Raw genomic sequence first — 69,683 nt, forward strand, 5'->3', positions numbered from 1 at the left:
GCGTCTGGGTCTGGCTCGTCGTCCCATTCGAGCGGGGCCTCGGCAACGGCGTCAAGCGCACAGGACGATAACATCGAGTTGGCGTTCCGCGCAACGCTGGTCACTGTCGACCGCGGAGGGTGGTTCCAGCCACAGTTCTTCAAAGAGTCGGCGGCATTCTACAAGGTATGTTTGTGTTCTTCCTGCACGGACAGTCAAATCTCACATTACAGGTTAATGACCTTGTGTCATGGGTCGATGACGACACCAAGAAGGTTAAGGGGCTACTCCCAGGCTTCCCTGTTGCCTTTATCATCGCCAAAGATATTGTTGTTCGGATCACACACAGCACGACGAACACGGCCGACAACAAGGCCAATGATGCCGCCAGCTCGGCGTCCTCCGGGGGCTTCCTCTGTTTCTCGTACTCGAAGAGCAGCTCCAGTAGCTCGAGCTCGGAGTCGGCCAGCTTCCAGGCGTACTCAAATGGATTTATTGTGAAGATCCCCGGGCCCCAGGTTGATATACTCCGTACTAAGAAGACGAATGCTGATTGTTGATGCAGATTTTGGGATACATTATCCAGAAAACCGACCCGGACGCAACGACAATCATGCCCGCAACACTCCCGACGAACTTCTTTGTCCCAGATGACGAATATGATGCGACTGTCAACGGCGGAGGAAAGGCCCCTGCAAATGGTGCAAACCTGGAGAGTGGAGTAGAACCACCGGCGAGCCATGCCCCGGCGCCAGGGATTAGCGAGGAGCAGCTGAAGGGTGTGTTAGCGAAGATGCTGGACGATAAAGTTGGGGAGCTGTTCAAACAGTTGAGTACCCCACCGGCAGCAACCGGGACACCTAGCACGGCATAGGTTTATCAACATAATACTGTAATCATGAGGTTCAAACAATTGCTATAACCTTGCCCCGCCCTTGGCACCGTGGGAATACATACGGGTCAATATACTTAACATACACAATGAAAAAAAGAATTAACTATGAGGTCGAGGCTGGTGGATGATCGGATCACGGTCAGGGTCAGCGCAAGGTCGCTGGAGGAAAGGGTCAAAAGGTGAAAGCAGGGAATCGATGACACGCGCGGGGCCGGGGCGAACCGGCGGCAGGCGGTCGGGGGCTCGGCCAGGGCAGGGACTGCGCTGTAGACCGCGGCCTTCCCTTGAGTTGCCTGCGTGGGAGGGCTGACGTGACGACGGCGTGGCAGCGTGTGAACGCCACGCCAGCAGCACAGCCCCATACCCTTCTTCCTTCCCCCCTTCACTACGGATGCTGCTGCGGACGACGGCGACGGCGACGGCGATTGTGCTGCTGGGCCTGGGCGTAGGGGTGCTGGGTGACGAGGCGAAGGCTTGTACGGGGAGGAACGCCGGGAAGTACTATGATTTGAGCGGGCTGAGGAACGCGTGCGTGGCCTCCCTTCATTCTCCCTCTTGCTTGGCTGATTTAAAACAGGAAGGACTACAGCCTCAAGACTCCCGGCGGGCAGGAGCTCGTGATCAACGCGTGTGGAGCGGTCGCGCACGAGACGTGGGGGCTGAAAAAGGACGACGTGGACGACCCTGCCAAGGTCGCTGGGTTTACGAGGAGGGAGCATGGCGATTTCTCGCTCGGGTGCGTCTCCCTTGCCCCCTTCCCGCTGTGTGTGTACTCAAGGCCGAGCAGACAGGTAAACACGACGCTGACTTTCGGGGCGCGCTCGGGGTACCCCCACCTTGTCTTCACCGACGGATCCAGATGTCTTGACAGCGATGGGAAGAAGGTGGATAACTTGCGCGGGTCTGCGGAGATCGAGTTTGTGTGCGACCCCGCGGCAGGAAAAGGGTCGCCGAGGCTGGTTGCGGCGCTTCCCCCGGGCAACAGGGCTTGTGCATTTGTTTTTGAGTGGCGCTCCGCCGTGCGTGACCTCTTTCCCCTCATCCCCTTTACTGACGGCAGCAGAACGCGTGCGCCACCAGCGAAGGCTGGACATTCGGCTCTTTCCTGTGGTTCCTTCTAAGCACGTGCTTCAGCCTGTTGCTTGCCTACCTCATCGTTGGGTTCATCTACAACACGCTTGCGCTCGGACTGCGCGGGATGGAAGCCGTGCCGCGCTTCTCGCTTGCGGGGGCGGTGCACCATGCGCGTGAGGCGGGCGAGATGGCGGTGGACTGGTGGGCGACGAGCGGGCCGGGGCGCGGGCGGTTCGGGCTGCGCGGGGACGGGATGCGGGCCGGAGGGGCGGGAAGGAGGTTTGGGAGAGATGCGGAGGTGGGCGGGGATGTCGAGGAGGAGGAGGGGTTGCTTGGCGGCAAGCCCCGGGCCGAACGCGTTTGTGCGCACGCGGAGAGAGCCGCATGTCAACCCCGCATCGCATCAGGCGCAGAGCATGGCTGCCCCGCCCGTCGTCAGCGCCGCTACCGCCAACGGCGCGCACGGCCCGATCCCGATGCCCGTCCCGGTGCCCCTTCCAATGCCGACCCCCGCGGGACTCAACCCGGCGTCGCACCAGGCACAGGTCATGGCCGGCCAAGGGCAGGGGCAGGCGATGGAGGACATGCCCGCCCCCACGCCCCTGCAGAACGCGGCGATCGGGCTGAACCCCGCGAGCCACCAGGCGCAGGTCCTCGCTAGTATGCCCGTGGCGCATCTGAGTCGGTCGCCGGCCCCGGGTGTTGGTCCGATGGCGCCGCTGACACCCGGGAGGGAGCGGTTTGCGCTGGGGGATGGCGAGGAGGAGGACGATGAAGAGGATGAAGTGGGGGCGGTGAAGCTGTGAGTTGAGGGGAGGGAAAAGTACTATTCTATTATCTTCCACTGTGTTTGTTGCGCGTGCGATCCCTGTCGTGGTCGTCGTTGTGTGTTTCGTCGCGGGGCCGGGAGCAAAAGTTTAAACATGACTCGACAGAAACTCAATATGCGGGGGCGAACCGGGACAGTATACGTCGTGGCCGCTCGCGGCCCTGTGTTAGATACCCACCTTACAACCAACACACATAAGTACTGATTAGGACACCTTCTTTTGATTTACACCAGTTTTAGGTTATCTGATTTTTTTTTGAAAAATACCCTCTAATGACAAGAATTAAGTAGATTCTGATTGAAGTTTATATGCTTGGAATAACCATTCTGGTCCATTCAAAACAAACAAGAACTAACCAGTTAAGTTCATTGTCAGTGTCGGGCTCGGGCCGTATCGGGGCGTCGGGTGGTCTGACTTTGAGTGGGTCTGAGGAGCACGAAGATGGGGTTTTAGCCCGGAGAATAGACAATACAGCTAAATGCAGAAGTGTAGGTGGTTTGTGGAGCCTACTCGACGCTCCAGCCTGTTTACTGTTGTTGTGGCTCCTGCCAAATTTTAAGCTGGCCTGGGAACAACCCGACCCCATTGAGTGGAGCCCAAGACCCATTTATGAGAAAAACATGACAACAAGTGTAAACAGGTTGGAGCGCTGAACGCGCTCCACAAACCACCTACACTTCTGTATTTAGCTGTATTAGCCTAGCAACTACATCCTGTAAGTACGGTTTTTATACGCTAAGATATTAGGGATGGATCGGACAGCCGCCAGTAGGGTGCTGTGAGTTTTGAAATGTCCGCAGCCCGACCGCGGTTTCGAAACAGGCACGTGACATATCCGGGATGCCCGGACATGTGTCTGGCATGTGAATCGTGCTCCCGGAACCGCAGCAGTAGCTGCAGACACATGTGTGGCCCTTAAGCATGTGTTCTGATATGCTGGACGGCATTTATGTGCAGCTCGCTCACTGAGCCGGCCCCTCTGTCATCGGCCCCGTCAGGCTGTCACCGGCCGGCGGCGACTTACCTCATCAAGCCGCCTGGTTTCGAAACAGTTTCGAAACGGGCCTGTTTCGAAACCGGTTTCGAAACAGTGGTGAGTAATTCTTTTTGAATTACTCACAGCACCCTAGCCGCCAGGTCCCAGGGCAGATTGGATGGGTGCTGTGTAGGGCCCGCAGGGGTGAAGGGAAGGGGTTGGAAGAATGGGGAGTGCTGAGGAGTACGGCGGGCGTGCGGGACATCCTTATTCCCTTGTTTTAAAACCTAGAAAATGAAGCATTCAGTGTCCTGAGCAGATTGTAGGTTTTAAATTTTCCATATCTGCCCCAGAGACCACCAAGTTATGCCTTCCTCTCTAGGAAACTATTTCTTATTTTTTTTTTTCTAGCTGTTGTTTGGCTTTCTGAGCATTTTCATCTTAAGGATCACAAAATATTCGTGTGTTACATGTCACGTCACATGACTGATCGTCACATGTATGTAATGACATCTGAGATGATCTTCCTATCATGTCATCAGACTGGGAAGCAGTTGACTTATATACATTATAGATAGATTGAAATAAGCTTGAAAACATGCTTGGAGGCTAGCTCTTAGCTAAGGTGATAGAACATGAACCCTCAGCTATAATTTTTGCCTTAAAAAAGTTCAAGTGTTTATTTGGTGTTTTCTGCTTATTACAGTGCTATCTGGAAATCTCTCTTGAAAATTTCACGTGTGGCTGTCTAAATCAGTCACATCAGTCACACAATATACGATGAATACAGGGGCCGCCCACGGACTCCGCGACGGCTCTATCACCCCTAATTGTATCTAAGCATCCATCTATCGGTTGATAACTTCTTGATTAGCTGGAGAAACAGGAAACGGGGGAAGAGAAACGGGCTCCGCACCAGGCTTCATAGGGATCTTTACCTGGGCTGCGTAATTCCCCAGTCGTCCGTCCAGCCCAAATGCCTTCGTGTTCCGTGTTATCACCTCCTCTAGCTGTCGTTAATGTGAGGCGATATGTCAATCTCAGTAAGGAGTTGGCCACACTCAACCGGTTCGGGCGGTGGCTCTGCTGTCTTGGGTCCTCCTTCCAGGGGTTCTATTGCCAGTGAACTTGGAAATACAGGTCTAGTGCCACAAAACTGGAGATCAAGGATTTGCCCATAACCTGGATGAGCTGTATATTGTGTCCTGCCTTGATTCTCAATCGAGAGGTCAGTGATTCCAATGCTTTTCGTGATATCAGGGTGATATCTGAGCCAGAATCAATTATGACGGGAACTGGATCCGCCGAAAAACTGTTAATCATTGCAACAGTTTCTGTGGAGCTTGACCCCAAGAACGAGCTGCCTGGTGGACAAGCCATATGCTTCCGCAACTAGTAATGTGGTAGTTGCGCGCATGGATTTCTTAAGCTAATCGTCTGAGCGTGTTACGGTTCAGCGCGGGTTTGGCTACCAGTGACGCACAATTTGCCTGTATTTCACTTGCGAGATTGGCCGGATTAGTGAGTTTCTCAGGTGAGTCATTTGACTCCATGTTCCCCTCCAGAGCTGAGCTACTCTGTGCACCTCCTGAGGGTTGCCGCTGATTGTTCCCTGTCGGTCTCTGTGTGGGGGGTGGTCTTGACGGCTGTGTGAAGCTAGTAGGTAAATGCGGCCCAATTCCATGCTGGGTTGAGCTAGAATTCGCTGGCGGAACGGTCCTTGGCCATGAGTCAGGTATTATTGTTACTGGCGGTACTGACTCGCACTTCAGAACAATTGGTTGCATGATTTCTTGCATCACTGAAGGCTTCTGGGGTGGTGGCAAATGAGAGTACTGTGCTGGGGTGCTAAACTGTACTCCTGGAGTATTGAATCTGACACTCTCTTATCGCAGCGGATATGTCTTCAATACCCTTCAAGCTTATTTCATCTAATATGTCCTCCTTCTCGAACATTACTTTCTCAAGTATGACAAGGAAGTTTTCGACTTTATTAGCGAGGAGCGGAACCCATTCCACTAGGCTCAAAAGATGCGAGAGCATGTCGAATTCGCCAGAAAATGTTTCATATAACCGGCGCGGAGTCCCTCAACATTCAAGTAAGTACACCCCAAAACCCCAGAGATATCACTGAAATATCCGTCAGAGCAATCACATAGATATCACGTTCCAATGTCAGTTTGAGATCAAGAATAGATACTCCTGATTCTTGTGGCTGGATATCCAAGTGATATGCTATATAGTTCTAAGAGACATCATTGTTGGGCTTTTTGTGATATTTGCCATGTATCTCAATATAACATTCCCGGGAAATTCAACAGATGTGTGCGACAAAGTCTTTTGTGTACACTGCCATGTGCCCATCACCATGTCATGACAGCTGTCGATCACATTCTTCTCCCTCTCCTTCCACGACAACCAGCACAACGACCAGCACGACCTCCTCGCTGACGCTTCTGCCCCGGAATATACGCATCGTCATTGTGATGGCTTCCCTCAGGATCTGAGTCAGACTCCTCCTGCTCCTCAAGCATCGCAACACCTTCCTCCTCCACTCCAGCCTCCCCTGCCCCCAAATCAACTCTATCCTCCGACATTGCATCCTCAGCATCATCCTCACCGTCATATTCGCCTGCCAAAACGTTGGCCGCATGCGTGGCTTCTATCTCCGCTGCCTGGGCTGCAATGCGAGCTGCCTCCGCCGTTTGAGCCTTCTTGGCCTTGGCTGTTGCAGCCCGCTTCTCGGCTGTCTTCTTTCGCGCCGCCGTTCGGGTGGACTGGGCTTTTTCTGCAATGGCCCTGTGGAAAGCAAGCCGATCAGTCTGAAGATAACGCAGCTTGTATGCATGTGGAGGGAGGACCCATGTTAACTCGACGAAATTGTGGAGGCACCCAAGATTCAGAATGAATATCTCGTCATCCGTATGCTTGATCAACTCGACATTGTGAGTTGTCAGCTCCCTCTCTTGTCTTTTTTTCCTAGCTACAGTTGGCTTACATCTCCCTTTCTCGCAGTCGTGCTGAACAGAGCAGGCGAATCGTATCTCTGCAGCCTTGACAACTAAGAACGATTTTTTCCCTTGGATGATCTCGGCGCCATTCGGCCCGACGAACGATGGGCCAATCAAATTGCGGATGCTGCAGGTCGGTGCAAATGAATTGCTCGATGGTAACCGGATTCATCTCTCCCCCAGATATAATCTCAGTTACGTGCCCGAGCACTGGCAACTGCGTAATCGTATCCCACCTGTTTATCCCAAAACCCACTGATAACAGCCAGTCTTTTCATTTTTGCCTGAGTGGTGAATAATTGGTGGAGATGGGGGTGAATATCTCCAAAGTCCAAGGCCATTTTTTTCGCCAAGTCCAACATGTAGGGGTGAATAAAGGTGAATAATTTGACACAGGCCATCAAGACCAAGTTCGCCAGTCATACTCTGTGACAAGTGTGACATATTGTCCCAAAAAGGAAGTTTTCACCAATAAACATGTAAGTAGGTTTTATTGCCTATGTCCTGTTCTAAAATATCATATAGCTATTTCCCTAAAAGGAAATTTGTTGTTTGTAAGGACAATACTCAAAGCATGTCACAAAGTGTCACAAAATTAAAGTTGTATATCATGACTATATGAATAACTTTCATCAAGTGACCTATAGTGGCAGCTCAATAGTAGTATTGGCACTGCCCAATTACTGGCTCATATATAACTGATGGGCTTCTATCTTGCTTGTTACTTGAGTTAAATGCACAAATCAAGCACTAGCAAGAAGGGTCTTAATAGTATTATCACTTAATATGGATCTTTTGATTATTATCATGTGATATAATTCCTTTATTAACCATTCAGTCATAAACAAGAGAATATCTAGTACTTTATGGCTGATTTGTAAGCTTAGTTACTATAACTTATTGCTCCATTATGTACCCTCCTATCTCCTAGTGAATATGGCACTGACAATGCCATACATTCACTTATCAGTGGCATTTAATCTTCATCATGGTTGAAAGATCAGCACAGATCCCCAGCTTGCCTGGGTGGATAAAGTTGGAAGAGAGTTCATTTGAAAGGTATACTATCCAACTATACTTGAGCATCATCAACTATATTTTTTTGCTACTATTAGGTTCATATATTTACTGCCAAGCATGCCTGAATACCAAGTTGAGATATTTCGCTGATATACTGGGACTGCATGCATAGAATTTCATGATCTAACTTGATATGATACCATGGGATGGTCTAGCACACCTACACCCATTCACAACCACAGAGCAAGTGTTAGGGTCAGTCAATTCCTGGAGACCTTGGGTGCCATATAAGCTAGGATGCAGATAGGCTGTGAGGGTAGGGGTACCATTTTACAGGAGGTGCATGAGACCCCTACCAGGAGATATACTCAGATTTATGATATTCACAGAGACCAGCCCCTAGTGAACTCATCATTTTTGGGATAGATAACACTGATAATGGTACTGTGAGAGATCCAGAATAGCTATGAGGTTAATTCAAGTGCTGGACAGGTTTATTTGAAGGTCTATAGTATCCTATATTCAAGTCTTGTATCATACTTGAAATTAATTTCTGACCAGTTGTAATAGCAAAGACACTCTTTTCTGCTCTATGGCTACCTACCCTCTCTTCAGCTACCTTCTGTAACACATGCCAGAACCACAACTAATTATAGTACAGGGTCCTAGTAGATATCCAAATACCACCATACATGCATCTCAATGTCCAGTACTGAGTCTATAGACCTCACTATTCATGTAAACCAGTTTTCGCACCTAAAATGTATAATGTAATTGAATGTCTGCCTCATGTCTCTATCCAAGTGCAGACCTGTATCAATCAGAGTATGTAGGTATGTCTATATACCTCATTGACCGAACTTGATATATTTTGATCTACAATCAACCAGCAGATTATGGCTGTATTATCAATATATTGTGTCATAGCAGTAATGGGTATAATGGAGAATAACAAGAGATCCCATTAACAAAATATCATGGAAGGCATCAAATCTCCTAGGGGAACTCCTCTGTATGCTTACTACCTTCATCCCATTGGGGATACCTGACCTCTGAGTGAGTTATTAGGAGATTGTAATACTGGCATATATGACATCTATACAGGCATATAGGATATTTAAAAATATATATGTCTTGACAAGCTATTATAGAGATCCAACAGACTATAACACAACTTATATCCCAATTATCCATCCATTACTCACCTAGATATCAAGTCATCATTGTTTTTGATTCAACTTAAGGCCAGAAAACCCATGGAAAAGTGGGATAACAGTGTAGTCTAGAGATATTAAACTATATTAATATCAGCCTATATCAGGAGAATATTAACCACCTACCTACTAGTGAAACAATCATCTAAATCCATAATGAACTGGTGGAGATACTGTAGCATTTTATTCAATTCGGCGGTCACGCGTCACACCGGCCTTAAAATGCCAAAATTTTTTCGGCGGTCACACTCGACAGCCTAGACGCCGAATTCCCTCAGCTGATGTACCATTTTTTGGCTGGCGAAATCTGCCCAAAATTTTCGGCGGTCACACTTGGAGCCGCCAGACGCCGAAAATTTCATTTCGGCGCCGATGTCACACCAAAATGCTACAGTATGGCTAGATTAAAATGTTTGATAGATGATTATAAGTCAGTATAGATGTGCTGATGATCCTATATTGTGAAGGATATTGATCATCTCATTTAGGTATCATCGGTAGTGCTGCTATTGGGTCTCTATCTTATTTACTCATTGAGATATCATATTATAAGTCAGAGATCATGTACTGATTAACAAGTAGTGATGCACCCATTTAGCTGGCACTATAGGTTACTTAATGAAAGTTGTTCATATGGTCAAAATATATAACTTTGATTTTGTGACAATGTGTGACATACTCTGATGACTGTATCATCAAACAGTATTTATTTCCTTTCTTGGAATTTCAAAAATGCCTATTACCATATAGGACAGGTGTATAACAGCATGATACAGGCATCAAGACCAGCTCACATGTCTATCAGTAACAACTTCCTTTTTGGGACAATATGTCACACTTGTCACAGACTATGACTGGCGAACTTGGTCTTGATGGCCTGTGTCAAATTATTCACCTTTATTCACCCCTACATGTTGGACTTGGCGAAAAAATGGCCTTGGACTTTGGAGATATTCACCCCCATCTCCACCAATTATTTACCACTTAGGCAAAAATGAAAAGACTGGCTGTTATCAGTGCCAACCCGCTGGGTTGCCACTGATAATGTACAGTGGGTTTTGGGATAAACAGGTGTTGTATCCTGTGCAAACACCCAAGTGCCGTCTTTAACCTTGTCTCCCGTTTGCGAAAGGACATAAAGTTCGCGGCGAAACAAGGTTTGCCCCGGTGGTTCTCCCCTGCCAGACCAATGCTGATTTGCTTTGGTCTGTGACCAGCCGAATGCCGGATGTGTCTGGGCACCAAGAAGTTGGATGAACCCAGGCTTCTCGCTCGATGGAGGGGCCCACCCTAGATGACGCTGCAAGTCGGGGTCAAGATGCAAAAGCTGCTGTGTCTCAGGGCTGGACTGGACCCATTTTTCGCTTCCCTTGCACCACCAGAAGCCGCCTGAGAGGATGTGCTTGACGGCATCGCGATAACGAGGGGGCGTGTATGTCAGCGACGCGACCCTGTGACGTGTCACATACACACTCTCTTCTCTTACCACACCAATGCCCTCGCTCCTTGAACTTGGTCGCCAGAGAGCAGCAGCTGCTGCTGCTGCTGCCGCCAAAAAGGCTGCCGAGGTCGTGTAAGGGCAACCCTGGAGACTCCGACGAAAGCCTAGCAGGGGAGGATCCAAAGAGAAGAAACTCTAAGGGTCCGCCTGCTAGGGCGCCAACTATATACTGGTCGTCCGTAACTGCTGACGTAGAGTGCAGAAGGCCTGAGCGGCGTTGCAGGCTCTGTCCCAAGGTGATTGTTGGGAGGGTCTTGACGCATCGGTGATTGTGCGGGCGAAGGAGGCCATGGACGATGGTCGGGGTGGGTCGGAGCGTCCGAGGGGGCGCCGGTCGGATGTGCCTCGGATGTGCTCGGACGGTCCGAAGGAGGCCGAAGCAGGGGTTCCCCTGACAGGTCGATCTTCCTCCGTCAAGCCCCGGTCATGGATTCCGCAGCTCATTGCCAATCGCGGGCAGCAGTCGGAGTGGCATGGGCGATGACGACAAAATGCAGTCTATTTCTGGGACTTCCAATGCCAGCTGGCAAACTCGCATTCCTGATCTGACATCCTTTGGTCAGCGCCAACTTAAACGGGTCAAACTTGCACCTCAACACGAGCGTGAATACCTCCAGATCTGTGGGGTAAGTGGCATTTCGTGCTTGTGTGCTTGCTGACCATCAAACATTTGCGCAGGCAACGAACTCATATGAACGCGATAATCTACAAGCTCTGGCAATATTTGAGCTGCGTGGAGAGATCAGGGAGGTAAAGAATATGCTCCTTGAACCGAAGACCGAAGAGTTCACTGAGAGTAATAGCGAGCTGACGGTATGCTTTCTCAATTGCATTTGCCCTTCTCTTCTCACTGGACAGGCTGAGGAGCGTAAATATGCTCGAGGCTTTCTTGTCGACCCGAATACAAAGTTTTATGAAGGCAATCTGAAGGCAGTTATCATCGTGCGTGTTTTTCCACTCAACATCGTTGCGCTCACAGTTCCGACAGGACGCCATGCGACAGGACAAAGTTGCTAAAGTCCCCGGCAAAGATGCATCACAGAGTGTCAGCAAGGCCTTTGAGAAGCTTGTCGGCCATCAGCTTTCGGTTGCCAAGAACGCCATTAAGGAAAAAGTTCGTGTGTTTTTTCGAGATGTCTTTCCCAGTCTGATTCGGTTTCACCCACAAATTCAATCATCCCTCGCAATTGATGCCACTGGCTCGGATATCGCAAGCCTCGGAAACCAGCTCTTTGCCAGCTGGGGAATCGAGAGCCCGCTTACCTTACAGTTTCTTTGGCGTTTAGCACTGATGGTATGACCGTGCACTTCCTAATATAATATCTGTGCTGACAGTCCATACAGCGCACTCAACTCACTTTGAACAAGGGCTGAGACTTCTGGCCGATTTTGGACAAACAACTCCACGAACTTCGGTCTGACACTGATGCGGGTGTATATTTTTTGTACGTGGCTCATCGTATGTTCTGACCTGTGTCACTCATGTTTTCGCAGCGCATTGCAGGGAAACTTTGAAGCGGACATCAAGCAGTACGGGGAGTTGTCCAAGGAAGTACACTTTGATACCAATGTCGGGCCCCACAGCACAAATGGCTGCAGCGCATTCGGAAATTAGCAACAAGAGTCGAGAGCCCAAAGATTACAAATCCCGCAGGTGCTGGCCGTAAGCGGACACATCATGAGCTGTCGGATGATGAACGAGAGGGTGACAAGGACAATGGTGGGCAATCTGGGACGGGGCAACAGAGAATGGAGACAGTGCTGAGTAATGGATATGATATTCTGGCTTAGTTTTGTATAATAATTCCGAATCAATCTGGATATCTGAGCACAGTTAGCCGTAAAATCCTTGAGAGACCCATAGTAATATACATAATAGCTGAGCAGGGATTTGATGGCAAAATCTAATGAGAGTCTTGGTTGATATTTGGAAAGATATCCAGAGGAGATTATAGCCCTGGATCAGCATAGAGTCTATTGATTTGGCAGTAGGATTCCTGGTGGATATTCAAGGGATTACAACAAGATATCTACAACAAATATCCTCAGATATTCCGACAGGATATCGTCCAGATATCAATCAGGATCTAGGGTGTAGTCTTTCTTGATGAATGGAGCTCCGAGAGTTAGAGCCTCCTGTTGCCTAGTGACCATGCTTTTCTGACTAGAGATTTTTTGTTGTGCACTGAATGTAGGTACACTGATCACCTGTCGATTTGGATCAACGGACAAGTCGAGTTGGTCATTGTCAAGTGGTCCATACATCTCCAAGAGTGGATGCGTGGCGCGAAGATCATCAGAGACAGGTTCCAAGAGAGCATCATCATCATGTGATTGTTGAGAAGATAATGGGGGATGATCAGAGTACGGGAAATGGCGATTATGAGAAGAAGAGCATGCCCTTCCGGTAGTTATTGTAGTAGACATCACATTGATAGTCTTATATCAAGGTTCCGGCTGAGTCCACCAGTGTAAAAGATCGGGTGCCGATTGGATCAGTGATCAATGATCAGATGATTAGGAAGATAAGATGTGTAAGATAAATGGTTCCAAACCTTGCTGACTATCCAACGCTGAGTGTCCAACTTCTGACAGATTGATACAAGGTCAAGCCATTGTAGAGATCTGGACTACTTCCGTAAGACAAGATCAAGCCGTTGCCCCTGGAAGATAGATGTGATGTAAGTGTCAATGACGACTTGAGATCACACAGAGTTCAGAAACTAACTAGGTAGTATTGCAAGGGTAAGAAAGAGTGTGTACATGGAGATGCTTCTAGGTTTATATAGCTGTCCTCTGACTCAGTCTTCAGAGATGGGGTCCGGATGTCCGAAGCCCGAGGCGTGTGTCATAAAGTAGCGAGGTGATCAATCCATCACATAATACCAATCCATCACAAGCCGCCGGTTCGCCCCAGCCACGCGCATACCGTAATAACGACTTTCCGCTTTTTGCTTAAGCTTTCTTCAATGGATACATATTGACTTTTTCTGAGAAAATTTGAATCTGAAATCTTCCAGAACCTGCTCCCGCTCACATATATATATATAGCAAAAGTTCTTCTCGCGCCAAGTCTCACCCCGGATCTTGGCCCCTTGTGACTTCACATCATCAGTCAACGAGGATCATGCTCATGGCCCGTGACATCTTAGTGACATTCATCAATCACCTTTTCTTCCCCAACCACCACAATGCCTTTTGGTAGGTTTCCGGGGATACACATTTCTGCTTCACAGGTGTTAACGACTGGCAGATAACATCCCTCCCGAGCTTTCCGCGCATAATCGACTGTGTGGACGACAGCAAAACGCTCAAGTCCTGCGCCCTCGTATCGTCGACCGTCTGCGTCTTGTCTCAAAAAAAGCTCTTTAACTCACTCACTATCCTGCCCCCAACCCTCAGTGAGTCCGAGCCGCCGCTCCTCGAGCAGCTGAATAGCCTGCTATCTAACTCGCCGCACCTCCCCACCTATGTCCGCAATCTGAAAATCACGGTCCACAACTCTGATTGGGTGCGGGATCCTCTGGCTTCCGTCGTCATTGGGCGCTTCATGCGCCTCAAAGAGCTCGTCATCGATTGTCAAATCGATCACGACACGAGCTTCACTTGGGGCGACTTCGATGCGGGGGCGCGGGCAAGCCTGGCGACGATCCTAGCATTGCCGACCATGCGGGCGCTCACGCTCAATTTCACCGAGATCGAGGTGCTCCTTGAGCTGCTGGCGGGCACTCGCGGTACATCTTCGCTACGCAGCCTCTCGCTGCGGCATGTGTGGCTTAGCGCCGATCTGTATGAATCTACACCGGACGGCTTCTCTGCGCTACACCTTGAATCCTTAGTGCTTGATAAAGTGCTGATGTGGCCGTCCACGGTGGACTTTCTTCCGCGAATCATCGACTGGGCGGGTTTGCGGGAGTTACACATCTCTGTCGAGCAATTGGACGACTTGCGCCGCCCTGAGGAATCTGTCATCTGCCGCACGCGCGATTTGAACGTGCTCCGTGTCTCTGCTGGAGCTGTGAATGTCGCCGATGGTCCGTGAATCGCGATATACCCTAATCGACGCTGCTAACCTCGCCCCTCAGGTGACGACACTGCTCTCATGGACATCCGCCATCTCATGAAGCTGCACACTGTTGAGGTATCGGGAACCATCCAACATGGCCTCGTCTCGGCCGCGGCTGCCAACGCCGAGGGCTTCTTCGCGCTGATAGCCTGCATTCCTCCCACCACTAACATCGGACATGTCCGACTGCATGTCACTATCGTGGACAACGAGGACGGGGAGGACGCGGGCTATCCCGACGATGCCTTTGCTGTTAATTTTGCGAATATGCTCAGCCCATTAGTACAGGTGCTTGCCGGGTGGGTCAGGACCGCATTCAAACCATCCGTGGTGTTGGGCGTGCGTGTGGAATCAGAAGACGATACGGTCAGCGGAGCAGGCCTGGAGGACGACGTCCGCGCGGCACTGGATCCGCTGTTTGCAGGCGTTGGATTGGGGTTCACGCTGGAACCGGTTGTTGTTGTCGTGGTGGAATCAGAGTTCTGAGGGACAAGATTTTGACTCTTGATCTACGGTATATTCATCGAATCCAGTTGTATCAAGCACATCGATTCTCCTCCCAGAACTTGGTAGCCTCCGCCTTCATCCTTTCCACTTCGATCCGCGCGGTCTCGGGCCCTGTATCCGCATCTAGTGATTCTACACTTCCATCAGCAATTCGCACCAAAGCCCCACAAACTGACGGCTTACCACGCGCATCAAGTTCCACGGACTGCTGCCGAAGCACCTCCCCGTCCGCTGTACGCCTAGTGCTGACAAAGAACGAAGCGCCATGGAACCAAAAATGGTGCAGGCGCGGGTAGGCGGAGAGGATAGCATCCAGCGCAGCGCGGAAGTCAATCTTCACATGGGTCGCGTATTCGACCGGATCCCACCAGCGCCTGCCCTTAATGTCGATCTGCCAGGAGAGGACGAGGGTGGTGGTGCGCGGAGGAAGCAGCGCCGGCGTTGCGAGCACCGTGAGGAAGTTGGTCGCCTAGCGGAAAGAAATCAGCAGTCGGGCATTATGGAAATTGGACAGGGCCTCACCACAGTAGCACGCGTTTTCTGTTCGGGAATCACTACAGCGGAAATATCGATGCGGAGGCGGGCGAGGGCGGGGAAGGTCGCAGCAATTGCCGGTAAGAGCACATGAGCATCAGGCTCCTCCTCCGCGATATCTAGGGAAAGTGTCATTATTCCTTCGAAGACATGTCCGGTCAATGCGGACGCCAAATCCACCGTCGTCGTCGACAGGTTGAGAGACAGAGTTGTGAGTTGTTTAGCCAGTGGGACTATGGCGGCAGTGATTCCTAGCGGTAGTGAGAGCTGCGTGACCCGCGCAAGACGCTGCGTGATCCCATCCCTTAGGGCATCCTTGTCGTCATCTCCTAGTCCGTCGAACTGGCGCGGCAGGGCCAGATATACCACGTTGGGGAACTTGAGAAGCAGCTTTACGACTGCCGACGTAGACACGGTCTCATTTGGCGGAAGCAAGTCGAGGAATGTGACCCGAGGATAAATCGGTACTACCGTTGGGCTGTCGGTAAATGCACGGAGGTCGCATTCGAGCCTGAGGGACACCAGATGGGCGGGATCCAGAAAGTGCCTCCAGCCAGCAAGAAGGTCCTCGTCGTAGTCCTCTCCTTCAAGGTAGGCGAAGTGCGTCAATGGGGGGAGAGGCGCCGTGGGGACAAAGTCTTTCGTGTCACCATAGGGCGATAAGTCTCGAAGTGTCAGCTGGCGGAGGGCAGGGGTAGCGGCAATTTTGACAAGTGCAGGGGTATGCAGTACTACCCCCTCGAACGAAAGCTGCCAGAGGTTGGTAAAGACATGAAGGCTGTCCAGCAGCAGGTTAAGCAGCTCCAATGTCTCGTCGTCATCCTCCGCATAGCCAAGTTCGTCTTCTTCCTTATCGGCCGCGCGCCAAGTAAACACGCGGCAGGTGCGGACAAGCGGGGCCACCGCAGGTGACGTCCAGAACCCCAGTTTCCCGCGCAGATATTGCACCTCCTCGTCTGGAGGTAGAAACAGCTCATTCGCTGGGTGTCCGTCAGTCCCGTACGCCGGCAGGCTAAGGTCGGCGAAGAGCAGAGGCCGCGTCAGGCGGGAAAGCGCGCGGTTGGTTGCATAGGTGGTGATGAGATCGGCCCGTGGGAGGGTTTTGAGGACTTCAAGCCAGAGTTCTGGAGGGGTCACACTCAGGGCCATGATGGAAGAGGAAGGAAAAGAGGCTTACGTGTCATATGGTTGATGTATGTCATGTGATCGGATAAATGATCCGAATGACATTCTAATTTTCTGGATGGAAGGTGCTTGCTGCATTCTACGGTAATTTCTACCCTCCATAGCGACCACTCACCGAAATCGGCATCGCACCTTAACACCTACTTTCAGGCAGCCACTGCCAGCCACGGATATTTAGATGATAGTCGATCGCCGATCACCGGGTCCGGCTTCACCATCCCCGAGCGCTTACGGCCTATATGAAATGACTATCACGCGCTTCTCCCCTTTCCTTTCTAGTGCTGGCCAAATACAAATATAATATGCAATTCAGATATTATATTTTATTTATATCATATTTGCCTACTTGGAAGAATATTATATTTGTAGTATATTATATTCATATTTCCTCACAGATATTCAATATGATATGAATATATTCAAATATAATCTAGTTGTCTTGAATGCGAACATATTGTAAGTAGTCAACACCATCTGCCAAACCTGACTTGAGCCATTCCTTCGTAATAATACCGATTGACGCTGTCTCCGTTGTCATTGATGAGCGTACATCAGACATGGTATGCTTCAGGCTGGAGAATAGGCGTTCAACAGACACACTAACACCAGGAATGGCCAAGATATCCCGTGCGACACTAGCTAAGACAGCTAGTGTCCCACTGTTCTCCTGAAAATGCATAAGTCTATTTGCTCCGAGAGATAGCGTTAGTGTACAAACCTTCTACCAGCCAAGAGGATCATCGAAATCAGCCTTGACTGGAGAAAGATTGCCAAGATATAAGTCGACCTCTGCTTTACCCTCATCAACATCAACCACAGAAGCTGCTTTGAGCGCTGCTGCTTTGGCACGTTCTCGGAGTTCTGCTGTCGTGAGCTCCTTCTTGGCCTTGGACGTCTGGGAAGAGAATCAATGACAGATGCTGTACAAATATAGAGACGTACCGCGTTTGAATCACCAGCTTGCCCCTCGTTCTTCCCAGACTTGGCAGCTTTAGCGTTGATAATCCAGGGGATGCTGGCTGATATCAGATGGAAAATGAGCTCAGAGGACAACAGCGTACGTTTCCTGTATCAGCAAGAGAAGCTGCTCAACACGAAGCAGTATCAACTGCTTCTGGTCTGCTTCGACCTCGGCTGCGAAGTGTTTTGCCCAGGAGTGTGCCAAAATGACACCATGCCGACCACGAGTGATGAGAGGGTAGAGGCCGGTGGCTGGCTCGTTGGGCTTCTTGGAGAATACACGTTCCCATCCTCGGTTGAAGGCATAGTAAGGCCCTTCCTCGTGGGTCGGATAAACGATGACACCGTCATTTGTCGAAGGTGCCAGGTGCTTGGCAATTGGGGCATCCCTGCAGCCGGTACGTGACTGTTCTGGCAGATTGTTGATAGCCTTCTCAAGGTCTACTAGCCTAGCTTCCAGACTGGCGGGTGTGGCCATCCCTCGTGGTCGATGCTACGTGGCAGTGGCAATGCTGATGCTGATCAGATGCTGATGAATAATCTATCAGTCAGCGGCCGACTCACGGGTCACGACAGCTATCGGCCGACATGCTAGAGTAGTTCAATACTCAAGTATAATTGAATATTCCTAGACAGATATCATATTATATTCAGGTATATTAATATTCAAGGTCCTCACTAACATCATATTATATCCATAATATTTAGAATATATTCAATATTTATTTAAAGATATTTATTTATGGCCAGCACTATTCCTTTCCTCCCCCACCATGCCCGCCGACCTCTCGCAAGTTGTGGGCTTCGAGCTCGAACCCAAGCCCGTGCGTTCTCCTTCTTTTGCCCCACACCTTTTCTCCTCTACCGTATGGCACGGCTGACACGTCACACCCATAGGTCTCGTGGAATAAGCGCGACCTACTCACGTATGCTGCTGGCGTTGGCGCAAAGGCGGATGACCTCAATATTGCCTATGGTACGTCGCTCCTGTGGCCCGGTCTTTTCCGCTAACCTCTCTTTAGAACTCCGTACGCCCTTCCCTGTCCTACTCCGCATTCTCATCTCCTTCCCAGACGACTCCTTCGCTGCCCTCCCGACCTACCCCGTTGTGCTCCCGTTCAAGGGCGACTCGCAGGAGCTCAACCTATTCGCGAAAACGATAATGGCGAAGCCCATTCCGTCTATGCCTCCGCTGGACCCCAACCGAGGGGTGCGGGAACGCGAGTCAACCGGGACCAAAACTGACTTGACTTTGTTCAGGTACACGGCGCCCAGTCGATTCAGATTCTGAAGGAGCTTCCTCTTGTCAGTGGCCCCGGATGGACATGGACAACAAAGTATGTCGGCGTGGCGGAAAATAGTGCGTTGTCGTGTCTTACCGTTGTCCTTCTTAACAATCGTCACAGAGAGCGGAATCGTGCTTACCGCGGAAAATACGTTGCTTGACCCGAGCGGTGTAGCATACGCAAAGCTCTACGTGCGTTCCCTCCATCTCTGCACCCTCATACCCAATGTTGTCCCTCCAGAGCTCCTCATTCAACCTTGGCGCGAAGGCGCGCGGCGAAGCATACTCCAAGTACATCGCTGGCCCGCCACAAGGCAAACCCATCCCGAAAGACAGGCTCGCCGACTACACCTTCACGGACCAAACTACAACCGAGCAGGCACTCGTTTTCCGGCTCAGCGGCGACTACAACCCCCTTCACATCGACCCCGCGATCGGCAAAAAGACCGGCTTCGGTGGTGTTATTCTTCACGGTCTTTCTACGTTCGGATTCGCCGCGAGGGCCCTGATTAAGACTGCCGGCGGGGGCGATCCGCGCAGTTTGAAGCTGTTTGGCGTGAGGTTCACCAGTCCTGTGAAGCCGGGTGACAAGCTCGAGACACAGGCGTGGGAGGTGGGCAAGGGCCCGGGGGGCACCATTGAGCTGGCCTTCCAGACGAAGAATTTGACGACGGGGAAGGTCGTACTGGGTGGTGGTGTGGCGTTTGTTGCCAAGCACGCTGCCAAGCTGTAGGATTGTTCAGGAAGATGTCTGTTGATGCGCCTTGGAAGTGACAACGAGTTACGACGATACTTTCTCGAGTGGCATGATGAATGTTGCGGCGGCTCAAGTTAAAGATCTGCGAGAAGCTTATGGTGACGACCATCAGGCGATAACATCCTTTCGAACGAACTCCCGGTTTCCCTGCCAGTGTTGACGATTTCGAGATGCGGGTGGTACTTTTTCTCAAGAGCTCATCGATGACATCGTGGCTCAGGCTGCTGTAGATGATACAGCAACTCTCAAATCCTGCTCACTGGTGTCTCGGAGCTTCTGCGCTTCGGCGCAAAGGCTTCTATTCGAGTCTTTCGAGCTCTTGCCGCCCTCCAAGCTTGCCCCAGCTGGCCCATTCAGTGTTCCGAGGCTCGATGACCTCCAGAACGAATCCCCACACATCAGTCAGCTTGTGCGACACTTGACCATACGCTCGGGCGCCTTTGACACCATTCCGTTGTGGATGGAAGAAGAAGCGCTCCCCAAGGTTCTTCTCCGTTTCGAACGTCTGAACACGGTCCTCCTGGATTCAACATTGCGGGGATTCCATCTGGCGGGAACTGCACTCTATTGGTGGAAGCTTTCTACTCCGGCACAAGCGGCCTTGGTTCACACTATGGGCCAACCAACTATCAGATCATTGGCAGTGCACGGCGTCTCCTTCACGAAGCCCTCGGACCTACGCGGCGTCCTCTGCTCAGCGGGTCGAACACGACTCCAGCATTTGTCGTTATGGGAGATCAGTGTCCAAGAGCAATCAATGGTTGAACATTCCAACCCTCCGGCCATCCATGCAACTTCGACTCGGAATCGTCTCCTAGTCAGATCGTTAAGCCTCAAAATTGACGATACACAGATGATTCAGTACATCGCCACATTGTTATCTGTCCTCCGGCATATGGAATTCACTCTCCAAAGCACGGAGTGTGAAGAAGCGACACAAGCAGGTTTTCTCTGTGACGCCCTCGATGTCGAGACTCTGACTATCATTCTGGAACATTAGCACAGTCCGTAGTCTTTGTTGTCGTGGTGACCTGCTCAGCTTCATCTGAACATTGACAGCGGAGACTTGCAAACTTGCCCTGGGCCACCTGACCCGACTAAAAACGCTGAAAATACAACTTCAGCTTCTCTTTGACAGCAAAGCGCACTACTACCATCCTGGCCAATGGCTGCACGACCTCCTCACTCCGCTTGTTCACTGCGGCTCACTGGCGCATCTCATCCTGGAGATCTGTGTGAACGCGGCGGACCTTCGGTATCCTAAGCAGCCCGGCCGCTTTGTCGCCACGCTGCGATGCTGGTGCCGCTCCTCCGTTCATGGGCCGAGGCCGGGTTCACGCCGCTGCTTACGATCCGGGTGGTGCCACACAACATGTATTTGGACTTGGAGCAATTCGGGAGCGTCGACCACAATGTGTTGAAGATCATTGGAAGGCTTGGCTTGCGGACGGAAGTAGAACTTCTGCCGTTCTAATCATTGTCATTTCATCAAGAGAGCGACGTCGAGCCATCATCACTTGGCCATTGCATTTGGAGAGCGTGACGGTGTATATATATTGGAATGTATCGTTTCATAAAGCACGATGGGAGTATATTATCGTAACCGTGGTTAAACTGAAGTTTGCGATGCTGAGAAATGGACTCTCGGAAGTCGAACTACTTCACTTCGAACGACCCATCGCTCCCCTCGGCGCCGGCCTTGCTCATCGTCCGGCGACGCACACGACCCATCATCTCTTCCTGTGCGACACTAAACACCCACGCGCCTTCGACAGGATGCTCTTCGCTGAGATCCGGGGTAAAGCGGAGCTTGACTTGCTTGGGCGGCACGCCGTCCACCGGCTGACCCACCACGGCGGGGGCGATGCGGTCCAGCTCGGGGTTACGCGACACGAGCAGGAGCCGCGAGAAGTGGTTGTCGGACGTCTCGCCGTTTGTGCGGATCGCAAAGAGGCCAAGGACGTTGAGCACGAGGAGAATTCCAAACCCGATGGCGTAGGTTGCCGCGAGCGAGGTGGGGTGGTACACATAGTGCAAGGAGGAAGAGACGACCAGCGCGGAGACTTGTGTCTTGCCGGTATTGAGGCGCACAAACCCGAGCGTGGCGTTGGCGACAAGCTGGGTGAGTGCTGAAGCCCGGAATCAGTTGTACTTCGGGCATAATAAAAGAATTCGCACCGAGTGAGACATTTGTAACTCCTACTGTAGTATTCAGCCCGCTGAGGATCGCACTGTCGTCAAACGGCGCAAAGATGTTCGTCTCAGGGATCAATGTTGTGCTCGTCAAAGTGCCGCGACCGTTACTCGTTACATTGCCCGCCAAATGCGCAGATATCGCATCCGCCATGGCGATTAGATGCACGTGTCCACCCACTCCAGGGCCGTACATCGTCTTCGAATCAGCACTTCCGGCGAAGAAGTCGATCGTGGTGGTGTCGCGCTTGTACGTCAGGTTCAGCGGATTATGCCATTCGACCACCTTGGTGGAAGTGGTCTGCGTCCCGTTGGAGTATTTCGTCGCCGCGGAGTAGGTCGCGTTCATGAAGGTGCAGAACGAACCGGCAGCGTTGATGAGCTGTGTCGTGCTTCCCGCCATGTTGATCGGGTTATACGGCAGCCATGCGAGCGTCCAGGTGTACAGGCTGTTGTTGACATTCCACGCATTCTGCATCGTCAGGTTGAGCGCAGACTTGCGGTAGCCCGCGGCGGTCATGTCCACGTCGTAAGCAAGGAGGTAAGTCGTTGGCGGGTCGGTAAAGTTGCGCGCAATAGGGCGGTAGTGCGCTTCTACATTATCCGAGATTTCGTTGGGCGCAAGGTCGCGGCACGAAAGCGCTGGAGCCGCATAAGTGAAGTCGTAGCTGCAGGCGGGAGAGCAGCCAGCGGGAATCGGCCATCCGACCGTCTCAGTGGACAGCAAGGAAGTCAGCGCGGCCTTGTCCCATTCTGGCGTAATGGCGCCATAGCCGCCTTGAAACCTGCTTCGTGTCAATGACGGCTGAGGCGCGAAGGTGAAACGCACCCGGAGAATATGTCAGTCATGATTGCATCCGTGGTCGTGTTTAAAGTAGGAACGGTGAGCGTCATGGGCGCGGTAGGAGCCGTTGTCGTAGAAAGAGATGGCGCGAGAATCGTGATCGCGGAGGAGCCTAGCAAGGCGACCCACATTATGACCATTAAAGGTGTCCGCGTAAGGATGCGCGGAATGGCAAAAGGAGACGGCGAGCCCAGGAGGGCGTCAACGTCGTGAACTGCCAACAATTGGTGTTAGGACAACCAAGAGCAACGAAACGAAAAGTGCGCACGGGACCATGACTTCCGCCGCAGATAGTACCAAGCCTATCCCCAAACATAAGCCAGAGAAACTTGAAGGAAGGCTACGCACCATCTGACACGCGCTCACTCCGATAGAAAAGGTGAACAGGAACCGGAAGAGCGTCGCTAACCCAATCTCGATCCTGCCCGCCCACGACTGGCTGAGGGTGTCATCAACAGCGCGTCCATCCAGCTTGCTGTCGAACACGTGGTGCGCAATGGCGACAGCAGCGGCCAGGACGGTGCAGCCCACCAACGCTCCAGGCACCCAGAGCTGGATACTGCGCGTCTTGCGGGGCACCCGTGTCGACAGGTTGGTCGAGTTGTGGCGGAGAGGAGATAGTGGGGAGGGCGAGGTAGGCGGGGACGGCGCCGAGTAACGGTCGTATGCGTCGTCCGTGGCGGTGGCCATCGTGGGGGAGGGAGAAAAGTGAGGGGAACGGAAAGCAACAAACGAGGGAGGAAAATGCGACCCAGGCGCCTAAGTGGTGTGTTGATGACATGTCCGAGAACGGCGCCCAAACGCCGTAGGCGCTGACTCGGCCTGATTGGCGAGCAGAATGGTGGCGCTCGCGTTTTGCTCGCGTTAGTCGTGGCGGTCGAGTCGCTTGCTCTTCGCAAAGAGGGATGTAGATGTTGCGTCCCCATCGACATCGGGGAAGATGGAAGGAAGCACAAGGTCCCGCCACGTGGTCCCAGGGCCTAGAGCGGTGACATCAATCAGCAAGTCCTCTCACGATGCCATGGGATTGGTCATTTCCGGTAATTATATTGGCATCGGAACAATTGAAATTTTTTTCCAAGTATATCCAGGATAACTACACAGCTGCACGACAGGCTTAAGTGTTTGTCAATATTCAATCCCCTGAGTATTGGCTCCTAAACCAGTGTTCGCCTTAAGGCCTAAGGCTTTAATAAGCTAAGCACCCTTAGGAGGGTTAATTTAACTTATATTTAAGGGTTAGGATGCAAGGTCTTTAAGTGGGGGAGGGTTAATTAAGATCTTATATCATGATGTGTCAATGAGATCTTGTGACTTTGACAGCTGACACATGGCCCTGTAATTTTTTTCCTCTAGCACTATGCTGGAAAGCATGATATAGAAGCACTACAAGCTCAGGGTCAGTCTTATAAGAAGCCCTGGTGCTGGGGTGAACTTGACACATATCCTTCTACCAATTGAGGAGTGAAAGCAGCTGGATAATAGTGCTATCAAGGTCTCTGATAGGGGAAGATCACCAGTTAACACCCTATATATACATTGTGGACACAAGTAGTTAGTTAATCTAGCAATATTTATTATGTCAAAAAACAATGTGTCAAGGGTGTTAAGGGAGGGGGGTTAATTCAATGACACAAGTCCAAAAAGTGAAATTTCACTTCAGCAAACCACCCTACCCTATGTGACATGTACTGTTGTATTTTATTCATGTCAGGGGAACCTCCCTTTCGGCCCCTCGGAGACGATTCCGATTCCGGTCCGACTCCGGCTCCGACTCCGGTGATCGCATCACCGCCTCCGTCAGGCGCATCGCCGCCCCCGCCTGGCGATCCCCCTGGGACCTGGCCTGCGACATGGCGCAGGCATACTGCACGGAGCAACGATCAACCTTGGCGCGTCAAGAGCGCAGTATATAGTTCCGCTACCAAGCAGGCGGACCCTTAGAGTTTCTTCTCTTTGGATCCTCCCCTGCTAGGTCAGCCTCACTTGTATTTGCTTACTTCTATTCACTCTTTGGATCCTCCCCTGCTAGGACCTTGATCTCAGGCCTCCGGGGTTGCCCTTACAGCAGAAGAAACTCTCTACGGGATCAACCGGACAAGATTGCTAGGTTCGGGCGCTGACTCAGGCTCGGAATACGAGTCCGTTCCGCCCTCGTCACCCCCCCTACCACTTGTCCCCTCCTCCTCTGTCACTCCTGTCATCCCCGCACCTGTCATGCCTTCCGGAGCTACTCCTGACGCTGACACTCGGCTGGATGCACTCGAGGCGAAAATCGACCGCCTAACTGAGGCCCTTACTCTTCTCACCACCCAGGCTTCCGCTGCCGCTGCCGCCGCTAATACTGCTGGCGGACCCCAAAAAGAACACCACCCCGGAGACGTCGATTCCGACTCCGACTCCGGTTCAGGGCGATTCCGAGGCCCTCTTTGGCGACATCAACCTCGCCTCAAAATTGGTCTTGCGACCAAACCCTCCGTTCACCTTCAACGGCGACCGGAAACGCGGGCCGCGCTTTCTCTATGCGGTCCGCACCTACGCCCGCCTTGCCCCTGAGGCCTTCGTGGTCAACGGAGAGGCGAGCGAGGAAAAGGCCGTCCGCTATGCCATGTCGTTTATGGCAGAAGGACCCGCTCAGCAATGGGCGGAGCGCCACGGAAGCAAAGCCCCGTTTCCGTTTCCATCCTGGGGCTTGTTCGTTTCCGAGTTTCGACTCCGGTTCGTCGAGGAGAATGAGCAAGATCACGCTCTCTCCAAGCTGGAGACTTCCGCCTATCACATGGGTACAAAGGATGTCTACCAGTACACCGACGACTTCGAGGACCTGATGGACCTCGCCGGATTCGAAGACGCGTTGGTCAAGGTGACCAAGTTCCGCCACGGACTTGACCCCCTGATCAACAACGGAATCACGTCCTCGAACGACCCCCGGACCTCCGGGACTACCTTAGCTGGCGCACCCGGGCCTTCCGTCAATACGAGGCCCTGGTCCGGGCCAAGCTGATCAAGTCAGCCGCCCCCAAGACGCCTGGCGGTTTGATTCGGACTCCGTTTCTGGTCAACCGCATCCCGGCTCCGGCCCTCTTCCACCCGGTGGCTCCGGTCATGCCACCCGCAGCCCGTGCCCCCGCTCCGGCGCCTCCAGCTCCCGTCCCTATGGAGTTGGATCGCACCAGGGCTCGGGGTGCTCCTCGTCGCGCCTGCTTCAGGTGCGGCGACCCAAACCATCTCGCCCGGGATTGCCCCCTCCCCGCCGATGTCCGCTCGATGGACATCCTCGACGAGGTGATCCAACAACTCGGTGACGAGATGTTAGCGGAGTTGATCGCCCGCTACTCGGACACAGCTGCGCTGCCGGAAACAGCCGCGGAGTCGATGGCCGGAGAGGATTTTGTCCCCCGCGACGAGTGACTGGTGTGCCCTCGTTCGCGTCCGTAAATCGTTTCGCTTGTTTGTATGACGAATCAATTCCTTTGCCCTACAACGAGCCTGAAACAAAAGACATACCCTCCCCGCCCCGTTTCGACTCCGTCTCCGACTTCGCCCGCGACTCCGGTCATCGTCCTTCGCCGCCTCACTGCCTGGGAAAAGAAACTGCCCAAGCAGTACACTGTCGCTGCTTCCCCTGGAGTGAACTCCCTCCACCTCCCGTTGGAGCTAGAGTCCACTACCAGCGCTTAAGCTCTCGCTCTCTGGCCTGGTTGACTGTGGTGCCACCTCCGACTTTATCGACACGAACTATGTCGCTCGGAATGGCATTCCGGTCCGCACCCTGGCGCAACCGATTCCGGTCTTTAACGTTGATGGCACTCCGAACGACGCCGGCTCCATCAACCAGATCGCAGACTTGGTCTTACGCTACAAAGGCCATTCCGAGCATGTTCAACTCGCCGTCACTCATCTTGGTAAACAAGACCTTATTCTGGGGTACTCCTGGCTGCGGAAGCATAACCCGGAAATCAATTGGGAAACCAAGGAGGTCAAGATGACACGGTGCCCCCGCGGTTGCTCCACTTGCCGCGAGGAAGAACGCGTTGAACGGACTGAGCTACGGCGACTCCGGCTGCTCCAGAAGCGACTCCGCTCCGGCCCGTTCCCCTCGGTCTGCACCATGGACCTCTCTGGGCCTGACGACGGAGACGATTCCGTCTCCGGTGACGACTCCGCCCTGCCTGATCTGATGCCGGATTCCGACGATGATGAAGACGATGGTCAGCTTGAAGATGGTGACCGCATCTTCTACACCTCGTTCTGCCCCTCGGAGGAGATACGCGCTGGCAGTACTGTCTCACAGCGCCTGGCCGAAGCCTTCGCCAGGAACTCCGCCCCTGCGCCCTCCGAGATCCCGGACTGGGCTAAGGAGTTTCAGGACGTCTTCAACAAGGAGTCCTTCGACATGCTACCGGAGCGGAGAGCCTGGGACCACGCCATTGAACTCGTCCCCGACGCTAAGCCCACCAACTGCAAGGTGTACCCCATCTCGCCCCCGAGCAACGCGAGCTCGACGTTCATCGAGGAAGGGCTTTCGACGGGCCAGATTCGCCCCTCCAAGTCTCCGATGGCGTCTCCGGTCTTCTTCGTCAAGAAGAAGGACGGCGGACTCCGCTTCGTCCAGGACTACCGTGCTCTCAATGCGATGACTGTCAAAAACCGGTACCCCCTTCCGCTGATCAACGACCTCATCAACCGGCTCAAAGGCGCTCGTTACTTCACCAAACTCGACATCCGTTGGGGCTTCAACAACGTCCGGATCAAGGAAGGTGACGAGTGGAAAGCGGCTTTCCGGACTAACCGAGGCCTGTTCGAGCCCTTGGTGATGTATTTCGGCCTGACAAACTCTCCCGCGACGTTCCAAACGATGATGAATGACATTTTCCAGGACCTCATCCTCTCCGGAGACGTCATGATCTACCTTGACGACATCCTGATCACCAAGAAGGACCAGCAGTGGACTTGGGGCGACGCGGAGGCCTCCGCGTTCCAAGCGATCAAGGACGCAGTCACCTCGGAACCGGTCCTGGCGATTCCGGACGACGCACGGCCTTTCCGACTTGAGGCGGACAGCTCTGATTATGCGACGGGGGCGGTTCTTTCACAATCCGCCCCGGACGGGAAGTGGCACCCTGTAGCATTCTATTCCAAAAGCTTAAATGATGTCCAGCGCAACTACGAAATCCACGACAAGGAGATGCTCGCGATCATCCGCGCACTCGAGGAGTATAGACACTTCCTCGAGGGCGCCGCGCATCCCGTCGAGATTTGGACTGACCATAAGAATCTGGAGTACTTCAGGAAGACGCAGCACCTCAACCGGAGACAGGCCCGCTGGTCCCTCTACCTCTCCCGGTTCGACTTCACGCTGCACCACAAGCCCGGCCGCGACATGGGCCGACCTGACGCCCTCTCTCGGAGACCAGACCACGGAATCGATTCCGACAACTCCGACGTCGTCCTTCTGCGGCCCGAACTCTTCCATGTCCACGCTCTCGAAGGCGTTTCCGTTTCCGGCCCTGGTTCTGAACTCCTTCGCGACATCCGCGATGCCCTCTCCGGTGAGCCTGACCTGGAGGAGCCCGTCGCACTAGCGGCCCGGCAACTCCTAAAGGTCCAAGGTCAAGCTCGAGGCCCCCGCTCCTCGCGCTCCGACGAGTGGGCTGTCTCCGGTGGTCTTCTTCACTTTCGTGGGAAGATTGTCGTACCTAAGGATAAGGACCTCCGGAGATGCATCATCGAGCTCTGCCACGACACTCGAGTTGCCGGACACGCGGGTCGCTTCAAGACCTTGGAGTTGGTCTCCCGGAACTACTGGTGGCCTCAGATGTCTCGCCATATTGGCCGGTACGTCGCGACCTGTGACTTGTGCTGTCGCACCAAAGCACTCCGGAGACTGCCCCACGGAGAGCTGCACCCGACGGAAACGCCCCCAGAGCGTTGGCATACCGTCTCCGTCGACTTCATCGTCGAGCTTCCGGAGGCCCATGGGTACGACGCGATCATGGTCGTCGTCGACACCCTTGGGAAGCGTGCCCACTTCTCCGAGTGTCACACCACGGTCGACGCAGTAGGGGCGGCTCGCCTCTACTACCGGAATGTCTGGCGCCATCACGGGACTCCGAGAGTACGTCTCCGACCGCGGCTCGCAGTTCATCGCGGACTTCACCCGAGAACTCTGGCGTCTAATCGGCATCAAGCCTGCCACGTCCACCGCGTACCACCCGCAGACAGACGGTCAAACAGAGCGCGTCAACCAGGAGCTGGAGCAGTACCTGCGGATCTTTACCAACTATCAGCAGGATGACTGGGATGAGCTGATTCCGGCCGCGGAGTTCGCCTACAACAACCATGTTCACTCCTCCACGCAACAAGTCCCCTTCATGACGGACACGGGACGACTCCCGCGCATGGGCTTCGAACCCGGAGTCCGTTCCGCCATGGAGTCCGTGAACGAGTTCCGCGACCGGATTGCCACTGGTGTTGCCGAAGCCAAGGCCGCGCTCACTAAGGCCAAAGAGGAGTACAAGCGCTACTACGACCGGAGACGGACTCCATCTCCGGAGTTTAAGGTTGGCGACCATGTTTGGCTGGATGCCTCTGACATCAGGACGACTCGCCCCTCGGAGAAGTTCTCCCACCGCCGCCTCGGACCATTCAAGATAGTCGCGGAGATCAGCAAAGGTGCCTACAAGCTCGACCTCCCTCCGCGCTACTCGAAGCTCCACCCGGTCTTCCCCGTCGTCAAGCTCGAGCTCGCCCAAGACGACCCCTTCGACGGACGCCCCGGCTACGACCAGCCCCCTCCGGACCTCGAGGACGGAGTCCCGGAGTGGGAAGTAGAGGAAATCCTGGACGCAAGGGTGAGGTATAAACGGCTGAATTACTCGTCAGATGGAAAGGCTACGACGCGTCGCATGACCAGTGGGTCCGCTTCGACCGCGTCTTCGCCCCGGAGAAAATGCGGAGTTCTATCGTAAGTACCCTGGCAAACCACGGCACATCGCCTCTGCAACCTTCGACTCGATTCCATTCCGGTCTATGCGGGACGCCACATTCAAAGGGGGGTGATGTCAGGGGAACCTCCCTTTCGGCCCCTCGGAGACGATTCCGATTCCGGTCCGACTCCGGCTCCGACTCCGGTGATTGCATCACCGCCTCCGTCAGGCGCATCGCCGCCCCCGCCTGGCGATCCCCCTGGGACCTGGCCTGCGACATGGCGCAGGCATACTGCACGGAGCAACGATCAACCTTGGCGCGTCAAGAGCGCAGTATATAGTTCCGCTACCTAGCAGGCGGACCCTTAGAGTTTCTTCTCTTTGGATCCTCCCCTGCTAGGTCAGCCTCACTTGTATTTGCTTACTTCTATTCACTCTTTGGATCCTCCCCTGCTAGGACCTTGATCTCAGGCCTCCGGGGTTGCCCTTACAATTCAATTTGAATGCCAAAAGTGGTGTGACATTCAATACGAAAATATCAATTTGAGTTATTTCCCAATTAGGAAACTCTTGGCGCCGGAGGCGCCCGGAAATGTCAGAAATTGCCTTTTTGGGAGAGGATTTTGAGCAAAATGGTTATAGCTACTGTGACACGTGACATACAAACTGAATAAAATGCTACAGTAACCTGCTGTCACCAGTCGATGATCTGTTATACACTTGAGAAATGCCTCCTTTGAGATTTCTACATTGAAATATTATAATATACATAGGAGGAGAAGTGTAGCAAATTTGTGACAAATCCTACCAAATATGTTAATGTGTGAATGAGTAAGGGGTGGCTATACAGCATTAAAATACATGAATATTATGGCCAGAAAAAATTGAAGGCTGTCAGGGGGACCAAATAACATCATACCCACTGATGCCATCATGGCTCCCTTTGATAAGAAGCATTATAATGTTGATAATTATTCCATTCATTGGGTCTCTTTTTAACCCTTTGACCTATAAATGAAGATATCCCTTCTTGGGCCAATCCTTAGAGATTATCAGCAGCTGCAAAAAATGACATCCAGAAATTTTGAACGAGCCTTTGAATTCTAGAATCCATTTCTGAGGATGCTAAGGCTGTTCTTTTGAAAAGTTGTGAGTTTCCTAGCTGTATATACTGGGCCATTTTCATAATTTTTCCCTGTGAAAAGTTAACCAGAAGAAAAAACTTGAATTTTACTTAATGATTACTAAGACGAATGTTAGACTATGTGTTAAGAGAGAAAAACTAGAACAGGAATTTCAAGTTTTTTCAGATAGTGTTTACCAAGAAAAAATTAGAAAAACAAAAACAATCAAGGTATTCTTCAACATTTTTTTTACAAATAAACTGTTTTAAATATTTGATCAGCAAAGATTGCCATACAAATGATGAGTTTTTTCCTTGCTCTTTTATATGTAACATTTTTTCATGGAGACTTTTTCCAAGTTTTTTTTAGAGAAAATGTCACAAACAACATGAAATCAGAGGATGCCAGTTGGCCAGTGAAGGCAAGCAAGAAGCATCGTGAAAAGACATCATAAAGATGATACAATTTGAAGACTGGCACTGGGCGGTTTCCACAATCTTTCCCTGTGAAAAGTTAGGTAAAAAATTTGCAATTTTTGAATAAATTTTTTTCTAAATCAAAATTTAAACTTTTTTTTTTTTCACAAGTTTTGGCAGAAAAATGCTGAAGAAGAGCAGATGATTGGGACAACAACAGCTATTCTCCTGCTTGGTGCGCTGGAGCCTGCCAGGCTTTGGAATGAGAGATGACAGCCTAACCACTTTCACCTATGTCACCCTCAACTTTATCGCAACCCCCAAGGCTCCATGCCATGGTAAATTCTGTTCCGTTCCTGCAACAACCTAGCATTTATCACCACTATGGGCTTTGATGTGAACACATTTGACACCATTCTTGCCGCCGGTTTTGCTGAAATCTGGGACTCAATACCAATACCCCGTGAAGATGCTGCACCAACAAAAAAAACATGTCCTGGAGCTTGTTCCTTGGAGGCGTCTGGCAATCTCGGCCTGCTGTTCCACTATCCCAATTCAACCATGTGCAGAATCAGTCTGCAACAAATCTTTGCATTGATACCAACCATGGTGTCTTGCTACATATCCTTTGGGATGCGAATCCTTCTCCCTGTCCTTTGTTGAATGTCTGAAGCCACAATCTGGTGGCTGCAAGGAGACAAGTTTCAGCAGTACAATGATCTCATTGTCAAGAGACATCCTCGACTCGACTCATCGGTGCTTTTGCAACTATCGACGGGCTGAATCTTCCATGTCAGACTTCATTGGACGGTGAAATTGAGAATGCAACTTATAACGGATGGCTCAGTGACCACTGTGTGAGCTCAGTTCTTGTCCTCTCACCAAAGGGTAAGCTTTATCAAGTTTTCAAGGTCAGGGCTCATGTTGGAGGTCCAGGTACAATCATCACTGCAAGATTGAATGTGCTGGGCAGTGTAAATCCCGCTCGACATCAATCAAAACGAGGGACATGGCAACCTCCTTGAGACTTGTGTTCGTTTGCACAATGTCCATGCGCAGTTGGTGGGAATCAACCAGATTTGCTTAGTTTATATGCCCATCTGGAAAGAAACATGTGAAGAAGAGTTAGTATGGACAAGCTTCGAGAATATGCTGTTTACTGACCAGCATTGTTCTGATCGAGTAGTATGCTTTCACAATATTGCTGTATTTGAGTAACTACAAGTAACATAATTGCATTGTCTATCTCAATGGCTAACTACTGAGTGTATTCTAATCGTTTTTGCAGGTAGGTAACAAACAAGAAGGAATGTGTGGCAAGACAGTAACAAAATAGAAACCTTATGCAGCTTCAGCTTCAGCCTCGACATTAACATCATCAACATCAACATTGCCTTTGTTCTCAGAGGGAGCTGCGGAGCTGGGGAACGATGACGAGGGGACAATATCATTCTCTTTGTCAGAATTGATCAAGTAAGCTAGGAGCTATCAGTCAAAACAAGGATTAGTATATGAGAAGCATACCACTAAGACGACCCCGAGGTTTGTCAAGACCATGCTGGTAGAACTTAAGCAGCAACTCAGTGTTGCGAGCAATCTCTGATTGGTGGAGCTTCTCCTGGAGACTAATTCTCGTGTTATATGGCCCTTTGTAGTCTGGAGTTCTCAGGCATGTTTCCAAGCAGTCGCTGCTGCTGGATAAGCTTCTGGGAGGGTGTTCAAGACGAGAATGAGGTGGTGGCAGACCACAAAAACAGGCTGACGATCACTAACAAATTTGATACGTAGACACGCAAGTGTAAGGGCAACCCTGGAGACTCCGACGAAAGCCTAGCAGGGGAGGATCCAAAGAGAAGAAACTCTAAGGGTCCGCCTGCTAGGGCGCCAACTATATACTGGTCGTCCGTAACTGCCGACGTAGAGCACAGAAGGCCTGAGCGGCGTCGCAGGCTCTGTCCCAAGGTGATCGTTGGGAGGGTCTTGACGGATCGGTGATTGTGCGGGCGAAGGAGGCCGTGGACGATGGTCGGGTGGGTCGGAGGTCTGAGGGGGCGCCGGTCGGATGCGCCTCGGATGCGCTCGGAGGCTCCGAAGGAGGCCGGAAGCGGGGGTTCCCCTGACAGCAAGCCGGAATAGCACTCAAGTGTCGTACATCATCTCGGACAAGCAACCTGAAGGGGAAGGTGGCAGTTTATCTGACCACGAATGAACTGGAAGTCTCTACCCCCCCTTCCAGGCTATGCAAAATACAAGCTCAATTCATGCTCTGAAGTGAGATCCAGCCAGATGGGGTCCTGACAGGTGTCCGGCATATGCTCGGCATCTTGTTTAAGAAATTTTTTAAAAAACTGTTTATGCTTATGGGAAGTCATCCACTCAAAATTTTTGTCCTAGTTTTTTTTTCTCTATATATAGTCTGACATTGTCGGGGTAATAATTAGCTAAAAACCTCCAGTTTTTTTTCTGACATTCCTTAGGCAAAAGTTGCCAAAAAAAGGTTCAAATTTTGACTTGAAAAAATTCATTCAAAAATTTCAAATTTTTTACCTAACATTTCACAGGGAAGAATTCTGGAAATGGCCCAGTGTGGGGTACATGACAAAATCTTCTACTTATATACACTACTACCATGCCTAATACAAGAGGCAATGACATCACACTTTAGCCATGCCTTTACATGCTGTCTGCCTCATGTCTAACTCCACGCTATTAATCAACATCAGCATCAACATCTGATGATCCAATCACCATCTTATCTCCTTCCTGTCTTATCCTGCTCTGACCTATCCTGACCATTGTCCGTGGCCTCGCCCACACAATTACTGAACTATTAAGACCCTCCCAACAATCACCTTGGGACAGAGCCTGCAACACCGCTCAGGCCTTCTGCCCTCTATGTTGGCAGTTAAGGACAACTAGTATATAGTTGGCACCCTAGCAGGCTCTTTTTGGTTCCTCCCCTGCTAGACTTCTGTCGGAGCCTCCGGGTTGCCCTTATAGTGCATAGGGTCGAGATGGCTGAATCATGAGGCCAGGAGTACTTAGTACTAACCCATTTTAATCAATTCTGTTATACTAGATTTTTTGGCTAAAATATTTTGGTGGGTGACAGGTCATAGACAATTCTTTTAATCCAAGAAGCATAATAATAAAAAAATATCATACCTGCAGCACATACCAAATTTTCTCATTGGGAAATAAGTCATGCTGCTGACTCATGCAAAGTTGCTTCAGGCCAAATTGAATATTTCAGCCAAATAGTCTCAGCTCATAGGCCCAATGAATCAAATGAAATAGGTCAGTCCACCTGTTAATCCCACATATCTCTTCTAATTGGCTACGCTGGGGTCTCACTTCTAATTAGAAGAGATGACTGCAAAATAGCCATGCTGCAATAATTCTCAAATATCTTGCTGCAGCATAAGCTCTAAGTTTCCCTCTACGCTACTAAGTCCTATCCTATGCTGCTATAGCTGCTATAATTCTCCTGGTATCTGGGTCTAAGTCCCAGTGTGACAAAATCGCGCATTTGTCACGTTTGTCACACTATGTGACAAGACTGACTAGTAGTCACATATGTCACAGAAATGAACCTGCTGCAGTATGCAGTGAGAGGTATGAGAAGTGGCCAAAAAAAGGAAATCTTTGCCCTGTGACAATACAATCATCAGAGAATGTCACAGATTGTCACAATTCAAAGTTGTATAATCTGACTATATAAACAACATCCATGAAGTAACCTATAGTAACACCTCAATATTTGTGTCAATCCTGGTCAATCACTAGCTACAACTGATGAGATGATATTATAATAACTAGAATAGCTATAGAGTCGATTTAAGCAGTACTGAGAATACCTGAATAGTAATACCAATATTGTTGCCCATACAATGCTACTACTATAGCTATGCTACTTAATGATCATCTATCAGGCATATTGATCTAGCCATATCTCCACCAGTTCTTGATGAATTCAAATGATTCTTTTACTGACAGGTATGCAGTTACCTAGCCTCGATATGCTCTGATGTGAGCATAGTTCTATAGCTTAGGCTTGTGCTACCATATCACTTTTCCATTGTTTTTCTATTTCAAATTGGATCAGGCACAATGATGACTTGATATCTCGCTAGGGAATTCATGGATAATGATGATCTAAGTTGTGTTCTAGGCAGATGGAGCTCTGTTATAGCCCTGTAAGACACACATATTTTTAGACACCCTATATACCTGTGCATATGGCATATATCCTGTTGTTCCAATCTCCCAATAACTCACTCAGAGATAAGGGATCCCCAATGACATAAAGGTAGGAAGCATACAGAGGAGTCCCCCTGGAGGATGTCATGCCTCTCATTATGCTTTATCCATGCAATCTCTTGTTATTTGCTATTATACATATTACTCCTATGACGCAAGATATTGACAATACAGCCATGATCTGCTGGTTGATTATGGATCAAAATGTGTTAAGTTCAGTTAATGAGGTATATATAGATACCCACATCCTCTGATTGGTCTCTATATAGCCTTAGAGGATGAATTGAGGTGAACATTTTAAGACAGGTTGCGTGTAGAACTGGTTTACTGAATAATGGGGTCTATAGACTAAGTACTGGACATTGAGATGCATGTATGGGGGTGTTTGGATGTGTACTAGGACCCTATACTGTAATTAGTTGTGGTTCTGGTATGTGTCATCAGAGGTAGCTGAAGACAGGGTAGGTACCCATAGAGCAAAAGAGAGTATCTTCGCTATTACAACTGGTCAGAAAATAATTTCAAGTATGACACAATACCTAGACTTAGGATTGTAGATACCTTCAAATGAACCTGTTCAGCACTTGAATCAACCTTATAGCTATCCTGGATCTCTCACAGTACCATTATCAGTGTTATCTATCCCAAAAATGATAGGTCTACCATGACATGGCCTTTGTGAGTATGAGAAATCTGAGCATACCTGGATCTCTCACAGTACCATTATCAGTGTTATCTATCCCAAAAATGATGGGTCTACCATGACATGGCCTTTGTGAGTATGAGAAATCTGAGCATACCTACTGGTAGGGGCTTAATCCACCTCCCAAAAAATGGTGCCCCTGGATCTCTAGCATATCTCCATCCTGGGTTATATAGCACCAAGTGTCTCCAGGAATGGACTGACCCTAACACTTGCTGTGTGATCACCAATCGCTAGGACTATAGGAGACCATCCTGTGGACCTATATCAACTTGGATCACAAGATTCCATGCAGTAGGTCCCAAGATATCAGCAAAATTCTCCTTAACTCATTATTCAATCATGCTTGGCAGTCAATATGTTGATCTGATAGTACCAGATGAGATGACGAGATACACAAGATAATGGTAGGACAGTATACCTTTCAAATGAGCACCTTCCCGGCTTTATCCGCTCTAACCAGCAAGAGATCCATAGATATCTTTAGCAGTTGATGGAGATCAAATACCCCTGATGAGTGGTTTCAGGGGATTTTCAGGGTGATGTTGACTTCAGACTGAAGATGGACATACTAGAGCCTTGATTTAAAATCTCTAGATATATAGATCATCTACCTCATAATGTTAAAGTGTCAGGGGAACCTCCCTTTCGGCCCCTCGGAGACGCCTCCGATTCCGGTCCGACTCCGGTTCCGCCTCCGGTCCGGCCCTCCATCTCGCCCGCACAATCACCGATCCGTCAACGCCCTCCCGACGGTCGCCCTGGGACCTCGCCTGCGACGCCGCCCAAGCCTTCTGTGCCCGACAGCGGCAGCTACGGACAAGCAGTATATAGTCAGCTACCTAGCAGGCGGACCCTTAGAGTTTCTTCTCTTTGGATCCTCCCCTGCTAGGTCAGCTTCATTTGTATTCGCTTACCAATGTTCACGCCTTTGGATCCTCCCCTGCTAGGACCTTGATCTCAGGCCTCCAGGGTTGCCCTTACAGCAGAAGAAACTCTCTACGGGATCAACCGGACAAGATTGCCAGGTTCGGCGCTGACTCAGGCTCGGAGTACGAGTCCGTTCCGCCCTCGTCACCGCCCCTGCCACTTGTCCCCTCCTCCTCTACTCCTGTGGTCCCCGCACCCGTCATGCCGTCCGGAGTCACTCCTACCGCAGACGCCCGGCTGGACTCACTCGAGGCGAAAATCGATAGCCTAACTGAGGCCCTTGCTTTACTCACCAACCAGGCTTCCGCTGCCGCTGCCGCCACTAATAATGCTGGCGGACCCCAAACACCATCGCCGGAGACGTCGATTCCGACTCCGACTCCGGTCCAGGGCGACTCCGAAGCCCTTTTTGGCGACATCAACCTCGCCTCAAAATTGGTCTTGCGACCAAACCCCCCGTTCACCTTCAACGGCGACCGGAAACGCGGCCGCGCGTTCCTCTACGCGGTCCGCACCTACGCCCGCCTTGCCCCTGAGGCCTTCGTGGTCAACGGAGAGGCGAGCGAGGAAAAGGCCGTCCGCTATGCCATGTCGTTTATGGCAGAAGGACCCGCTCAGCAATGGGCGGAGCGCCACGGAAGCAAAGCCCCGTTTCCGTTTCCGTCCTGGGGCTCGTTCGTTTCCGAGTTTCGACTCCGGTTCGTCGAGGAGAATGAGCAAGATCACGCTCTCTCCAAGCTGGAGACTTCCGCCTATCACATGGGTACAAAGGATGTCTACCAGTACACCGACGACTTCGAGGACCTGATGGACCTCGCCGGATTCGAAGACGCGCTGGTCAAGGTGACCAAGTTCCGCCACGGACTTGACCCCCTGATCAATAACGGAATCACGTCCTCGAACGACCCCCCGGACCTCCGGGATTACCTTAGCTGGCGCACCCGGGCCTTCCGTCAATACGAGGCCCTGGTCCGGGCCAAGCTGATCAAGTCAGCCGCCCCCAAGACGCCTGGCGGTTTGATTCGGACTCCGTTTCCGGTCAACCGCATCCCGGCTCCGGCCCCTTTCCGCCCGGTGGCTCCGGTCGTGCCACCCGCGGCCCGCGCCCCGCTCCGGCGCCTCCAGCTCCCGTCCCTATGGAGTTGGATCGCACCAGGGCTCGGGCGCCCCTCGTCGCGCCTGCTTCAGGTGCGGCGACCCAAACCATCTCGCCCGGGATTGCCCCCCCCCGCCGATGTCCGCTCGATGGACATCCTCGACGAGGTGATCCAACAACTCGGTGACGAGATGTTAGCGGAGTTGATCGCCCGCTACACGGACACAGCTGCCCTGCCGGAGACGGCAGCGGAGTCGATGGCCGGAGAGGATTTTGTCCCCGCGACGAGTGACTGGTGTGCCCTCGTTCGCGTCTATAAATCGTTTTGCCTCTTTGTATGATGAATGCAGTTCCTTGCCCTACAATGAGCCCGAAACGAAAGACACACCCTCTCCTGCCCCCGCCACGACTCCGTCTCCGACTCCGCCCGCGACTCCGGTCATCGTCCTCCGCCGCCTCACTGCCTGGGAAAAGAAACTGCCCAAGCAGTACACCGTTGCCGCTGCCCCTGGGGTGAACTCCCTCCACCTCCCGTTGGAGCTCGAGTCCACCACCAGCGCTGAAGCTCTCACTCTCTGGGCTTGTCGACTGTGGTGCCACCTCCGACTTCATTGACACGAACTATGTTGCTCGGAATGGCATTCCGGTCCGCACCCTCGATCAGCCGATTCCGGTTTTCAATGTCGATGGCACCCCCAATGACGCTGGCTCCATCAAACAGATCGCGGACTTGGTCCTGCGCTACAAGGGCCATGCCGAACGAGTTCAGCTGGCCGTCACCCATCTTGGCAAGCAAGACCTCATCCTGGGGTATTCCTGGTTGCGGAAACATAACCCAGAGATCAATTGGGAAACCAAGGAGGTCAAGATGACACGGTGCCCCCGCAATTGCTCGACCTGCCGTGAGGAAGAGCGGGTTGAACGGACCGAGTTGCGGCGACTCCGGTCGCTTCAGAAGCGTCTCCGCTCCGGCCCGTTCCCCTCGGTCTGCGCCATGGACCTTTCTGGGTCTGATGACGGAGACGATTCCGTCTCCGGTGACGACTCCGGCCTGCCTGATCTGACGCCGGACTCCGACGACGACGACGACGATGGTCAGCTTGAAGATGGTGACCGCATCTTCTACACCTCGTTCCGCCCCTCGGAGGAGATACGCTGGCAGTACTGTCTCGCAACGCCTGGCCGAAGCCTTCGCCAGGAACTCCGCCCCTCCGCCCTCCGAGATCCCGGACTGGGCTAAGGAGTTCCAGGACGTCTTCAACAAGGAGTCCTTCGACACGCTACCGGAGCGGAGAGCTTGGGACCACGCCATTGAACTCGTCCCCGACGCTAAGCCCACCAACTGCAAGGTGTACCCCATCTCGCCCCTCGAGCAACGCGAGCTCGACGCGTTCATCGAGGAAGGGCTTTCGACGGGCCGGATTCGCCCCTCCAAGTCTCCGATGGCGTCTCCGGTCTTCTTCGTCAAGAAGAAGGACGGCGGACTCCGCTTCGTCCAGGACTACCGTGCTCTCAATGCGATGACTGTCAAAAACCGGTACCCCCTTCCGCTGATCAACGACCTCATCAACCGGCTCAAAGGCGCTCGTTACTTCACCAAACTCGACGTCCGTTGGGGCTTCAACAACGTCCGGATCAAGGAAGGTGACGAGTGGAAAGCGGCTTTCCGGACTAACCGAGGCCTGTTCGAGCCCTTGGTGATGTATTTCGGCCTGACAAACTCTCCCGCGACGTTCCAAACGATGATGAATGACATTTTTCAGGACCTCATCCTCTCCGGAGACGTCATGATCTACCTTGACGGAGCCGTAGTGGTAATATATAGCCTAAAACCAGTAGGTGTAGCTAGGAAAACGCTTGCCTAGGAGGGTAGCTGTACCTAGGTAGCCTTTTACATACCTCTATTAGAGCCAAATGTGACGATTTATAACGTGTGACATATGTGTGACATATGTGACATATGAGACATATGTGAAATCCTTGTTTAAAAGAATACATTATTATTATTCTTTATCTAGTATCCTATGGGTTGTGACAATGCCCCTATCTGAGTAATGTTTTTAATGTGGAACCATTTTTGATGGCCATCAGTACTTTTGATGGCTATATCATAGTACATCAATTTTGTCCTAATTAGGATTGTTATTGATTCAGGCCATCCTAACTATAATCCGGGTCATCGGCCTGAAGAAAAGGAGTTAAAAGTATTATATATATATTATTATCAAATTATATGTATCCTATACCCATTTATCACATCATTGATGCTATTTAGTTATCTGCCTATTAGATAGAAAAGGGCTTGGAGAGCTAGGTGCAGATAGGCCTAGGTACAGCTACCCTCCCCGGCAACCATTTTCCTACCTGTACCTAGGGCTGAAGGCTAAATCTTACAGCTACGGGTGCTTGACGACATCTTGATCGCCCATTCCGACCTCCGGAAACACCGGCAGATTGTCCAGGAGGTCTTACGGCGACTCCGGGAGCACAAGTTGTACCTTCGAGCGGAGAAGTGCGACTTTGAAAAATCGTCAATCGAGTACCTCGGAGTCATCATCTCCCACAACCACGTCGAAATGGACCCCGTCAAGGTCGCAGGCGTCTCCGCTTGGCCGACTCCGGAAAACAAGAAGGACATTCAGCAATTCCTTGGGTTCGCTAATTTCTACCGCAGGTTCATTCGGGACTTCTCGACCCTCGCGCGCCCTCTCTTCGTGCTCACCAAGAAGGACCAGCAGTGGACTTGGGGCGACGCGGAGGCCTCCGCGTTCCAAGCGATCAAGGACGCGGTCACCTCGGAACCGGTCTTGGCGATTCCGGACGACGCACGGCCTTTCCGACTCGAGGCGGACAGCTCTGATTATGCGACGGGGGCGGTTCTTTCACAATCCGCCCCGGACGGGAAGTGGCACCCTGTAGCATTCTATTCCAAAAGCTTAAATGATGTCCAGCGCAACTACGAAATCCACGACAAGGAGATGCTCGCGATCATCCGCGCACTCGAGGAGTATAGACACTTCCTCGAGGGCGCTGTGGTAGGCACTCTGGACCGCGTGTGGTAGCTAGCAATGATGATACTGATGATGGTGACATGTGACACGATGTGACTACCGGCCCGGGCCCGCTCTCCCATCACAGGTGCCCCCGTTTTAAAATGGCGACGTCCCCGTCGCCTGTGTTCCCTCTATACTGGCCAACTCGGCCTCCATTTGCGCCATCCTCTCCTTCTCGGCCTTCTCGCCAACCCTCTCCCTCTCAACCATCTCGCCCTCTTTCCGTCCCTCCTCCTTCCGTTCTTTCCTTCGGCTCTCCATAAACGCCTTCTGGTCGGCTTCCAGTTGCGTTCCTTGACGCGGCGTAAACCTTCTGAGTCTCCTGGCGCTGTAGTGACCTGTTGTTAGTCTCCCGTCCAGCGTTTCAACCTCATAAGAGTTGACACGCTTCGTTTTCACCCTGTGCGGGCTCGCTCCATGGGCCCTGAATCTTCTTGTCGGCGCTTAAGGTCTTCATCCGCGCGGTGTCGTAAATTTGCACCAGGTCTCCTTCCTCAAACTCCACCTCTCCTGCTCTCGACCTCTCTACCATCTTGTCGAACAGGGCTTTGCGCTTGTTCACATAGGCCAATCTGTTGTCGTACGCGTCGAGGCGCTGTTGCGCCGCATACTGCATATGCCTGTCGATTTCCTCGCTCGTTGGTCTAGTCTCTGCCACTAGCAGTGGCGTTTTGGGGGTGTTCACCGCTTGGGCAAAGAGTATCTCTTTGGGCGTGTACCTAACTGACGGCAGTATACGATGGTTCAAAATATGAAGTGCTTGCCTAAAGTAGTTTGACCACGTTGCTGGTAGGTCTTCAATCTTTGCATTCTTCCACCCGTCCTCACCCAGTTTCGGAGCACACAGCCGCGCGAGCACGTACACTAGAAGTTTGTTAGTCCCCTCCACCAAACCATTTACCCACGGAGAGTATTTCGGTACTGGTAAAAATGTGGTTCCCCATTTGTCGCAGGTAGCTTTAACCGCCTTGTTCATGAAATGTGTCCCGTTGTCGACCATGAGTGTTTCTGCCGGCAGGAAATCCCGAAATATGTCATCCAGGACCTCGACCGTTGTCCCGCCCGTTCCCGCGCCTGCGTACATCTCGCCCCACACGTATTGCGATGCTACATCGATGTACAATCCAGTGGTCTTGAATCCATCGTGACTTCTGGGCAATGTCATATAGTCCGCGGCTATGAGTTCGAACGGGTGCCTTCGCGTTATTGGCCTGAGTAGAGCATGTATCGCTGTCGGTCCGAAGTTCTTGCATTGTGCGCATTCGCTTATTGCCGCCACGATAGAGTCGTCCAGTTTTGGGCTATGGTATTTGTCCATTAGCGCAATCTTTATGTGGTCCCTGTGAAAGTGACCTCCTTCCGCATGTATTTCTCTCGCCCGATGTTTGGCCTCCTCCTTCGTAATACATTCTCTCCTCGGCCTTGCCCTCCCACCCTTTGCGCCTCCCAGTCTCCACAGCTTCCCTTCTTCAATGAAGTATTGAGAAGCTCGGTGTCGCGCCCTCTTGCGCTCGCGTACGCTCACTCCGTGGTCCAGTTCGGTTATGGCGTTTATGACTTCCAAGTACACCGGCTCTTTGCTGAACCTTTCTCGTAGTGCGGCTGTTCCTTCTGGGACGGGCATTATCAAGTAATCACCTTCTGCTGTGCTCACCGTGAATATGTCATTGACTATTCCCGCGTGGCTCTCCCAGTCAGGCGAAACTGTCCACTCGCTACCATCCCCTCTTGTCTTTGGTTTTCCTTCTCCCGCTCTCGACAAGGCGTCTGCAACCACGTTGTTCTTGCCTTTTATATGCTCCGCCCCCACAATATTATATCCCATTATGCCGTCTCTCCACCTCATGTGCGTTACATTGAGTTTCTCGTTGACCATGATGTCGCGCAAGGCTTGGCAGTCCGTTTCGAGCTTTATTGGTTGTCCCCAAATGATGTCGGAAAACTTATCTAATGAGAATTTCAGTGCAGCAAATTCCAGTAAGTGGGGTTGATACCGCTCTTCCGACGTGGACGTCCTCTTCGAAGCGAATGCTATTGGGTGTCTCTTCACAACTTCTTTGCCCCCTGGTAACGTCGTCTTCATCTTCTGTGACAGCATCCCCGCAAAGGCCTCTTTGCTGCCGTCCGTCGTCACGATGAATGGGTGCTTGTCTACCATCTCGTAGTCCGGCGCTCGCAACACCGGCTCCTCGAGCAACGTGTTTTTGAGCTTGAGGAAGGTCTCGGTATGTTGATCCGTCCACACTGGCGCCAGCTTGAAGGCTTTCATCGCCGCTTGGTATGCCGGCTTACGAGCCCCAGGTGGTATATCCACCTTTCCTAGTAGATCTCTCAACGGCTTCTCGAGTTTGGCGTAGTTCTTGATCAAGTCGCGGAAGTATCCGGTTAATCCCAGAAACGCGCTCAAGTTTGCCGCATTCTCTGGTTTTTCCCATGCTACAATTGCTGTGAGTTTAGCTGGGTCAGGTGACACACCTTTCGGTCCAACGCATGCTCCTGCGAACACTGCTTCCGTCATGAACAATTTCGTCTTGACCGCTGATAACGAGAGTCCCTCCTCGCGGATTCTGGTGAAAATTAGCCTCAGCTTCTCCATCATCTCCTCGAAGCTGTCGGCCGCTGAACCACTATCGTCCACGAACAGCTCGATTATTCTTTTGACTAATAGGTCCGCCAGTTTGGCTGCTGCCATGTGTGCGAATTCCGTCGGGCGCGTCTGTTAAGCCAAATGGCATACGCATGTACGCGTAGTATCCTTGTCCCGGCACAAACATGACAATGTACGGTTGTACATCTTCCGCGATCTGTATGGCAAAGAAACCAGAAGCGAAATCGAATACCGACACATACCTGTGCCCTGATAACCGCCTTTGCTTTTCCCTAATGTCTCCTTGTGGCATCGGCACTACCTTGAGCAGCTCGTTTAGCTCGTGAAAATTCTGACAAATTCTCCACTTGGGTTGTTTCTTGTGGCTAACTTTCGGCGCCGTTCCTTGTGCTCTCGGTGGTAAGTCGTATATTGGCGGGAATCCTTCTTTGATGCATTCGTCGTTTAGCGTGTGCTGCAGCTCTTCCAGCGTCATGCCTCCCCCATCGTGCTCCTTTTGGGCCAACTTGATTGGTGAGACGCATTTGACATCCCTCGGGTGTATTGGTCGTATGATTCCTGCCTCTTCTAGCGCTTTCACCTGTTCGCGGAGGTATTCCGCTTGCGGCTGCGACAGTGGCTTTTGGTGGACTTTTGTATTGAACACGTGGTCTTTCGGTATGTGTGGTGCATACTCCGCTCCCTTGACCGCGCTGACTTCGCTCACCGCCAAGGCGAATATGTCCGCGAATTCGATCACCAGTTTCTGGACTTCCTCCCGTTGTTCCGCTGTCACGTCCGGCCCGATTTCGACCGCTTTCAAGATTTCCGCCACCCTCTCCGATTTGAATGGATCTGTCGTGCGCGTATATATGTCTCTTGTGGTGTGCGTGTCCTTCTGTTTCCCTTTCTCAACCCCAACCACGTTGACTGCCTCTTCTTCACCTCCCGCCTCATTCTCATCTCCCTCCTCCTTGTCCATTCCCAGCACCCTCATGGCTTCGCTCGCAATCTCTTTTGCTCGGCTTATTTCTTCCCCTCCTTTTTCTCCCATTCCTCCTTCTCCTGCCGAGTCTTCCCACTCTATCCATTCCTCTCCGCTTGGCTCATCGTCTTTGTCTTGCTCGTCTTCAGAGTCGGTTTCGTCCTGTACTTCCTGTGCTGTATTATTTGCATAGTAGATGTTTGAAGCTTGCCTTTTTTCTTTGGCATTCGCCTTCTCCGTCCCCGCCTGATTCGCAATTGTTGCCGTTGTTCCGTTGACTTCCAACTTGATGGTGTCCGCCTTGTAGTCGTGGACCACTCCAAACATTGCCTGTAGAGGCTTACCGAATAATACTTGCCATCCCCCGCCGCTGTCAAATACTTCCAGTGTGATGTTTGCTTTGACTCCCGCTATATTGACTGTTCCGGACCATTTTCTTAGCGCTGGAACAAGCTGTCCGCTCGCCATCCTCAGAATCGTGTTTGATGGTCTTCCTTCGCCAAGCTGTTCACGGTTTGCTTCCCATACTTTTCTGTCCATTGCTCCAACTAATGCGCCTCCGTCAAACAGTAACTTCACGCTTACTTCTCCTCGTGGTCCTGTTAGCTTCGCCGCATGTTCAAACGGCTCACACTTAGCTCTTCCTTTAACCGCCGTCCCATACATGCTCACGATGTTGAATTGTTTGTGCGATGATCTACATGTGTCGTGTATGCTGACGGGATCGAGGCATTTCCTTGGCCGCGTGTCCCGGGCTGACTGTTGGCCTCTCACTGAGCCAGCCCGTCTCCAAAATCCCCCTCGTTTTGTCCATCGTCGAAGTCCGCGAAGCTGATGTTTAAGTAGTTGATTGGTGCGATGTTCGTTCTGGCTTGCGGCCGTGCCATTCCCAGGTGTCGACTGCAGATTGCTCGGAAGCTGCGTTCCTCCTTGGAGATCGGCCCTGTGGTACACTTCGACTCGTTCGCGCGGTGGCTCGGCACTGTCAACTGCCCGCACTGAAAGCACTCTCCGGAGCACAGTGGTGCTGTGCCCGGACTCAACGGGTAGCCTATTTGCTCCAGGGGCGGTCTGTTTTCCCCGCCGTACTGGTTCTTCCACATCTCGACTTGCATCTTGTGGTATCGCCTTCCCGCTTCCGTGTCCGGCGGTGGTTTCATCTGTTGTGCGATCTCCCGTAGGCGCCGTAGTCCTTCCTCATTAAGCGTGTCGGCTCGTTGGTTGAATAGATTACCCTTTCCACCTCCACCTGCTTCGAAGACGTCGCCCCTTGGTCTACTCGTCGTGGTCTTTGGCGTGTTGAGGTTCGTTGCAACTAGCCGTGCAGCCATTTTCGAGACTGGGGTTACCGGTGCTGCCATCGCTCTTCGCTGGAGTTCAGCTATTTTGTCGTCTCGTTCTTTGTCTTTCTCCTGCTTCTCCTTTGCCTCCTTCACGTCCTCGCGGAGTTTGGCTCTGTCGACATCCTTGATAGCCTTCGTGAAGTCAATCCAATCTTTCGGCTCTCGCGGCAGGTGCTTTCGCAGAGCTTCTGGTATCGCATCTCTGACCTGATAGATATAGCTTGACGTGCTCTCCACGCCCGCTTTCCGCGCTAATTCTAGCAGCTTTTGCGCGTATTTGACGTGTGTCGCCACTTCCTGACCTGCCACTTCCACCGTTCCCCCGAGTTCGCTGAGCGTAAGCTTTAGCCCCACGAGTTTCTCTTGATATTCTTGTTTTGTTGGCTCTGCTTCTTCATCGGTGGGGAACTGCGCCAAGAATTCTTTAGTGAAGTCGGCGAACTTGGTGATGGGGTTGTGCTTTTGGCGTTCAGTCCACCACTTTGCAGCTGGGGTACGCGTGGGGAAGTGGTCTCCCACCGCATCTAGTCGTTCGGCGTCTGTGTCTCGCTTGAGGTCTCTACTGCGAATTCTGAACTTCCTGATGAACTCTTCAGAATTGACCTTGTTTCTTTCATCCTTTTCGTCTCCGTGGAACGCGGGTACAGTGTTGTTTTCGGCCATCGCTACCGTGTGAATGCTTCTCTGCTGGGTTGTCTGTATGATGCTCGCGTTGTTTGGTATCGGTGCCGGTGATGTGGGCGGTGTGATTGTTGTTTGTCTAGATTGCTGCGTTACTGACGAAGTCGGCGGTGTTGTTTGGGGGCTTGGACTCTCTTCTGCTTGCTTTCTTCTCTGCTCTTCGCTTTTTCTGAACTGCACGACCCAATCCAGGGTCGGTGTCGGCGATGTTTTCACGAATCTTCCTTTCTCGTCTCTGCTTCTCTGGCTGGCCAGTTTCTCCTTTCTACTCTGCTCTGCTTGCTTGTTGGCTTCGGATACCGCTCTCGTCACCACGTTGTGGTAGGCACTCTGGACCGCGTGTGGTAGCTAGCAATGATGATACTGATGATGGTGACATGTGACACGATGTGACTACCGGCCCGGGCCCGCTCTCCCATCACAGCGCCGCGCACCCTGTCGAGATTTGGACTGACCATAAGAATTTGGAGTACTTCAGGAAGACGCAGCACCTCAACCGGAGACAGGCCCGGTGGTCTCTGTACCTCTCTCGGTTCGACTTCACGCTGCAACACAAGCCTGGCCGCGATATGGGTCGGCCTGACGCCCTCTCCCGGAGACCCGACCACGGAGTCGATTCCGACAACTCCGATGTCGTCCTTCTGCGGCCTGAACTCTTCCACGTCCGCGCACTCGAGGGCGTTTCCGTTTCCGGTCCCGGCTCTGAACTCCTCCGCGACATCCGTGATGCCCTCTCCGGTGAGCCTGACCTGGAGGAGCCCGTCGCACTAGCGGCCCGGCAACTTCTTAAGGTTCAAGGTCAAGCTCGAGGCCCCCGCTCCTCACGTTCTGACGAGTGGGCCGTCTCCGGCGGTCTTCTCCATTTCCGAGGAAAGATCGTCGTACCAAAGGACAAGGACCTCCGGAGACGCATCATCGAGCTCTGCCATGACACCCGAGTCGCCGGACACGCAGGTCGTTTCAAGACCCTGGAGTTGGTCTCCCGGAACTACTGGTGGCCTCAGATGTCTCGCCATATCGGCCGGTATGTCGCGACCTGTGACTTGTGCTGTCGCACCAAGGCACTCCGAAGACTGCCCCACGGAGAGCTGCACCCCACGGAAACGCCCCGAACGCTGGCATACCGTCTCCGTCGACTTCATCGTAGAGCTTCCCGAAGCCCATGGGTACGACGCGATCATGGTCGTCGTTGACACCCTCGGAAAGCGCCCCACTTCGGAGTGTCATACGACGGTCGATGCAGTAGGGGCAGCCCGCCTCTACTACCGGAATGTCTGGCGGCACCATGGGACTCCGGAGAAGTACGTCTCCGACCGCGGCTCGCAGTTCATCGCGGACTTCACCCGAGAACTTTGGCGTCTAATCGGCATCAAGCCCGCCACGTCCACGGCATACCACCCGCAGACAGACGGTCAGACAGAGCGCGTCAACCAGGAGCTGGAGCAGTACTTGCGGATCTTCACCAACTACCAGCAGGACGACTGGGATGAGCTGATTCCGGCCGCGGAGTTCGCCTACAACAACCATGTTCACTCCTCCACGCAGCAGGTCCCCTTCATGACGGACACGGGACGGCTCCCGCGCATGGGCTTCGAACCCGGAGTCCGTTCCGCCATGGAGTCAGTGAACGAGTTCCGCGACCGGATCGCCACTGGTGTTGCTGAAGCCAAGGCCGCGCTCACTAAGGCCAAAGAGGAGTACAAGCGCTACTACGACCGGAGACGGACTCCGTCTCCGGAGTTTAAGGTTGGCGACCGTGTTTGGCTGGATGCCTCTGACATCAGGACGACTCGCCCCTCGGAAAAGTTCTCCCATCGCCGCCTTGGACCGTTCAAGATAGTCCAGGAGATCAGCAAAGGTGCCTACAAGCTCGACCTCCCTCCGCGCTACTCGAAGCTCCACCCGGTCTTCCCCGTCGTCAAGCTCGAGCTCGCTCAGGACGACCCCCTTCGACGGACGCCCCGGCTACGACCAGCCCCCTCCGGACCTCGAGGACGGAGTCCCGGAGTGGGAAGTAGAGGAAATCCTGGACGCAAGGGTGAGGTATAAACGGCTGAACTACTTCGTCAGATGGAAAGGCTACGACGCATCGCACGACCAATGGGTCCGCTTCGACCGCGTCTTCGCCCGGAGAAAATTGCGGAGTTCTATCGTAAGTACCCTGGCAAGCCACGACACATCGCCTCCGCGACCTTCGACTCGATTCCGTTCCGGTCTATGCGTCGGGACGCCGCATTCAAAGGGGGGTGATGTCAGGGGAACCTCCCTTCGGCCCCTCGGAGACGCCTCCGATTCCGGTCCGACTCCGGTTCCGCCTCCGGTCCGGCCCTCCATCTCGCCCGCACAATCACCGATCCGTCAACGCCCTCCCGACGGTCGCCCTGGGACCTCGCCTGCGACGCCGCCCCAAGCCTTCTGTGCCCGACAGCGGCAGCTACGGACAAGCAGTATATAGTCAGCTACCTAGCAGGCGGACCCTTAGAGTTTCTTCTCTTTGGATCCTCCCCTGCTAGGTCAGCTTCATTTGTATTCGCTTACCAATGTTCACGCCTTTGGATCCTCCCCTGCTAGGACCTTGATCTCAGGCCTCCGGGGTTGCCCTTACATAAAGTACCAAATATTTCCTTTGCTATAACTGAATAGTCACTACAATGATCATATGATGAGGATCAACTACCATAGTTCACTCATCATACTCTCAACAATGTTCCTGACAGCACTTATATCATATATCTCCATTACATAGTTATCAAGATAGAAGCTCATCAGTTGGACATTAGCTGATAACTATTACTATGGGTTACTTCATGGAAGTTGTTTATATAGTCAAAGTATACTTTAATTTTGTGACAATCTGTGACATTCTCTGATAATTTCCTTTTTTGGCCATTTGTCATACCTAACACTCTATATATATTACAGTTATCATAATAGTTTCATTTTTGTGACATATGTAACTACCAGTCACTCTTTAGCTACTTACCCGGAAAATTTCCTTCTTGGGGTGGATGTTACTCATGTTACACAGAGTGATAAACGTGACAAATGCACGATTTTGTCACACTTGGACTTAGACCCAGATACCAGGACAATTATAGCAGCTATAGCAGCATAGAATAGGACTTAGTAGCGTAGAGGGAAACTTAGAGCTTATGCTGCAGCAAGATATTCGAGAATTATTGCAGCATGGCTATTTTGCAGTCATCTCTTCTAATTAGAAGTGAGACCCCAGCGTAGCCTCACTTCTAATTAGAAGAGATATGTGGGATTAACAGGTGGGTCAGTCATAATAATATAATGATGTCATCATGGTACTTAATTTTAGATACAAGCAAAAATCAACAAAGGAATACTAGTATGATACACATCTCTTAGAATCTTAGTTCATTCTGGTTAGAACCCCTATGTTGCTTCATATAAATTTACATTGTCATTGACTGAAATATGAGACAATCTCTATTTTTTTTCAAGAATTCTTCAGGTCCCATGAATTAATACTTAATAGCCCGGTATGATTGGTTATAATATGAGGAATATATCTGACTATCAAACGCATACTAGTGTTTTTAAATGGTAATAAACATTTATAAACAGTTTTCTTACCATTTTCATTCAGTTTACCTTGAAGTGTAAATCAAAACCAAATAGTTGAAGCACTAAAAGGGACGAGACCAGTGATATTACACTGGTATTAAAACCACAAGGTGGACATACTTAATATGAGATATAGATATATGAGATATAAGTGTAAAGAGGGAAGGAAGGCAAGTTGCCAGGGGATGAAAGGGAACATGTTGAGGGATTTACCATATTCAGAGGATGCTTGAGGTTGTCACTGCAAACTTACAAGACCTTGAGTATTAAAAATAGATCCAACCTGGACACACATAAACAGGAAATGCAAGGAACTTAAAGAAGCAATTAAACAGCAAATCTGAATCTTTCTTTCTTTTATAATTTTGACCCCTTTTATCCTTTTCCCTCTTGAGTGACGTGTCTCTAATAATCAAAGCTACCAAAAATATGTCATTCTACAGCTCTTTCCGAGTCTGCCCACAACAAACAGCCTTGTCCAAAAGACTTGGAACTGGATGTTTGCCACTCTATTCCATTCGCTATATATGACTCGCAAGAACTGGATGACAGAATCTCAACACAGGCACCTCCATGCGATAGGCGGTGGCCGCATGAGCCTAGGCAATCGCACTACCATTTGGTCCCCAGCTCGACTGCGCTGCCGCGAAGCTCCACACACTATCATACTCTGGGTCCTTGGACGCCGTAAACAGCAGCACGCCGCCCTTCTCGAGCGCGCTCCCCAGGTCCAACAGCTGCTGCGAAAGCTGAGGTCGCGCCCGCACGGGGAGCCAGTAGATCTTGATTTCGAAGGGCGCGGCGCCCGCGCGGCCCGCGCGTTGGTTCATAAAGTCGATGAACGCCCCGTCCGAGAACGCGAAGAGGGTAGAGATGGAGAAGAAGTTGAGCGCGGGGACCAGCGGGGTCACCGCCGGGGTGCCGGTGTCTGTGAGTCGCGTGACAAGCAGATCGGTAACGAGCGCATGGTTCTCTGGGGCGCAGTCGGCGACGACGAGCTGCGTCAGGGCGGGCATGTGCTGCAGGCACTCGATGAGCTCGACATCCGTGATCAGCACCCGATTCAGCTCGAACTCGACGAGGGTGGACCGGAACTGCGATCGCTGGGAGAATTGGAGGAAGTGGGCGTGGTCCCAGAGGAGCGAGCGCTGCTTCACGGTGTTTATGAGCCCGAGATACTGCAGCGACGGCAGTGTCAAGGCGCCAAGGATAGCCCCAAGCACGGGCCGCTCCCAAAGCGTGGCCGCGTTGCGGTTCGACGGGAGCGTGAGGGTGAGTTGCAATGCCGATGTGTTCGATGAAACCGAAGGAAAATGGTCCAAGTCTATTTCGGGATCGTCAACGTCGAGCCTGATCCAGCACTGGTCCCCCGTAAACCCGTCGAGCTGTCCGATGAGGGTGCATGCCTCAGCCAGCTCATCCGTAAACAGATTGGTGAAGCCGAAAACATGCAGCTGTCGAACTGGGAAGGTTGGGAGCGGAGTGTCGGCACGTCCTGTCATGGTGAATTCCGCGAGCCGTGGGGCATCTCCAAAGACATCCATCCCTACGCGTTCGTGCCACTGATCATTTTGGAGAGAGAGACCGACAGTCTCGAGCAAGGGAATACGATTCTTGATAGTAACGAGCAGCTCGAAGCTGGGGTAGTTGTGCCAGAGATATATCGATCGCCAACGCGTTGAGTGGGGGCAGAGCAGCGCCATGAGCTTTGCACCGGAGGTTTGGCCGAGCGCGGTATCATCCTCCAGGGCGACCTGGATGCGGAGCGGAAAGTTCTGGCTGCGCTGAAGAGAGACCGATACGAGGCGCAGTAACGTCGACTCCGAGTAACCTGACTTTCCCCACAGGGTCGTGTCCGCTATGATGTACCGCCAGAGCGCTGGCGTGCCCATTACGATCGCATGCCAGTACGAGCACACCTGCAGTGCCACATTAGCACGCAGTCAGTGTAGCCAGACTGTAGCGCACCTTAGATAAGCGCAAAAGGTAGAGCTTCGCTAGCCGGTATGCCTCTTTTACTGGTGTCGTGGCATCCGAGAATTCCTCGTCCTCTTCAGGCATGCAGAGGTCGAATACGGTCGCCCATACTTCCGCGGGTAGCCGCTCGGCAAAGCTCATCGCGTTCCCAAGGATGAGGGAACGATCGCCGAAGACTGAGCCCGAAGTGGTGAAAGGCAAGTTATGAAGGTGACACGTCACGCGGTGGTTACCACTTGATTGCCGGTTTACCAGATCAAACTCGCTGGAGCGGCAGATCTAGAATGACACACAGGGTGACTTGAAACTTCGACTGCAGATTTATCATTTCCGGTGTGCACGGTTTTGACACGGAGTTCAGCTATCTAAATTTTTAAATTTTCCTCTTTAAAATAAGAAAATGATGACTCAGAAGGCGGCAGGCCAGGGAAATCTCTTTCAATTTCGAGTGCCAGTGAAACCTTTGCACCGCTCGAAGTTGAAATGGTACTGTCGTCTGTAGAATGATAGTCATTCGCTCTCCAGGCGGAGAATTTAGTCGTCCGATACCTCGAGTCAGAATGCTGTGCAAAGGGCTCAGGCTGCAGCTAGCATGCAGTCGCCGAGGACGCGTACGCTTCAACATTGTGGACTCGGATACACAAAAGCTTGTGCCTGCCTACACGTCGAGACAGTAAGCGTTGCCTTCAATATTCCGCTCCGAATATAGTAGCGGCCCGCATTTAAAGCCACCGCTAAGAATACACAAAAGGGCCGCATGGACGCGCATCCGAGCCGAACTTGAATGCGCGGCCCCTTGAGTCTGGGGGAGTCAGAACCGAATGTTAAGCGTTGCATTAGAAATAAGCATCCTCCCCCGTACTTAAGCTGTTGGACGCCCACAACCGTTCTCCATGATCCTTCCCCTCAGGGACGTGCACGAGGTTTATCCCGGGCTCGTTCTGTGGTGCAGCACGCGGAGCCGCGAAGTCGACTTGGCGTCGCTCGGCGTGGGGGAGGTATACGACCGACGGCGGGCACGCGAGCCGAAGCCGTGCCTGGTCGTAACCGTTGACCATGCGCGGGAAATGGTCAATGTTGCGCGAATCTGCAATAGACAAGTGGGCACTCTTTCGCTTTGTTGACCGCAACTCACACATTATCGCTATTAGCCCGCGGACACTCGTCGATGGAGTCGCGTCGATTTTACGCCGCATATCACATGGTCTGTCCCCGACGCGTGGATTTGGGTCGACACGCCAGACCAGATTCCCATCGTTCTCAACAGCGCACGGTCCATGCACGGTATGTCGATATAGCAATGTGCATATCAATCTCGAACTGACGGGAAACCGAAACAGCGCACCAAGAAATAGTTTACAACATCCCGCCAATATCCACAGCCAATTTGCAGGCCTACCAGATCCGACGTTGCGCTTATCAGAACTTGATTGGACAGACTCCTAGTTTTGTGCCGGGAGGATATGGCATCGATATGGCTGCACGAGGCTCATTTACAACGGTCGCGCCACAACCGGTCGTGGTCCCCTCGGGATTTACGGAGGAAAACCCGAGGTATCCCGGCTGGAAGAGGAACCCGCACACAGGTTGGCTGTGGAATCCGTTATACGGGCTGACGCCTCCGCCAGAATGAGTTGCCTCCCACTCAATTGTGATAAATCATATAGTCAGTTACGATCAGATTTAGGTATAGAACGCACTGTATAATACACAACTTTGAACTAATCGTTGTTTGTTCTCGAGTCCCAGGAAATTGTGATACACGATATAGTCAGTAACGATGAGATTTAAATCAATGTATAAAACGCACAACTAATCGTTGGTTGCTCTTGAGTCAGATAACAGCGAAGGTTGTGCGATTTAAAAACTGGTGGTTGCTACTAGATTCAGCCTTCATTCTTACCGATAGAGAAGTTTATGCTGAAATCAAGTGCGGGAAACTGTTCGCCATTGTCTATATTGAAGGTTCAGTCTAACAACACACCCTGTCTAACTGGCAACAGACCCACTCCCGCCCGCCCTCTGCGCCTCCTGCTCCGCCACCTGGCGCCCATACGCCGTGTTCAGCTTCATCAGCTTCGCATACCTGGGCTCGATGAACAGCGCCTCGGCCTCGACCAACACGGTCCCGTCAAGCGCCTCGACCGTGCCCTTGACAAACGCCTTGCGGCCGGACTGCGAGACGAGGGAGGTGCGCAGGACGACGAACTGGTCGGCGCGGGTGGGGGCGCGGTAGTTGAGCGTGAGTTTGGCGGTCACGCCCGCTTTGGAAGGGAGGTGGGCGGCTGCCTGGATAAGAAAATTTAAGATCGAGGAGTACAGAGAAAGTGTGGGGGAAATGAAAGTACAAGCGGGCAAGGGGAAACTGCGGAAGAGGGAAAGAATGCTATTGAACGGAAGAATTGGGATTGCTTCCAAAAGCGAGTAGAGAGCGTCAAAACCAAGAAGTGTTGGTTGCGAAAAGAGAGTGGAAGAGGAAGTGTTGGGAATAGAAGCGGGCAAAGGAAGTAGGATAGAAAAAAAGCTATGGAACGGAAGAATTGAGATTACTTCCAAGTGAAGAGCTCCCAAACGAAGAAGTTTGGGGTAAAAGCGGGGTAAAGGAAGCACTCACCGTCCGGAACAACGCCTCATCTAGCAACGTCGCCAACAACCCGCCATGGATAATCCCATCATGCCCACACAGCCCCCGCCCAAGATGCACAAACGCCAGCGCCTCCTGCTCGTCCCGCCTGGCTCGGACCAGCGGAATCAACGCGAGCTTTCCCGGGCCCCGCAACGCCCCGCTCGTCAGCGAGTTGACCCGCACGGCCTCCGGGAGGTTCTTGTGTGGCCGGCCCTCGTACCACTCGCTTGCGTCGGGTCTTGTGCGATGCTCGGCAAGGAAGGGCAGTGCTTGCAGCTGCTCTTCTAGGGAGGCGGTATACGCGAGCGATTCCGGTGATGACGCGTCCGCGGGTGGGGCCGGTGCTGGACGAGGGAAGACGAGGGAGACGAGGGAGGGAGGATAGAGTGAGCCCAGGCCGTAGGCCGTCAATGAAAGCCCCGCTGCGAGGGACAGTGTGGCAAGTGTACCAATAGCCCGCGTAGGTCGCGGCTTCGGCCCTGACGACATTTGACGCCATGTCGCGGGCGTCGAGCGAAGTATCTTCGGGATTGAGGACCGGGTGGAGTGAGAAACGGAACTTGCGAGCATTGGGGGCCGTACGGCGACGCGTCTTGACGGGAGAGATGAGGGAAGAAGACAAGAAATTTTGACGTGTGAAAGTTGATCGGTCATTTAATAAATCGGGCCGAAGAGTAGCCGGAATATTCATCAGCTGGAGACAGTGACCCCTGGATTCGGAGTGACACCCCTGTTTCATGTTGCTCTGTTTTAGCCCCTAACTAATCTTCAATCCGACCACGATGGGCTCCACGTCCTCTTCGATGCAGACCCCCTCAACGTCGCCCGCACCCAGCCAGAGTGCGGAGAGCACGCGCGGTATCAAGGCGGGGGAGGTGTATCTGCTCTTTGGCATTGGCTTCGGTACGTGATCGCCCGCCTGTTGAGGCTGTAGCGGGGCTGCTGACCTCCTGCGCAGCGGGGTGCGCCATGCTGCTCGCTTGCTGTGGGCGGTTGTATCAACAACGCAGGACCCGATCCAGCACGGCCACTAGTAACGGAGCCGGGCTCGGAATCGCACTGACAGTGGTACCGCCGGCGGTATACCCACCGGGGTATGGTCCAGTGCGTATCTCTACCAGAATATCGATGAATGCCTTGAATCCACATGCGTATAAAGCCCGTGGGCCCGGGACCTCCACCGACAGAGCCCGCCCCTGCCTACATTTCCGTGCGTGAAGCTCGGTCGCAGTCCGCTCTCGCTCAATTTTTTTCCGCAGCCTCACGCTCATTCATGTTAGCATTCGAAATGGCCCTGTCATTATATGTTTGTGCCAAGAGCAGCAATTCGAATTGCCCGAGCCTTTCGGAAGGCAATACCAAGGCAATACAATTACAGCTACAAAGACGTTTACAGCTGAGCTATCTCTTCAAGAAGTAAACTTACAGATTTTATCACGGCTCAGCTTTCTGAGCTATTCTCTCCTTCAGCCCACACGCATTGCACAAATACATTCCCGGGACCTTCAATGATCGTCGCCAGACCGATGTACGGCGTGTTGTACATTCAAAACACGATCGATTCTTTGTGGGCGTTTTCGGCCTTCCGCGTCTTGAAGATGTCGGACTGGCAGTCGCGTCTGGGAGACGCTCGACCGGAAGCTTGGAACCGTCGCTGTCCGATTCACCGTCGCTCCGCTTACGCTTCGCCGACCGTCGTCCCGCCGCCCGCTTTTCGGATTTGTAACAAGCATCACAAATCGGTGCCCCCGACTCTGGTCGCGTCCAATGCCAGAAGGGCGTGTCATGAGTTCCACACTCGTCGCAGTGAAGACCGTTGGTTGGTGGAGGTATGGCATGACCAGACCCGGGTTCTATATGAGCGGCCGCTGTAATGGTAGCGATTTGTGCGAGGTAAAGGCCACAGGAATTGCATAGCAGTTCGCCTGTGTCGGGGTGATGGCGCCAGGACGGCGTAGACGTGACATAACAGCGTGAACAGTAGAGGCGGTGAGGCCCAGTTGGCGGATGGGGTGAGTCGGAGGTCGCTCTGGCAGGAGGTCTCTCGGCCAACGGTGTGCTGGGAGCATTTGGCGCTTCGCCATCAAGGATTTCGGGGACCGTGTGGCTCATCTGAGCGGGATTGACATGAGAGGCCACAAAAATAACGCGCGGCCCACCTGCTTCAGGTGTGAAATCTCTTCTTCGCGGGCCACCAATGTCTTGAGGGTGAGGTCAGGCAAAACACAAGCAAAGTGTTGGAGCCGCACCGCCTTGAGAGCGATGGTCTCCTGCGCAATGGCGTCGCGCTCGACCAGAACAGTCTGAAATCGCGTCAACCGCTGCAAAAGGGAGAGCCGCAGCTACACACCTGATACGCCTCCTGCGCTAAACGACACTCGTGGACGGCTTGATTCAGGTTCTGTCAGAAGAGTGTTGAGTCATGCGGCGTATCCCAAGAAGGATATCAGCGCTTGCCTCTTGCAGTAACCGGTTTTTCTTGAGCTCGTCATCGTACGCGGTTTTGAAGGAATCATATGCGGCAACGGGCTCAGAGTCGTGCACAACGGCAGCGGGAAAAGTCTACATAGTGGAATCAGCGATCAGCGAGGAACTTTAGTGGATCGGGTTGCGGACATCACAGGATGTAGTGCTCTGCGAAACTTTTCGTCAGTTCTGGGCCTTCTGGCACTTACAAGTGCGAAGGCGTGTCAAACGGGGAGTCACCTGTAGTTGCGCGATGGTAGGATGCATGATGCTCGGTCGCAAAGCGGCCCCAGGTTCAGGGCGCAGGCCTTCGCTGACCGTGCCAGTCGACATGGTGATGTGGTACGAAGAAAAAGGGTGGCGTCACTGTGAGTCATTGATGTGACAGATCATCTGACGGGATCATTGGCATGCATCATGACGTGGCACTGCTTGGCAAAAACCGCCATGCAGGATTCTACAGAGCTGCCTCCAGAGCTCATGGCCAGAATTTTCAGCGCTTGTCTACCTCCCACTCAAGATGCCTTTCCACACGCCGACACGGCTCCAATGCTGCTTTGTCGTGTCTGCCGTCGGTGGCGCAGTATCGCCCTTTCTACGCCAGAACTATGGGCGACCTTTGTCGCGAAAGATGGGAAGGCTTCGGTGGAGACTCTCAAGCTCTGGTCGGACCGCTCTGGATCTCTTCCGCTTACCTATGTTCTGGACAGCAACGTCATCGATACAGGGAAGATTCTGCTCGAAACGGCAACTGCATACAAGCAACGCTGGGGAACGCTAATCCTTCATCTTTGCGACCAATCCTTTGCTCCGCTGAACTCCATATCCAGCTGCCGCCTCCCACTATTGCGAAGCCTTGAACTTAAAGCTCGCTGGCGAAGGGAAGGTCATGGAATGACAGCACCGGACCCTAGAAGACTACCGACTTTCGATCTGGGCGGCGCCCCCAATCTGACAGAGCTCCGGCTTACCTCTTATCCACGCAACCACCTGACCGGGATTCCCTGGCACCGGTTGACCGTCTTAAAGCTCGAGGGCAGAGTAGTCCGCCGTGATATGGAACGTTTGGCTTTGTGTCGCGCCCTGGTGGACCTAACTCTTTCTTACCCGGGCTCTGGTCCAATAATTCAACCAGCACTCAACATGGTCCCAGAACTTGTCCACCTCCCACAGCTGCAATCGCTCACCACCGACGCCAGCGAAATATTGACGTGTCTTCGACTGCCACGCCTGCGACACCTGGACCTAGAAGTGTTTGGAAACGAAGATCCGCTGAATTTGTTATCTGCTCTACGCGATTGGGCGTGTACTCTGCGCTCACTTACAGTTACTCGCCCAAGCCCAGGGGTTCCGTTATCCAATATACTGCCTGGCATCCCGACGTTGCAGCTACTCTCGCTTGATTTCCGGTATTCCGACTCTCTTAATTCCCCGCACATCGGAGATCTTCGCCCGCTGATCTCCATCTTCAAGGACCCACACATCCTAATGCACCTTCGACGCATCACCGTCACCTGTTGCTCCACTAAGTGGGAAACCCCGGACGTCTTGGTAACTTTCCTGCGCAAAACAATCGCACACTGGGCTCAGTCCGATGACACAGCGCCGCTCTTACTCCCTTCCGGTTCGCTTCAGTCAACAGCATTCATGTGCATAATTTTCCTGCCAAGGTGCGACAAAGAATCGGTGGACTGGAGTGCAGATCCCATTGGGTCACTCGCACCTATCATTCGTCGCCATTCGAGCATAGAAATCAGCGTCTGTGGTCGGGACGGTCAGGTGTTGTTTCCACCTGAAAGTTAGAAACTTCTCTGTCAGACTAAGTACTTGATAGTTAACGGTCCCATTTGATGAAAGTCGACGTCTATACTCTTGGAATTCAAAAGAAAAAGAAATCTTGGTTCTTTAGCTCATCTCGTCATCATACTTATCCGGACTTACGATCCGACCGGTGTCACATCATCACATGGAATGGCGTGCACAGCCTTTTTTTACCCTTCTTCCTCCTCCAATCTCATCCTTCGTAAACGACACGCCCACAAACGCCAAGCCGCCGAACGGATGTGACCCATGTTCAAGGTTCCCTTCACTTCGAAGGGCGTTGCAAGCTGTCAGTCGTCCGTTGCCCGAGGGCCGACGGCCACGCAGGCAATGGATGGAAGCTAAGACCGGAGATAACCAGACCAGCGCTCAACATCCGAGATCGTGCTTTTCGCAGCACGGAGCAGCAGGCTACGTGGCCCGCAGGTGCGATTTCTCATTCTAAGTTAGTCCATTGAAGGGCAGGCACTCCCATCAAAGGCGTCGTCATACGTCCAACAAGACTTTTCCGACGTCTCCACGGTCCTGACCGCTCACTACATAGGTACACTCACGTCGTCCACATTGATATCAAGCTCCATCAGTAAATTATAAACCCCGCCCGACAACCGCTCCGCGCGCTCAAGACACCGTCGGCATCTCATGTTTCCCCTCATTTCAGCTGGGACTCAACTTGGCTTTGTTGTTGGTTCACCGCCTCTCCATCTGCACTGCGATGCATGATCGGCCGTCGGCCAACGAACAGCGCCGCGGCGAAAGGCCACGCGCTTGCTGTCATGATCCACCTATAATAGAGTCGGTTGTCCGCGTCGGCGAGCTTATATTGCCCCACTCTTATACTCCGACAGCGACACCCTCCCGCAGCTGCCTTCCCCCCACTCCATCCACTCCATCCAACTTCGAATAACTTCAAGTTGTGGACCCTTCCCCTGCTATGACCGCCTCAACGTCGACACCTCCACTGGACGCCTACGGGTGGCCCATCTCGGAGCTAGACTACGACTACGAGCTGAGCGAGATGACGCAGGTGCTGCCGGGGCTGTTTCTAGGAAGGTGCGTCGTTAACGTTGCTCCCTCGTTCGAAAAAGACGCATTTAACATTACACTCAGCGAGCAAAATGCGCGACATCTGCCTTCCTTGTGTCGGAACGGTATCACGCACATCCTGAGCGTCATGCAAGTCTCGGATCCACCTGAATTTGAAGACCAGCTGTTCACGGGAGTAATAGAAGAGGATGAAAGCGACGAAGAGATGCGGCCGGTTAACGAGCGTTATAGACCAAAGCGAATGGTTGTCCCTGTGGATGACATCCCTCAAGAGGTAGGCTTCCTTCGCCTCCGTGGGACCTTTATATATCGTTGACTAGGAGATTTTCCCATTTTTCCGGAAAACCAATGCTTTCATCGATGAAGGCCGAGAATTAGGTGGAGTGCTCGTCCACTGGTATGTCGCTCGCTGGCTTTTATGGTCGTGTGACTCCTAGCTTCCAGCCAGATGGGTGTCTCAAGAAGCCCCACGATCGTTGCGGCCTACCGTAAGCCTTCTTTTCATTGCCCGTCCGTTCCTGATAATGGCCCTGCCTCCAGTCATGTCCTCGCATCCTCCAACATCCACACCATCTTCCGCCCTCGCCTTCCTAGAATCGAAACGCGCGATTGTCTGTCCAAATTGGGGGTTCCGCGAGCAACTGGTGCTCTATCACGCTTGCGCGTGTAACATCGATTCCGACTTTGACATGGAGGTCGATGACCACGAGTCTCCTTCAAGGAACACGCCTCGATTCGATCTCAATCTGCTCCATAAGACGGCTTCCGCCACCAGTAACAACAACCAAGCAAAAGTTGCTAAGTGGCGCGCAGGAATGGCGAAGCGGAAGCGGCTGTCGGCGGACAAGCTGCGGCGGGAGCACGAGCGGGCCATGCGGGCAGAGTGGGAAAACAATGTTCCTAGCGGCCCGGCTGGGAGTGGACATGGGGCATGGGTGAAGAATTGGCGAAGAGCTTCGCGATGGGCGGCGTCTGTCCTGGTTTGACAGCGCTGTCACGATTTTTACATTGGTGGGAGACGGGAGTTGGGAGAAGGAGCGGTCGAGACCTCTGTGAATGTCACGATGGGATCGCGCGCCGAGGGAGACAGGTGAAAGGTCCTTACTTGACGAATGCGTTACTATTAATTTACTGCGGCCGACCGTCCACCGGTTACTATACTTATTATTACTTCCAGAGGCGGAGACAATAGCATATTTGTGGAACATAATGTCCATTTGATTACTTATATTACGGCCGCAACAGTTCTCGCGCTGACCTCCCGAGAAGGACGGAAAAAAATCATGAAATCGATCACAAGGTTGATTTTACGGAGTCATATATTTGTGGTGATACAATGAGTGCTATCCTCGAACTACCACAGACAACAGCGTCGGACTTAGGTAGAATATGAAGATTGGATTTCACTGACACAGTGACACCCTACAGCTCATAGCCGATGAGTTTCAAGTTGTGAACGTCGACAATGCTTACTGGACATGTGCTTCCTGGATCAACTGTACGCCGACAGGTAGAACTGACGACGGCGACGCCACTTGAGAATTCAAAGCCGTAGTTTCTCCGCCTTCAAGTTAGCGTCAACGGACCATGACACGGTGGCGTTTCGTGGCTTGCACGACTGACGTCATGGTAGAAGAAGTGAAAGAACTCACCGCGAGGTTGATAAACGGCAGCCGTTTTAATCGATCAATTATACAGCCAAAATCAATGCAACAAAAAAAAATTCACCTGTAAAAAGCATCTCTAAGTACTTAGGGTGCTGTAAGTCTGACCTATTTAATTCAATTCTGCCGGTCATAGCCGCATTGAATTTCTTGGCCGAAATATTTTGGCGGGTCACAGGTCACAGCTGATTTTTTCGGTCCCAATTGAGAAATTCGCTAAGATTTTCACGCTTATGGTGCACTAGATTCTCTAGTCAGAATTCGAATACTCAAAACTACAAGATACCTGTTTATATCAGGGACACATGCCATAAGCACAGACTATATTATATCAGCAGCTCATTAAACACTGCAATCAAATTTCGCCCATTAGAGTGCTGTGAGTAGTATCTTGGTTTTGAATTAGTTTCAAAACCAGTTTCAAAACGCGTGTGAGTTTTGAATTGGTATACTTTTATAGGATAGTCCACTACACCCAGATCCATTTATGGTCACACAGCTAGTGCTAGGATCATTCAATTATCAGAGACCTTAGGCGCCATATAGCCCAGGATAGACGTATGCTATAGGAGCAGAGGCACCACTTTCCTGGAGGTAAAACATACTCCTACTAGTATATATACTCAGCTCATATAGAATTGTAAAGGTGAAGCCATGATGAACTTATCATCTTTGGGCTAGATAACACTGATAATGATACTGTGAGAGATCCACATTAGCTATGGGGTTGATTGAAGTGCTGGACAGGTTCATTTGAAGGTCTCTACCATCCTACATTCAAGTCTTGCATCATACTTGAAATTATTTTCTGACCAGTTGTCATAGCGAAGACACAGTCTTGTGCTCTATGGGTACCTACCCTCTATTCAGCTACCTTCTGTAACACATACCAGAACCACAACTGATTACAGTACAGGGTCCTAGTAGACATCCAAATACCCTCATACATGCATCTCAATGTCATATACTCAGTCTATAGACCGCCCTATTCATGTAAACCCGTTTCACACCTTAACTGAAGTTAAACATCTGCCCCAATTCATCGTTCAAGAGCATATAGAGATCAATCAGAGGATGTAGCTAGGTATATACACCTCATTCAATGAATGCTACATGTTTTGATCTTTAATCAACTAGCAGATGATGACTGGATTGCCAATATGATGTGTAATAGCAGTCATGTATATAATGGAGGAAAACAGGATATTACATGTATATAATGTGGTGTAGGAGATGTTGTCTCGTAGGAGGACCCATCTGCATGCTTACTACGGTTATTCCTTTGGGTACCCTTCACTTCTGAGCGAGTTATGGGAAGATTGTATTAATAGGATGTACATCATATATACAGGTGGATATGATTCCGAAAAATATGAGTGGTGCTCACAGCTGTGATGGACATCTTATAGACCATAATACAACTTGAATTATGGTTATCCATGGATTCCTCAGCAAGATATCAAGTGATCATTGTGCTTAATCCAATTTAAAGAAGGAAAAATACAGAAAAGTGGTATACCAGCATAAGCTAAGGGTATCAGACTAGACTCACATCAGAACATGTCTACATTAAGTTATTATCTACCTACCAGTATGACAGTCATCTAATTTGATGCAGAATTGGTGGGGATATTGCTGCATCAATATGTGTGATAGATAATCATAGGATAATATATATATATATATATTTATCACATTATATTGTCAAGGATATTCTTCTTATTATTATTCTTCTTATTATGCAGGTACCCTTTGAAGTGCTTAAATCATCTATGTAAGTTATCAACTTAGTGAGGTATCACTACATCAGGAGTATATCAGCAAATGATTGGCCAGTGCTGACACAATTGTTCAGTTGTCCCTATAGGTCACTTAATGCAAGTTGTTGGCCTCGAGCTTGACCTTGAACCTTAAGAAGTCGCCGGGCCGCTACTGTAGCATTTTATTCAGTTCGGCGGTCACACGTCACACCGGCCTCACAATGCTGAAATGATTTCGGCGGTCACACCCCACAGCCTAGATGCCGAATTCCCGTGGCTGATTTACCATTTTTGGGTGGGCCGCACCGTAATATACCGAAATTTTTCGGCGGTCACACTCGGAGCGGCCGGACGCCGAAAATTTCATTTCGGCGCCGATGTCACACCCAATTTGGGCGCCGAATTGAATAAAATACTACAGTAGTGCGACGGGCTCCTCTAGGAAGCTCTAATGTACTATAAATAAAGTATGGGCAAGGTATGATATTCACATATCAATCGTAAGTCTGAATAAAACTTCAAATTTCCATATGAGGAGAGTGATCACATCAAAAGGCTGTAAGCCTTATAGCAAGAAAACAGTTTATGGCTTATTATAATCAAGACATTCATTCCATTATCCAGTTCCTCTTGATCTAATATCTGTAAGGGCAATCCCAGAGGCCTGAGATCAAGATCCTAGCTACTAGCAGGAGAGGATCCTCACCAGAGAGGGCATCACGGATATCGCAAAGGAGTTCAGAGCCGGGACTGGAAACGGAAACACCCTCGAGTGCGTGGATGTGGAAGAGTTCAGGCCGCAGAAGGACGACATCGGAGTTGTCGGAATCGACTCCGTGGTTGGGTCTCCGAGAGAGGGCGTCAGGTCGGCCCATGTCGCGGCCAGGCTTGTGGTGCAGCGTGAAGTCGAACCGGGAGAGGTACAGGGACCACCGGGCCTGTCTCTGGTTGAGGTGCTGCGTATTCCGAAAGTACTCCAAATTCTTATGGTCAGTCCAAATCTCAACAGGGTGCGCGGCACCCTCGAGGAAGTGTATATCTATACTCCTCGAGTGCGTGGACGATCGTGAGCATCTCCTTGTCGTGGATTTTGTAGTTGCGCTGGGCATCGTTTAAGCTTTTGGAATAGAATGCTACAGGGTGCCACTTCCAGTCCGGGGCGGATTGTGAAAGAACCGCCCCCGTCGCATAATCAGAGCTGTCCGCCTCAAGTCGGAAAGGCCGTGTGTCATCCGGAATCGCCAGAACTGGTTCCAAGGTGACCACGTCCTTGATTGCTTGGAATGCGGAGGCCTCCGCGTCGCCCCAAGTCCATTGCTGGTCCTTCTTGGTGAGCACAAAAAGTGGGCGCGCAAGGGTCAAGAAGTCCCGAATGAACCTGCAGTAGAAATTAGCGAACCCAAGGAACTGCTGAATGTTCTTCTTGTTTTCCGGAGTCGGCCAAGCGGAGACGCCTGTGACCTTGACAGGGTCCATTTCGACATGGTTATGGGAGATGATGACTCCGAGGTCGATTGACAATTTTTCAAAGTCACACTTCTCCGCTCAAAGGTACAACTTGTGCTCTCGGAGTCGCCGTAAGACCTCCTGAACGATCTGCCGGTGTTTCCGGGGGTCGGAATGGGCGATCAGGATGTCGTCAAGGTAGATCATGACGTCTCCGGAGAGGATGAGGTCCCTTGCAGTTGGTGGGCTTAGCGTCGGGGACAAGTTCAATGGCGTGGTCCCAGGCTCTCCGCTCTGGTAGCATATCGAAGGACTCCTTGTTGGAGACGTCCTGGAACTCCTTAGCCCAGTCCGGGATCTCGGAGGGCGGAGGGGCGGAGTTCCTGGCAAAGGCTTTGGCCAGACGCTGTGAGACGGTGCTACCTGTGCGTGTCTCCTCCGAGGGACGGAACGAGGTGTAGAAGATGCGGTCACCATATTCAAGCTGGTCATCTTCATCGTCCGAGTCCGAGTCCAGTGTCAGATTAGGCAGGTCGGAATCGAGACCAGAATCGGAATCGTCTCCTTCCTCAGGGCCAGAGAGGTCCATAGTGCAAACCGAGGGGAACAGGCCGGAGCTGAGATGTTTCTGGAGCGACTGGAGTCACCGCAACTTGGTTTGTTCGACGCGCTCTTCCTCGCGGCAGGCCGAGCAATTGCGGGGACACCGTGTCATCTTGACCTCCTTGGTTTCCCAATTGATCTCTGGGTTGTGTTTCCGCAACCAGGAGTACCCCAAGATAAGGTCTTGCTTACCAAGATGAGTGACAGCCAGTTGAACTCGTTCGGCATGGCCTTTGTAGCGCAGGACCAAGTCCGCGATCTGTTTGATGGAGCCAGCGTCATTGGGGGTGCCATCGACGTTGAAAACCGGAATCGGCTGATCGAGGGTGCGGACTGGAATGCCATTCCGAGTGACGTAGTTCGTGTCAATGAAGTAGGAGGTGGCACCACAGTCGACAAGCCCAGAAAGCGAGAGCTTCAGTGTGCTGGTGGTGGACTCTAGCTCCAACAGGAGGTGGAGGGAGTTCACCCCAGGGGAGGCGGCAACGGTATACTGCTTGGGTAGTTTCTTTTCCCAGGCAGTGATGCGGTGAAGGACGATGACCAGAGTCACGCGCGGAGTCAGAGATGGAGTCGGGGCCGGGGGCAGGAAAGGGTGTGTCTTTCGTTTTGGGCTCATTGTAGGGCAAGGAACTGCATTTATTATTTATTATACAAAGAGGCAAAAGGATTTATAGATGCGAACGAGGGCACACCAGTCACTTGTCACAGGGGACAAAATCCTCTCCAGCCATCGACTCCGCTGCCGTCTCCGGCAGGGCAGCTGTGTCCGTGTAGCGGGCAATCGACTCTGCTAATATCTCGTCACCGAGTTGTTGGATCACCTCGTCGAGGATGTCCATCGAGCGGACATCGGCGGGGAGGGGGCAATCCCGGGCGAGATGGTTTGGGTCGCCGCACCTGAAGCAGGCGCGACGAGGAGCACCCCGAGCCCTGGTGCGATCCAACTCCATAGGGACGGGAGCTGGAGGCGCCGGAGCGGGGGCACGGGCTGCGGGTGGCATGACCGGAGCCACCGGGTGGAAGAGGGCCGGAGCCGGGATGCGGTTGACCAGAAACGGAGTCCGAATCAAACCGCCAGGCATCTTGGGGGCGGCTGACTTGATCAGCTTGGCCCGGACCAGGGCCTCGTATTGACGGAAGGCCCGGGTGCGCCAGCTAAGGTAATCCCGGAGGTCCGGGGGGTCGTTCGAGGACGTGATTCCGTTGTTGATCAGGGGGTCAAGTCCGTGGCGGAACTTGGTCACCTTGACCAACGCGTCTTCGAATCCGGCGAGGTCCATCAGGTCCTCGAAGTCGTCAGTGTACTGGTAGACATCCTTTGTACCCATGTGATAGGCGGAAGTCTCCAGTTTGGAGAGAGCATGATCTTGCTCGTTCTCCTCGACGAACCGGAGTCGAAACTCGGAAACGAACAAGCCCCAGGACGGAAACGGAAACGGGGCTTTGCTTCCGTGGCGCTCCGCCCATTGCTGAGCGGGCCCTTCTGCCATAAACGACATGGCATAGCGGACGGCCTTTTCCTCGCTCGCCTCTCCGTTGACCACAAAAGCCTCAGGGGCAAGGCGGGCGTTAGGTGCGGACCACGTAGAGGAACGTGCGGCTGCCTTTCCGATCGCCGTTGAAGGTGAATGGGGGTTTGGTTGCAAGACCAATTTTGAGGTGAGGTTGATGTCGCCGAAAAGGGCTTCAGAGTCACACTGGACCGGAGTCGGAGTCGGAATCGACGTCTCTGGCGATGGTGTTTGGGGTCCGCCAGCATTATGAGCGGCGGCAGCGGCAGCGGAAGCCTGGTTGGTGAGTAAAGCAAGGGCCTCAGTTAGGCTATCGATTTTCGCCTCGAGTGAGTCCAGCCAGGCGTCTGCGGTAGGAGTGACTCCAGACGGCATGACGGGTGCGGGGACCACAGGAGTAGAGGAGGAGGGGACAAGTGGCAGGGGCGGTGTCGAGGGTGGGACAGACTCGTACTCCGAGCCTGAGTCAGCGCGGAACCTGGCAATCTTGTCCGGTTGATCCCGTGGAGAGTTTCTTCTGCTGTAAGGGCAACCCCGGAGGCCTGAGATCAAGGTCCTAGCAGGGGAGGATCCAAAGCATGAACATTGGTAAGCGAATACAAATGGAGCTGACCTACCAGGGGAGGATCCAAAGAGAAGAAACTCTGAGGGTCCACCTGCTAGGTAGCTGACTATATACTGCTTGTCCGTAGCTGCCGCTGTCGGGCACAGAAGGCTTGGGCGGCGTCGCAGGTGAGGTCCCAGGGCGACCGTCGGGGGGGCGTTGACGGATCGGTGATTGTGCGGGTGAGATGGAGGGCCGGACCGGAATCGGAACCGGAATCGGACTGGAGTCGGACGCATCTCCGAGGGGCCGAAAGGGGGGTTCCCCTGACAATAGGCCGAGGGTTGTGAACTATAGAAATTAGAGTGTATACACCATATTTTAGTGTCTTTACACCCATATAAGGCTCAAATCTTTCATATAGAGAAAACCCCTGGGGACCTTGCCCCCGACCCTATGTGCCTGATATAAATCTTGCTCGAACCCCCCCCCCTCCCCTCTTGACCTGGGCCTCTCCCAAGCTGCCAACTGTATTACTCACCGCACCCTACTGTAGCATTTTATTCAATTCGGCGGTCACGTGTCACACTGGCCGTAAAATGCTGAATTTTTTTTGGCGGTCACACTGGACAGCCCAGATGCCAAATTCCCTTGGCTGATTTACTATTTTTGGCTGGCGCGGCCTGCAGTCTGCCCAAAATTTTCGGCAGTCACACTTGGAGCCGCCCGACGCCGATGTCACACCAATTTGGGCGCCGAATTGAATAAAATGCTACAGTATTGCCTATAACACATGTCATGGGCACGGACATTATACTTTATGCAAGACAGCTCTGTTTGCCCACCCAGCACAGAACAGATGGAACATTGAGTCTGTGAATGGGCACACTTCACCTTCATATCACATGACATGCCGAAAGATAGAATCTGTGGTTTTTTAAAAAAAGCCTTCTCATTACCAGAGTTAATATTTTTTTAAAAATGCCTCTAATTTATTGCCCCAGCCAAAAGGTGGGTTTTATATAGGGAAATCAGAGATCAAAAAAAGGTTTAAAAGGTTGAAAGGCCATGTCAGGGTGGGCAGTGTGATAGCTATAAGGCCCCAGACCTGATGTGTGGAAAAGTCCTTAGTCATGGGGAAATTACTGAGTAGGGGAAAGGCCAAAAAAAACAAAAAAAAATTTTGATGCAAAGGTGCCAAGAAAGATACGGAGTTTGACAGTGTGGATTTTATTAAAATGAGGGGAGAACTTGTAAATCACTAATGTTTTTTAAAAATGTTAATCTGCTGATTACAAGGGATTTTTTTTTAAAAAAAAAACCCCCCGTGTACGCCTGGCTCACAGCCACTCTTCTTGCCCTCCTTGTTGCCCTTGCAGCCGGCACTTCATGAGTTCCTGTCACCCCTACAGCAACACACCCACTCCCTGCTCGGCCACCAGGTTGTACATGCCACCTCTTGAGTGGAGGAATAGAGATATGTGGTGGTCCGGGATGTTCCTAAAGTGCATGTATACGGAGCTGACACCTTGCTGGATATGGGCTGATATCCTCCCAGGAGCACGTTGCCCATATTGGCCCTTGTTTTGGTGGCAAGATATTCATGTTATCAGAAGTCCAGAAAAATCTCCAAAAAATCGTGCGACAAAATTTGTGGAAAGAAACAATGTGTAGTATACGTGT

At 51.9% G+C, this 69,683-nt stretch overlaps 10 protein-coding genes across 10 annotated transcripts; 4 read left to right on the forward strand and 6 right to left on the reverse strand.

Moving 5' to 3' along the window:
• Nucleotides 1-1,241: 1,241 nt before the first annotated feature.
• MIND_01336000 (PLCXc domain-containing protein) lies at nt 1,242-2,754 on the forward strand (the record flags this gene model as incomplete). The annotated part of the gene is made up of 5 exons (XM_037369807.1): nt 1,242-1,402; nt 1,452-1,610; nt 1,662-1,893; nt 1,938-2,306; nt 2,356-2,754. Exons 1-5 carry the CDS (start codon nt 1,266-1,268, stop codon nt 2,752-2,754), a joined length of 1,296 nt encoding a protein of 431 aa, XP_037213803.1. The 5' UTR covers nt 1,242-1,265.
• A 12,350-nt stretch (nt 2,755-15,104) lies between these two features.
• On the reverse strand, nt 15,105-16,765 carry MIND_01336200 (F-box domain-containing protein; the record flags this gene model as incomplete). The annotated part of the gene is made up of 3 exons (XM_037369808.1): nt 15,596-16,765; nt 15,257-15,542; nt 15,105-15,205 (listed from the first exon to the last, which is right to left on the reverse strand). Exons 1-3 carry the CDS (start codon nt 16,754-16,756, stop codon nt 15,105-15,107), a joined length of 1,548 nt encoding a protein of 515 aa, XP_037213804.1. The 5' UTR covers nt 16,757-16,765.
• A 675-nt stretch (nt 16,766-17,440) lies between these two features.
• Nucleotides 17,441-18,245, reverse strand: MIND_01336300 (uncharacterized protein; the record flags this gene model as incomplete). Its single annotated transcript, XM_037369809.1, has 5 exons — nt 17,854-18,245; nt 17,735-17,807; nt 17,610-17,687; nt 17,511-17,548; nt 17,441-17,459 (listed from the first exon to the last, which is right to left on the reverse strand). The coding sequence occupies exons 1-5, from the start codon at nt 18,228-18,230 to the stop codon at nt 17,441-17,443; spliced, it is 585 nt and encodes a 194-aa protein (XP_037213805.1). The 5' UTR covers nt 18,231-18,245.
• A 280-nt stretch (nt 18,246-18,525) lies between these two features.
• Nucleotides 18,526-19,770, forward strand: MIND_01336400 (MaoC-like domain-containing protein; the record flags this gene model as incomplete). Its single annotated transcript, XM_037369810.1, has 6 exons — nt 18,526-18,576; nt 18,650-18,728; nt 18,775-18,962; nt 19,013-19,112; nt 19,159-19,229; nt 19,279-19,770. 6 exons carry the CDS (start codon nt 18,526-18,528, stop codon nt 19,768-19,770), a joined length of 981 nt encoding a protein of 326 aa, XP_037213806.1.
• A 1,680-nt stretch (nt 19,771-21,450) lies between these two features.
• Nucleotides 21,451-23,521, reverse strand: MIND_01336500 (uncharacterized protein; the record flags this gene model as incomplete). Its single annotated transcript, XM_037369811.1, has 5 exons — nt 21,451-21,923; nt 21,973-22,772; nt 22,817-23,045; nt 23,100-23,133; nt 23,180-23,521. The coding sequence occupies 5 exons, from the start codon at nt 23,519-23,521 to the stop codon at nt 21,451-21,453; spliced, it is 1,878 nt and encodes a 625-aa protein (XP_037213807.1).
• A 27,610-nt stretch (nt 23,522-51,131) lies between these two features.
• MIND_01336600 (F-box domain-containing protein) lies at nt 51,132-52,698 on the reverse strand (the record flags this gene model as incomplete). Its single annotated transcript, XM_037369812.1, has 2 exons — nt 52,501-52,698; nt 51,132-52,451 (listed from the first exon to the last, which is right to left on the reverse strand). Exons 1-2 carry the CDS (start codon nt 52,648-52,650, stop codon nt 51,132-51,134), a joined length of 1,470 nt encoding a protein of 489 aa, XP_037213808.1. The 5' UTR covers nt 52,651-52,698.
• Nucleotides 52,699-54,498: 1,800 nt separating this feature from the next.
• MIND_01336700 (4HBT domain-containing protein) lies at nt 54,499-55,789 on the reverse strand (the record flags this gene model as incomplete). Its single annotated transcript, XM_037369813.1, has 2 exons — nt 54,499-54,798; nt 55,124-55,789. 2 exons carry the CDS (start codon nt 55,787-55,789, stop codon nt 54,499-54,501), a joined length of 966 nt encoding a protein of 321 aa, XP_037213809.1.
• Nucleotides 55,790-56,569: 780 nt separating this feature from the next.
• Nucleotides 56,570-57,934, reverse strand: MIND_01336800 (uncharacterized protein; the record flags this gene model as incomplete). Its single annotated transcript, XM_037369814.1, has 5 exons — nt 56,570-57,247; nt 57,295-57,438; nt 57,486-57,536; nt 57,752-57,769; nt 57,842-57,934. 5 exons carry the CDS (start codon nt 57,932-57,934, stop codon nt 56,570-56,572), a joined length of 984 nt encoding a protein of 327 aa, XP_037213810.1.
• A 114-nt stretch (nt 57,935-58,048) lies between these two features.
• On the forward strand, nt 58,049-59,397 carry MIND_01336900 (uncharacterized protein; the record flags this gene model as incomplete). The annotated part of the gene is made up of 3 exons (XM_037369815.1): nt 58,049-59,152; nt 59,205-59,225; nt 59,272-59,397. The coding sequence occupies 3 exons, from the start codon at nt 58,049-58,051 to the stop codon at nt 59,395-59,397; spliced, it is 1,251 nt and encodes a 416-aa protein (XP_037213811.1).
• Nucleotides 59,398-60,356: 959 nt separating this feature from the next.
• Nucleotides 60,357-61,455, forward strand: MIND_01337000 (Dual specificity phosphatase; the record flags this gene model as incomplete). The annotated part of the gene is made up of 5 exons (XM_037369816.1): nt 60,357-60,475; nt 60,533-60,743; nt 60,790-60,866; nt 60,914-60,957; nt 61,010-61,455. 5 exons carry the CDS (start codon nt 60,357-60,359, stop codon nt 61,453-61,455), a joined length of 897 nt encoding a protein of 298 aa, XP_037213812.1.
• Between the last annotated feature and the right edge of the window lie 8,228 nt (nt 61,456-69,683).

The sequence above is a fragment of the Mycena indigotica genome (genome assembly GCF_014461135.1).
Source record: "Mycena indigotica strain 171206Taipei chromosome Unknown Mind.scaff0015, whole genome shotgun sequence".
NCBI lineage: Eukaryota > Fungi > Basidiomycota > Agaricomycetes > Agaricales > Mycenaceae > Mycena > Mycena indigotica.